Raw genomic sequence first — 72,089 nt, forward strand, 5'->3', positions numbered from 1 at the left:
TGCTATGAGAGCTCAGAAATCAAGTATAGTGATAACAGGCTTGAGAGTGTGTGGATCAGGTTAAGGGCCAATAAAGCAGATCTTGCTGTGGGAGTCTGCTATAGACCTCCCAACCAAAGCAGTGAGGTGGATGAAGCTTTCTATAAACAGTTGGGAGAAATCTTGCGGTCACTTGCTGTCGTTCTTGTGGGGGACTTTAACCTCCTGGGTATCGGCTGGGATCACAGCACAGCAGAGAGGGAACAATCCAGGAGGTTCCTGGAATGTGTGGAGGATAACTTCCTCACACAGCTGGTAAGTGAGCCGACCAGGGAAGGTGCCCTCCTGGACTTGTTTCTTGTGAGCAGGGAAGAGCTTGTGGGGGAAGTAAAGGTTGGAGGCCATCTAGGGTGCAGTGATCATGAGATGATTGAGTTTTTGGTCTTTGGAGAAACAAAGAGAGGGGTTAGTAAAACGGCCATCTTAGACTTTCGGAGGGCTAACTTTGATGTGTTCAAAAGACTGATTGACAAAATCCCTTGGGAGGCTGCCCTGAAGGATATGGGAGTCCAGGAAGGCTGGACATACTTCAAGAGAGAAGTCTTAAAGGCACAGGAACAGGCTGTTCCCTTGTGCTGAAAAACAAGCAGGCGGGAAAGGACACCAGCCTGGCTAAACAAGGACCTTTGGCTGGATCTCAAGAGGAGAAACTATGACCTTTGGAAGAGGGGCCAGGTCTCTCATGAAGACTATGAAGATGTAGTGTAGCTATGCAGGGAGAACATTAGGAGAGCCAAAGCACAGCTAGAGCTCAGCCTGGCTACAGCTGTTAAAGATAATAAAAAATGTTTCTATAAATTCATTAACAACAAAAGGAGGATTAGGGAAAATCTCCCTCCTTTATTGGATGCAGAGGGAAACATAGTAACAAAGGCTGAGGAAAGGCTGAGGTGCTTAATGGTTACTTTGCCTCAGTCTTTAACAGTGGAACTGGGTCTTCCCTAGACACCCAGCTTCATGAGCTAGGCGATGGGGAGAGGAAGCAGAATGAGGTCAGCACAGTTAAAGAGGAAGTGGTCAGAGACCTGCTACACCACTTGGATGTACACAAGTCTGTGGGGCTGGATGGGTTACACCCAATGGTGTTGAAAGAGTTGACAGATGTGCTCGCCAAGCCGCTTTCCATGATTTACCTGAAGTCGTGTCTAACTGGGGAGGTCCCATTGGACTGGAGGGTGGCAAATGTAACACCCGTCTAGAAGAGAGGAAGAAAGGAAGATCCAGGAAACTATAGACCTGTCAGTCTGGCCTCGGTGCCAGGAAAGGTCATGGAGCAGATCAGCTTGAGTGCCATTACAAGTCATATAATGGACAACCAGGGGATCAGGCCTAGTCAGCATGGGTTTATGAAAGGCAGGTCCTGCCTGACAAACCTGATCTCCTTCTATGACAAGATGACCCGACTATTGGACGAGGACAAAGCTGTGGATATTATCTACCTGGATTTTTAAAAAACATTTGACACACTTCCCCATAGAATTATCATAGGAAAACTGGCTGCTCGTGGCCTGGATGAGCGAATGGTCTGCTGGGTCAAGCACTGGCTGGATGAACCGTCCCAGAGAGTGGTGGTCAATGGGGCTAAATCCAGCTGGCGGCCGGTCACAAGTGGTGTTCCTCAGGGCTCGGTGTTGGGACCATTTCTGTTCAACATCTTTATTGATGATCTTGATAAGGACATAGAGTGTGTCATCAGTAAGTTCGCAGATGACACCAAGTTAAGCGGGAGTGTCGATCTGCACGAAGATAGGGAGCCACTACAGAGAGACTTAGATAGATTGGATCGGTGAGCCAATGTTAACGGGATGAGCTTCAACAAGACCAAGTGCCAGGTCCTGCACTTGGGCCACAACAACCCCATGCATGGCTACAGGCCTGGGGAGGTGTGGCTGGAGAGCTGTCTGGAAGAAAAGGATCTGGGGGTTCTAATTGACAAACAGCTGAACATGAGCCAGCAGTGTGCCCAGGTGGCCAAGAAAGCCAATGGCATCCTCATTTGTATTAGAAATAGTGTGACCAGCAGAAGTAGGGAGGTGATAGTCCCCCTGTACTCTGCACTGGTGAGGCCACACCTGGAGTATTGTGTCCAGTTTTGGGCACCTCAATGCGAGAGGGATATCAAGGTGCTGGAGCGAGTGCAGAGGAGGGCAACGAAGCTGGTGAAGGCCCTGGAGAATAAATCTTATGAGGAGCGATTGAAGGAGCTGGGACTGTTTAGTTTGAGGAAGAGAAGGCTGAGGGGACACCTCATCACTCTCTACAACTACCTGAAAGGACATTGTAGAGAGGTTGGTGCTGGTCTTTTCTCACAGGTGGTTAGTGATAGAACAAGGGGGAATGGCTTTAAACTGCAAGAGGGGAGGTTTAGACTGGACATTAGGAAAAAAATTTTCACAGAGAGAGTGGTTAGACAGTGGAATGGGCTGCCCAGGGAGGTGGTGGAGTCACCATCCCTGGATGTGTTTAAGGGTTGTTTGGATGAGATGTTGGGGGATATGGTGTAGGGGAGAACTTTGTAGAGTAGGGCTGATGGTTGGAGTCAATGATCCCAAGTGTCTTTTCCAACCTGAATGATTCTATGATTCTGTGGTCTACCAGTTCTTAAGGAAGGAAAGAAGGGCTTGGGGCTGGAGGCAGAAAGAGCAATACCTATCTCTGCTGGCTTTTTTCATCCTGTCATTTTCTGGATTCTTACTGTCTAGAAGGATATTAATTTTTCCTTGCTTTGAATATATCAGAAATGTTTTTAACTTTCGCATAGTTCATGAATTATTTTGTCTAAGGAGTTTAGTTCACCCCATGATGAAGAGTCTATTTTAATTCCCTGCAGTCCAGACTGGACCCTTTGAAATGCACAACTGAGTTCCTTGGGGCATCCTACAGATGGCAGCAGCAATCGTGCCATATGTTCCCTGTGGCAATCCATGACAATAGTAGGACAAATTAAAAATAGATTGTCATTTTGAAAGACATATTTAGTGCGAAGTATTTTTCAAGCAAAAGAGCAGGGATGACATGCATCTGGAGTCTGAAGATTAGACAACTTTACAACAGGAGTGGCAGAGATGTATGGTGCTTCCATAAAATACAGCCTATTTTAGAGAAAAGAAATTGACCTGTTAGACAAAGGCTGAATGTATGACTATGATTCATACAGGGACAACTGTGGATCAAAGATATAGAGAGAGGACTAGAACAAAAATCCTTTGGTTTCTTCCTATCTCCTCTGAAGTCAGTTCAATTCCTTCCTGTCTCATAAACCCAACATTTCGTAATAAACAAAGCCAAAGCTAAAAGTTAACTAGACTCTGTTGTATATCACAGCAAATTGATTAAGGACTGTCATAGAAAGTGAGGTATTTCAAATAATGGCTAATTAAGAGTTAGTTTTCTTACAGAAACCCTGCAGCCCACAGTCCAGTTCCAGAGTCTGAGCACCATGCACAGAGAAATAACCTTCAGACTCCGTTGCTTTTGATCTTGTGTGAGCCCAACAACCTTTTTTTCCCTATTAATCTGTAGTTAGTATTCATGTAATCTTGCTTTCTTACTCTCAAGATAAACAAGCAATTGACAGTCCCTTCATTTTCAGCCAAGCTTGCAATTAAAAAAGCTGCAACCACTTTCACAGACGTAATTAGCAGCATGTGGGAATTCTAGATCCAGCCCTCTACCATGGTTGTCACCACTGAAGCAGAAGATGTGTCTAGACTGCAGACAGAGAGGTGATGGAAAGTCCTACCTGAGCTGTCTTTAGCTAATTTGGGTTCCAATAACAGAGAAGATGCATGAAAAGGACCTCTGTGTAGTTGCACCAACCAAAAAAAAGCACTCTCATGACCTTGCTGTGTCAGCTTTGTTATAGTTTGTACTCAAATAAATTCAGAAGACTGAATGTTTTCCTCCTTCTGTTCTCAAATTCAGACCTATTGCTAATGCCAACTATATCTCTTTTGGGTCAGTACTACTCTTTGAAAGCGCTGATACTACATATGTTAAGGAGCAGCAACTAAAGGCAGTAGGTGTTTGCAACACCTAGGCTAGCCACCTCTACAACACAGGTTTTAATCCAGCTATTCCCGCATGGTCTGTCAGTGCCAAAAGAGTGGCATTCCTCATATGAAGACTTCAAAATATATAAAATCCAGTTATCCTACTGTATTTTTCTTTGATTCACACTGAGTTAAAAATAAGAACTTAAACTCTAAATTGAAAATTTCAGTTTTATGTTAATTTTTCCCTGACTGATTAAGAAAGTCAATGTTTCCTCTTTGTGAGGATATCAGATCACAGTGATTGTCTTTTCATGAATTAACAGATTGAGAACTTTAAAACTCTAATTTTAATGGATTTTTCTCAGTCTTTGAATACCTTTTTTGAATTTTTTTGTCTTCCTTTTGCCAACTTTACACTATTTTAAAAGAATATTATCACCAGACTTGTATGGAATATTAAACTTTCTGTTTCAGCAATGCCACACATGGGAAGAAAATATAATCATGTCCTTATTCACTGTTCTTCTGATAACTAGACCCAGTGAATCTTCTTGCTACAGCATTTTAACTCTGGAAAATGAAAATTTGTCTACTGTGACCTCAAAATCCTTTCAGGAATCACAGCCTGCTACTATAAAATCCAATTTGATAGAGAATCTCAACATTTTTTGCTCCATTTTGGGTGTGCATGTATAAACATGCAGTGCAATACATTAGGGGAAAAATAAGTGAACTTTAGCATTTTATTCAGAAAGACACTACTACTCTGAACAAATTAGTACGTTGACAGGCACAGGGAATAAGGGGAAAACTAAAAATGACTGGTTGGCTGACAGAGGACAACAACTATGAATGAAGAAATTATAGAAAGTATTAGAAAGAGGTGAAGTGTAAAGACCTGTTTAAAGTATCTTTAGTGAAGATAGAGATTTAACTAGTAGTATGAAAATGAAAGTAGCAAAATTGAGATTGAACATCTGAAAATGCTTTTTTCTATCAATGTGTGATACTGTAGAACATTTTCTAAAGGAAGATTTGTCTCTTGGGACATTTTAAGCCTAGACTGGAAAAAATATTTGGATGGAAATAATCTTGCTTGGGTAGAGATCTGGAGCAGATGGTCTCATTATTTCAGTAAATAAATAATGTAATGAGTCTAATACCATGATCTATTGAGTAAGCAAATGCCATTTTTCATTACCAATTTTCTAAAGATACTTTTTGGAAGCAAATGGTCACTCTGGACGCAAAACATAGCTCAGAATTTAAAGGATCTTTAATAAGAAAATAATTCCATCTTCCAGGAAGTCTGAGTAGATATGAAATTAAAATATGCTTCTAACTCAGAGCAGAGATGCATCTTGGGAAATTTTCATATAACATACCTATGGCAAACCAGTTTCAGTAAAAATCATACAAAGTTAATCTTATAGGACTTTATCTGCTACCTTCTATAAAATATTGCAGGAACACATTGATTTTACTGGTATTTGAATCAAGCCCTAAATTCGCTTTTAGAAAATAAAATAAACTATAAACATAATGAACCCTTTTAAAAAAAAAGTTTATTCATCCACCAGAAAAATACATTAAAATAACATTTAAGTTGTGATGTGAACCAAAAGATGTGAAGGAATTTTGTTAAAAGTAATACTTACCATATGGCATACAACACACTGACACAACGGAGTACATTTAAGAAGTAGTTAAGGGACACCCTGTAGTGTCTAGGTGTAGGGTGACATCTGGTAAGTCTTCTTTCTTGACTCAGAGTTTAATTTAATTTGCTTTTGTGTCACAATTCTCCTTCTAGTGTACCGAACTAACTTTATGATTCAGTAGGCGGATTGAAATACACCAGAATGGACTCAGTTCAGAGAACAGTTTAAAAAGAGGCAGGTAGATAAATACATTTTTCATATAAACTAAGATTTCCCCCCCGCCCCACCTTGATTGAAATGACATACCCGCTGAATAGCAATAGAAGGTTTGTTGTTACCCAGTCTTTTACAAAACATAGAAACAGTTATTTGGAATTGAAGCCGATTTCCTAATTTTGTATCAGTCACCAACCCAGCACCTCAGTGCTAGATTACTTTACATCTTTCTCACCAGGTGCTGTTATTGAGATGTCTTTCCTTTGTGGTAGATGTGTGGTTGTCTGTTTAACCGCATAATGCATCACCACAAGTTTTGTTTGCATACTCAGTCATCAAACATATGGTGCCTTGATCTTTCTTAACTGGCCAAAATGCATCTCAATGGTTCCTCAAACAAGTCAAATGAATTACTGCTACAGTTCAGTTGTCAGATGACTAGTCCCTCTAAGTGCAAACAAGCTGCACTTTTGAAGTTGAACCTCAAATATCATAGAATTGCTATTCTGCTACAGATGCTTTAATCCCCCTTGGTTGTCTCAAATGGCACCAGAAGCCTACACAATTTCCTAAGCACCATTTTAGGCTTCCTACTACCTTTCCCATTGGGTATGGTTCTCCTGTAAGTCACCATCATGTAGGTCATCCTTTTGCAGATAATTCAAATATCCTAGGCAGCAATGTTCAAATTTTTTTATTGTTCACCCCTATCAGTAAAAATATTGGGAACACATCCCCTCAAAATATGCATATTAATTTATTATTAAAGTGTAAACATGTACTACTTTATTAATATATTGTGTACATTACAAAACATACACAAAAATAAAAATTAGAAATTGGTGAAACATTAAATAAACTATTTAAAATATTTTATTTATTAATAAAAGAAAATATATTTTCTTCCTGCACCTCAATAGTCTTGCACATCCCACTTGAGAAGGCAGAGATCTAGGGCATTTCATATGATATCAGACACCTCTACACAGCCAGCCAGACCCTGTTCAAGGACTACAATAAGAGTTTTGTCATGTAGCACACATTCAAACACCTCAGTGTAATTGTTTTACCCCAGATGGTATCCCACCTCATCTGTCCCCACCTTCATGGCACAGAAGGGGCAACAGAGGGCAATAAACAGAAATAAACAAATTCCTTTATTCCTCCTTTTATATTTCTTCCTCTCCTAAGGCATTAGGTCTTTCCATCAGCTGTCTGTGAAGAATAGAACTAGCAGCTGATGTACAAATCTGAGCAAAAAATGACATTGCTGTATATATATTAGTTAATGTGACATGTCATTTTGACTATTCATATTGCTGAATTCTCGCAACAGCTGTTGGCACAATGTATTGGGTCTGGTTGAGATGTAGTTAATTTTCCCCCTAGCAGCCCTCATATTGCTGTGCTGTGTATTGGTACCTAGAAATGTGTTGCTGACTCACCAGTGTTTTGGCACTGCTGAGCAGTGTTCACACAGCATCAAGGCTGTCTCTCCAACATTCCCCCTTCACCAGTAGGCTGGGATGGAGCAAGATCTTGGGAGGGGACATAGGCAGGACAGCTGACCCACACTGACTGAAGGGATATTCCATACCATGTGACATCTGCTCGGCAATAAAAGCTAAGAGAAAGGAGGAGGGGGTGGGGCATTCATTCTCAGAATGTTTGTCTTCCAGAGCAACCGTTACACATACTGAAGCTCTACTTCCTGAGAAGCAGCTGGTCATTGCCTGCTGATGGGAAGTAGAGAATAATCTTTTGTTTTCCTTTGCTTCCATGCATGGCCTTCACTTGTGCATTATTAAACTGCCCTTATCTTGACTCATGAGGTTTTTTCCATCTTATTTTCTCCCCACCCTGTCCTGCTGAGGAGGGAAGTGATAGAGCATCTTGGTGGGTACCTGGCATCCACCCAAGGTGAACTCACCACACACACTTTAGCCTGGGATACTTAGCACTTTTACAGACATTTCCAAGGCATACTCCAGAGTTTATCATGGGTCAGGGACCCCTGTTTTGAGGGCCAAGAGAAGCCAGATTAGCCTTTTAACCACAAGACCAGAAAAACATCTTTAAAAAATATGGATTCCATCCTGAGCAGGCACAGCTCCTGAACAAATTCCTCAGTACCTTGGAGGCTGTGAAATGGTTATATTCAACAGACAGTTTTACCTCTGAAGGCAACTGGTAGCTAATATGTTGACAAGAGTCACAAAAGTAACATGTCCTGGAAAGAACTTGTTCAAAAATGTTCAAATAATTATTGTATAACTGTAACACTGAGCGGGTATTATTACCAGAGTCTTCAAACAAGGCCCCTCAAACATGACCCTTTAGCAACATTCCTTCAATGACCAAATTTCTATAACTTAAGCACAAACATTGTGGTTTTTTATCTGAACTATTCTCTGGCTATTCCATACACTGCTTTAATCTTGTACGTTGTACATGAACTCCTCAGCCTAACTGAACTTAGATTTCCACACAGTCCCTATCTATCTTCCTTTTCTGTCTTTAATTCAGTCCCTGCGTGTCTCATCTCTAATATCTAACTAAGGGCTAACACTAACTCCCAGTCAATCCTTATCTACACTAATCTAACCTATTTATCTACAGTCTCTTTTTTTCCCTTCTGCTTCTACCTAAGGTTTGGCAGAAGGGGAGATTTCTATTGATGGAAGGTGCCCCTCAATTGGACTACTTCTTCCAAACATTTCATGTTATCAACAGTGTCATCTCCCATTTACCAAACTTCAGTTTAGGCAGCTGTCATTCAACTAGGTGTGTATTTCCTTAATAAAACACAATAGTTTGCAATGATAATATCTATTTTAGTGGCAAAATAACAGAGAATATAAAATGAACCTTTCTGACTTAGAACAAATATCCATCTAGCCCAGTTTTCTATCTTTGAGAATGGCTCAATAATAGAGGCTGATTGAACAATAAAAAAACCCCACACATATTTAAGATAAATCCTCCTTTTCACATACTGCCTACCAACTTCTGGTATTCATTCATTTGGGACAGAGATTACATCTGAACCATGTTTTACCATCACCACCAGATCTATTCCCAATGAAACTGTCTGACCTTTTAAAATTCATTTATGCTTTTGTTCCTAAAGCAATCTACGGCAATGGATTCCACAGCTGAATGATGCACTGTATGAAAAACACTTTTGTTTGCTTTAAACTCTCTGAGTAATAATACATTGGGATGTCCTTAGTTCTTGTATTGTGTCAAATAGTGAATAATTGTTCTTATTGCTATGCAGCACGTCACTGTGATTAATGTCTTCCTTATATTGCTAGCAAACTGAGTTCTAGTCTATTAACTGTCTCCATTTATGAAAGCTGTTATATATTTCTGATCATCTTTCTTTCACTTCTCTTCGCTTTTTCTATTATATCTTATTTCAGATAGGTGTACCAGAACAGTACATATTATACAAGATATGGGTGCACCATAGATTTATACAGACTACAGTGATGTTCTGTGCTCTGCTGAGTGCTTAAGATATTACTATCACCAATATCAGTACCATTGCAAAGACTTCTGCTACTGTGATTTAACAGAAATGAGAATAAGGATACAGAAGAGAATACGAAATAAATGTTGTTGTCACAGACATGATACATGCCAGCACTCAGTGTAGTATTCCCATTTAACCTAGACTCTCATAAACCTGTCTCATATATATCTTCACGTGTAAGTATGTCTTATCAGACTAAGCTTTTCCCTTTACAATTTTCTGTTTACTTTACGAAAGATTGTTTAAACAGACCAGGTTGGAGAATTCAGTAAGTTCTTAAGAGAGAAAGAAAGAAGGAAGGAAAGAAGGAAAGAAGAAAAAGAAATAGAACTGTGAACTTGATCAGAAGTTCACCAGGATTTCTCTCAAATTATCAGCAGAGTGGTAAGGGGTGTCTTCTTCTGTGATTAGTGTTTACAATAATTTAAGTCAATGAGGACAAAGAATATACGGGACTGTTTTTCTCTTGTAGCAGAACGAACAGATGCAGAGATGGATTTTGACTGCATTGATCTTCTAGCCATTGCCCAACTGCAAGTAATCTAGCAGTATAAAATGCAGACATGACAAATAATGACTGAATTTTTGTCATAATCTGCCTGTTTTTTCACTTATATAGAAAATAAAAATCAGATCAATTAGTCTGTAGGAGAACATTCAATTAAAAATGTTTCATCAGAATAATGTTTTAACTGGAGAATTGCTTGTGATACCTTGAATAATGTTTTGGCTATTATGGTTCTATGTTGCTTATAGGAAGCAAAATTACAGTGGTTCTGCTCTTTGAAAACTAGTCACTCCTCTCTTAATCAGCGAATTGCTGGGATATGTTTGTTTAAAAATATGGTTCAGTTTAACAGGAAATAATGTTTGGTGGATGGATAATAAGGAGGATCCAAAGAATTACGGCACACAAAAGTTAGAAAAACCCTATAAACCAAACCAAACTTATATTGCTTTGTTAATGTCTGAAATCTAAAAAAATGTGCAACTTAATCATTGCTTAATGCCTGTTTGGCAATAGCACTACCCGGAACAAATTGCAAACCAATTTAAATTCTAACACAAATGCTTAGCTGCAGTGTACATTTCTAGGTCTGAAACATATTCCATCATTGATTTTCACAAGGAACTTAGGGACAAGCTTCATTTTCCTATCTCTAAAATGGGAATTATTCTGTATATTTAGGAGGGACCTTATACTAGTTGCTTTTTACATGTAGTTTTCTATTTTCCATGCTAACACGAATGGTCAAAAATCTTTACTGGGTCACACAAGTCCTCAGGTCTTGGCATACCATACTTGTTCGGTATTCACTGTATTCACACTGTATATCACTATTAAGTACCAAAACCTATACCCAAGAGGTAGCCTGCAAAAAACCAACAGGATGCTCATTTAAGGCAGAAAGTACAGCAGTCAAAACAGGCTGATCTCCCATTTGACCTCAGCAGTTCCATGCATTTTTACATTATGTACTCAGTCAGCTCTTTAGCTAAGTTTACCCAGCTGAACCTGGAAGAGTGGTGTTCTAGGCACTACACTCTGATATTACAAGCATAATGAATCTGACCCACTTAGCTAAATTGCATTTGTACTCTGATTTAACACTTTGGCGTCACATTCATGGCCAGACAGCTCTCACCATCAAGCCTACTCCTGTGATGAGTCTCTTGCTTACTAGCCATTTTGGCAATACACTGGCACTTAGCACCTTTACTGTTTTAAGAAAATCACTGTGGGTCTTCAATGCACTTGAAATTCAGGGTTTTTTTCTACTGAGGTACCTATATATGAATGTAAGAACAGACTTTTAGACTTCTTTACCTGTAATTTTGAAAGGATTAAATTAATTGGGTGCATACTTCAAACAGAACATAAATTAGAATTTCAAAAATAGCTTCTTGGCTTGTGAATCCTTTGTGGGACTGATTTTTTTTTTTCTTTTCTTATAAGTACAGAGCATATTGTCAGAACTTAACTTATAGTAAATAACAGATAATTAAAGCACGCTCACTCACAGCAAGGCTAAATTTGACCCTGTATTTATGAACTGACAAGCCATCTAGGCAGCTACTGTGCCTCAGGTGGTGCTATTGTATTCCTAATCATACTTACTGTCAATTAAAAAAAAGAAAAAGTAGAAGCTGCTAACATAATTATTACAGTGAAATGAAAAAGTCATTCCCACAATAGCACTGAAACAGCTAAAAGGTCACAGACTGTCTTTCATTAAGAGTCTTTAAAATATGATTTTTAAAGCACAATGAACATAAATATCCATTTTGTTCTTGAGCAAACTCCCAGATCCCTGCAAAGATGTTGTAATGAGATACTGTTTTAGTGCAATATTTCTTCAAAGCAATAGACAGTATTTAGTTCCATCTGTCCCCATACAGAGCTCATTTCATGAGTGTTACATCTGCATTTTTTTTACAGAGAAGATGGATTTTTAACAGAGGCTGAGGAGTCAATAAGGAGGTATCCAAATTCTTCCCATTGTCTTTAATTGTTCATTTTTACTGAAAAGATGTGAGCTCTATATTCTTTTAGTATTTCAAACTTCCATAATTTGCAACTTTTTTTTTTTTTTTTTTTTTTTTTTAAGTCCTGAAAGCCATTACATTTGTCTTTATTTATCTGAGTAGTCAAACACAACAAAGAAGCATACAGAAAGTGGAAGAAAGAATGGGTAACCTGGGAGGACTATAGAAAGGTTGTCCAAGCATCCAGGGATGAAGTTAGGAAAGCTAAAGCCCAAACAGAATTAAATCTGGCCAGAGATTTCCAAGGCAAGAAGAGCTTCTGTAAGTACATAGGTGACAAAAGACTAGGGAAAATGTGGGCCCATTGCTCAGTTAGATGGAAGACCTGGTTACACAGAACATGGAAGATGTTGAGTTACTGAATGCCATCTTTAACTCAATCTTTATTAGCAAGACTGGCCTTTGGGAATCCCAGGTCTCAGAGACCAAGGGGAATGGCTAGAAGATGTATCCTTGGTGGGAGATGATTAGGTCAGGGAATACTTAAACAAATTGGACATAGGTAGGTTCATGGGCCCTGGATGTACCCACTAGTGCTGAAGGAGCTGACAGATGTTGTTGCAAGGTCATTCTCAATAATCTTTGATTAATCATGGCAACTGGGGAAGTGCCCAAAGACTGGAGGTAAGTAAATGTCACTCCTATCTTCAAGAAGAGCAAAAAGGAACACCCAGGGAAATATAGGCCAGTTAGTCTCCCCTCAATCCCTGGGAAGGTGATGGAGCAGCTAAGCCTGGAAACCATTTCCAGGCATATTAAGGACAAGACATTCATCAGAGGTAGTCAGCATGGCTTCACCAAGGGTCAAAACAGGGCAGAGTGTACCCTTAGCAAGTTTGTTGATGACACAGAACTGGGAGGGGAAGATGGTTTTATTACTGATCTCTTGGGCTGCAGCTCAGTCCATTTTATTTATCTTAAAATTGGGAATCTAGACTGAACAGAACCATTCCAGGTAAAACGTAATCTAATCTTGCATCTGAAGGTTTTTATATGGCAAATAGAAACACTGCTCTCCAGAAGGTCATTTAGTGAACCTATCTAGGCATACAAAGCTTTGTCCTGAACAGACAAAAACAACCCAAACAAAATAAAAGAAGAGCTATTGTACCATGGAGTGGCCACTTCAATATTTTTGGAACAGACAATATTTAAAAGCATAACTGAGGTAAAATCCTCTTCCTTTCTCCAATTACCAGAGCATCGTTGGTATTCAAACCGGAAGAAGACTTCAGGAACTATGGTGAGGAATGCAGAATTACAGTCTTCATAAGACAGACCACCAAAACTTGTGCTGTGGCACAAGGTTATTCATGTAAGCAGAATTCAAAGGCACATCCATCCCATCTCATCTCATCCCATCTGGAACTGTCCTGAAACCCTGACACTTTTGATGGAGTTTCAGTAAAAAGTCCTTCCTGAGAACTTTGAAGTGAAATGATGGGAATCCCTGCAACAATTAAAATTATGGGTGATTTAATATAACATGAGGAAAATAGATATCATGAGCAGGCAATTTTGTTACACAAGTATGGAGCAAATATTTAGTGTTTTCTGTGTTTATCTAATTAGATAGTTTCTCTTCTGCAAGTGGAACACATTAACAATTTTCATTTATGTATATCATGCTGTAGCTGATGTGTATTTTAAAGAATGAGAGCCAAGTTCACCTGTGGTTCAGGTCCAGTGTTTTCAAAATAGATACAACATGGACAAATTAGATCTTTATTCAAGCATTCCCATATCTGCCCATTTCTGAATTCAATGCTGGTATGCCATCTGAAGCACTTCTATTTACAACTATGCTGTTACTCATGCAGAAGCTGTAACATTCAAGGTCATGACTCATAACAGGGAAGATCAAATTTTCCTGCAGTTCCTTTACCAGTGTCTGCCAGTAAGTCCCATTAGTTGTTTTAGTGTTTCAGAAGCTCTCTCCCTTTCTAAGCACGAAGGAAAAATACCTCAGTCCTTTACAGGCCTTTCTTCTTTCTGCTTCCTCTGAGATCTCTCAGACTTCACACAGCTGATGATATCTTTCTCAGACTAGCAGACACATATCTCTAAGTAAAACTGCCAGCAGCAAATGTCAACTATTTTCTTTTATCAATACTAAGATGGTCCCTAACAGCTTGGTTTAGTTTCTTGGTTCTTAGCTGTAGTTGAGAGCTGTAGCAGTTAATGATAATGACTTATGTTTGTCCAGTACCTTTCATCTACCAGCATCTAGTAGGATCCAAAAGTGTTTTATCTGATTGACAAAAAGTGTAGAGGGAGCTCTGTGCCTACCACTGAAATGCAACCAGAGAGGAGAACACTGCAACTAAATGAAAGTACAGAAAGAATTCACATAAGCACCTCATACCTTCCTCTGCTGTGATAGCTGGGAAATAATATTGTGGATTAGCACTATCATGGGCTCCCAAGAGATGGTTTATGTAGCAATTTTTTCCCGTTACAGCATCTCTTCATCATTACTGAAGGAACAAAAGCCAGTTAGGGGCAGGACATGTGAGGTGGAAAGGGAGGGAAGAAAGCAAAAGGACTAATATCAAGGGAAATTTCCAGTAGAAGAACAGAGGGGATCTTGCTTCCATATACAGCACTGGCAAGCTTGCCACTCTAATACCACATCTAGGTCTGGGGTCTAAAATTCAAGGGAAAGATTAAAGTACCTTAAAGTAGTCTAGTGATGATCACAAAATTGGTCAGACAAGATTATTTTTTTTATTATAATTATTTGCATTTGTGAATTTGACACAAAAGCACAAGCACATTAGTAATAGTTAAAACTGTCAGAGAGTCAAGAGACAATGCAGAGATGTACTGGATACCCAAAATACCATTCGAAGGGAGCAGGAAGTTATGACAAATGCAGTAATAGAAATAAGAGAGTAAAATTACAAACCCCAGTGTCTTTGGGGGAAAATAATCCCTACTACTTTTTGGGAACTCACCTATTAGAAGTGTGAGAGCAAAAAAACGCTCTTGGGTGGATATGAATATTGTGGGTCATTAATGTCATGTATCCTTTGGAAAGATCAAATCATCTCTTAAGGAAGTATTTGTTATACTACCTGAGGAAGTATTTCCAACAGTAATGAGTTTGCATGAGGCACTGCTGAGACCGCACTTGTAAAGACTTACCAGTGGCTTCACAGGAAAGATGAAATAGGCCTGAAACCATGCACTGACGGTCCAATAGGGCCTTAAAGGGAGCATAGGGGCTCCTTCATGAGGAAAAATAAAAGAACTTATTTGCCTAGCTTATTGGGGCGAAGTCTAAGAAAAGATGTGCTTTGTTTCAAAAAATGGAGAAAGGAGGAAACACCCAGGAGAAAGAAATATGGAAGTAAAATGGATGCAAATCAGATATGATTAGGCTCAGAATCAGAAAAAAAATATTTCTAAAATCATAGTGACAGACCAAAAAAGTTTAAGATCAAGCAAAAGTATTTCTGAAAAGATAATACCATGTAGACATTGACCTTAACAGAGCCAGAATTCAGTAGTTCAGGATGTCACTCCCAATAGTCATTACCAATACTGCTGTTATGGAAATATGAGCTGATCACCAGGAGACACAGAGCCAAAACACAAAGAAATTATCAAAGAGTTACAAATAGCCATATGTCAAGTGGTAACCAGTAATTCTCTGTGTCCCTGACCTTTGCCCACAGCAAATGCAAGGCTCCTTGACAAGTGAAGCCTTGTTTTGTTGTCATATTAGCCACAAGCCAACTACTTCATTAGATGTGACCATACCTTTCAAAAGTAACTGCTGTCACAGACCCACAGCAGTTTTATAAAACACGTGAACATAGAGGTGGGTAGAACTACAGCATATCAAATCTAAAATAATTTACAGGTAAATGTCAGTTTTAACAACACTCTTATTTAAAAAAAAAAAAATGTTCAAAGCACTCATTTTGGAACTGCATACCTTTTTCCTACTGAGATTTTGAAGTGGAAGGCTTTTTTATTCATTTTTTAGTATTCCTTAATAGTACAAACAGTTGAGAATTTAAAAAAGCTAAGATTAAATATATATAAACAAAGTCTCTAATAATAGTGATACTAACAACAACAACAATAATAATAATAATACTGTTGAGTTAATTGGGATTTGCTGGATTTTTCAGGACTTTTTCAGTCTGAATCAGGACTGAAAAAAGATGTTGACTCCAAGAAAACTGTCATGGGACTGCAAACATTTCATTACCGTCTAATTTACCTTCATCTGAAGTGACCATTAAACTACTTAATTGAAACACTAACATTTAACATCCTGCTTGCTATGATATGAAACAATAGAAAAATCCCAGGGCAAATTTAAAACAAGCCATACATTTACAGTCATTTCTCTCAGCACCAAAAGCACCCAAAAAAACAACATAAAGCTGTGGATTTTTTAACCTGAATTAACTTCTCTGATGTTGTTCACAGTGTGACACCAAACAGGGATTTCACTGGTTTGTCTGAGGGAGTGAGATGAGACAGTGATAATCAGTGAGGCTTAGGGGATGTACAAGCAAACATTGATGCCAAAATAAATACTTGTGAAACTAGAACTTCAGACTTACTCTGAAATTATTGTTTCCTCCCACTGCTACTTACCTATCCCTCTAGCTTTTTTATCTGTTTCTGTCTTATTTGCTTCAAAGTGTTCCTCAGCAGGACTGAGTCATATGCAATATTTATAAGTACATCTTGTCTTTAAAGACAAAGTTTTGTTTCCATTAGGGGGAAAAATATGAGCTGGGAATACTTGTGACCATGAACAGTTGTTATTTCTGAAAAGCACTTCTTTCACTGAATAAGACAATCAAATATTATAAAACAAAACATCTATCTACAATTTATTTTGTTATCAGGTTAAATGAAAGAATTTGCCCAACTAGTGTTTTCACAGGGTAAAACCACACATGGGTCACTTGCAATTGTTCTTGGGACTTTAGAAACTTTCAGTCAATACATTTTTTTCCCAGTCCATGGATTTTATTTAATCAATTGAAATCATTTTAGACATGGTGATGTTAGACTCAAGACAGATAGCTCTTCTACTTTAACCAGCATGGGGAAAAAAGAACCCAAACATGTTAACTCTCAAATCTATCTCCATTTTGCACACTTCAAAATGAAGGTAGACTGATTTTCTTGATACTTTTGCTAATTTGAAGATTAAGTGTGAAACATGAGATCTCTGTAGGTATACAATTCTTGTATCTTTTCCTGCTTATTGCTAAGGCTGAGTATAAGGTAATTTCAGAATAACAAAGGACCATTGAATTACAAGCTAAACAATTATTTTATTCATTCCTGTATTTAACAAAACACCAGATTTAGTGATTACATTCTGCCTACCTAAATTCCCCCTATAATAATAGTTTAAGCCTGATCTTGCTTATTCAAGTGTACATCAGTATAGCAGTGACTCCATCTGCCCATGTAGTTAGGTAAAAGAATAAATGTGTTGTAAAGGATATTAAAAAGAAGGTCTTGCTTTTTTTCCCATTCTTTTTGAACATTTGCCTGAGAGGTGGTTGCATTTCAATGACAGATGATTCATTCCTTCCATTTTTCATTGTGCTAATGAGGGAAGGAGTATAAATGCACACCTTCCTTGTTGCTATCACCAGTATGGTTTTCAATTACAGCAAACAGATAATTACATGAAAATTAAAATATCTTTTCAGTGTACTTTTTCAAAATGAAAGGCTGATATCTACAATTTTACTAAAGCCATCTGATCATAGCTGCCTGAAATGCCTTACCTTCTACCTCCTTAAATAACTCAGAGATGAAGTTGCATTTACTTTTGTGCTGTGTATCTGTGTGCACTTAACAGTTGCCACAACCTACCTTAAAGCTCTTGAGATAATTTCTAAAGACATTGGGTGAAGCACAGTTCAAAAATGCTACTCTGACTTATTCTCTTTTCCCTTACCTTTAGCTTGGCTATAAGTAAACATGACTTGAGTAAGACAGGAGGGGACAAACTGTCTGATGGTCTTTCCTGTGGAGGACACAGACATCGATCTGTGAGAGTTCAGATCATACAATTTTTTTAGACCTTAAAACAATACAGTCTTGTTTCACTCATCTGGATATGCATAATGCACTAACAATACTTTTTCTCCTTGTAATATAGTAATGGCAACTGGAAATGACAACTTCAAAGTTAAGTTAGTGTAACATTGTGTCACTTTTTGTGAGAACAGTGTTAATTAACACATCACTTTGCACCATGCTGGAAAAATACTGTTATTAATTTCATTAAAATCTCAATCTATGATGTTAGCTTAATACAAAAGGTGTGTCCTTTCTGGTACTGATTGCTTGACAAAAGATGAAATGGAAAAGAGGAGTTCTCTATATTTTTATTAAAATTCTTGGAAACTGACCTGGATTTTGACTGGAAAATTCATTAATATTCATTTGTATATAATTGCCTTAATTTTAGTGATAATGACTTCAGTTACCAACTGTGTGATTGATGGGACTTGTGTCTTCTCTCTGAAGGAGATGAGCTAAATAAAAAAGTAGAAACTTGCCATTCATGCATGATATTTTTAGCTGCCTTTAATTACAAGCTAGTTAAATAAGCATGCAAACCTTGCTATGATTGATAGGCTCTCTGTGCTGTAGTGATTGTTTTTCTTGAAGTTAGAAGGTGCTTGAATCAACTGACTTCTAAAATTAACTAGAAGCTGCATCCCAAAGAAGCCTCAATTCTTACTTAAATTAGCAATGAAGAAGAAACACTTAAACACTTTGGCTGTTCTAAATGCATACACCTCCTCCCCCTCTCTCTTACATACACAGACACAGACACAGGCACAGACACAGACACACACACTCATCTTCATAGTAATCTTCAAAGATGCCACCTTAATGGACATTATGTATCCCAACTAGATAAGAACCAATTATTCTTTCCTGCAAATAAACCCGTGGTTTCAAAACAGTCTTATTCTTCTCTGGAATGAAACATGACCTTCTAATTTTCATAGCAAGGAAAACCAAGACATGCATGCCCTGGCCAAAAGCTATTGATCATCTAGAGAGAAGAAAAAAAATAGCTTTTTCTCTTATACTCTCACCATAAACTCTACTATGTTTCTGAGGGAAGTGTTGAAATAAATGAATACCTTTCATTATATTATACACATATGGAGTGAATGTATGATGCTCTTATTATCATTTGTTAGGCTCAGTCATTGTACAGAAGGTGATTTACAGAAGCACACTGAAACCCCACAGAGTGTTGCATCATAGAAAGCTGAAATAATCTCTTGTAGTAATTGATATGTTTTGGTGATCAGGATCATTTCTCATTCTTCATCTATCATTTAAAAACATATCATAAAGTCCAAACTAAATTTATGTTGAGTAATGCTAGAGAGAGGACTAGAACTTCAAGAGTGATTTCTTAATCCAAGATGATTTACATTTTCCTTCACTTACTTTAAGGAAAATATCCCCAAACAATGTTACTTAATAGCATATGTAAAATTAGATTTCTCAGTGGTTCTATGAATAGTTCTTCTCTGTGAGTTCCTTGACTGATGTTATGGTTGCTGGATTGTATATTTGACAAATCCCCTTGTGTACACATTGTGGGGTGTAATTGCCTCATACCAAATTTCTGGTGTTGTGCTGTAGTTCTCCTTTCTCCAGATGTGTTCAGTATCAGAATAAGGAGGATGACTGTAACAGCAGCCTGGTTTTGGACATAGTATGGTTCACTCCAGAATCTTTGAAATTGCAAGCAACTAACTACAGACCAGAGTAAACCCATTCAAACTGGGTCTAGATGAGCGGTACAGTACCAGGGAACATTGCAACATTAACATTAGATTTTCTGACCAGCAAGAACCATGTGTTGATGAAAACACTCTGGAAGCACTGCACAATAGGAAAGAGATGGAACAGCCTTGTTTACCTTCTGTGGATGGATGAGCTGACGATTTTCTATGATAGTGGTGAGAGATGATTGATGTACAGCACAGACAGTTCACAGACAACACAGGCTGTACTGTGCAGCTTCTTCTATGACACTTGCTTTGTACTGTTTGCCATGTGTTAGCTGTTTTATTATTATATAGTGATGAGTTTTCATTTTCTTTCATTCAAATAAAACCAAAATGAATGTTTTATGCAGTTCATAGGCTATTAGTTGCTTTTAAAAGCTTAGTTAATTCTTAAAACATTTATTTACTAAAATTTTAATTTATTAAACAATTTAAAAAAATATTACATTACTAATAACCTCAAAGACAAGAGCAATTAGCGATTAAGATTGTTTACAAGCTGATTTATCAAAGTAAACACTAGCTTGATATTCAACTGCAAGTGCAATAACGGCATTTTCATATATCTTCATTACTTATTTGACTATCACTTGCCTGTACAATTTCAGGTATATTTAATAATGGTCAGTGGAATTATGCCAATTTATTTCAGCTGCAAATCTGGCCCTAAATATCTAATGTGACTCACACATATGCCTTACTCCTTTGAAAGACAGAGAATCAACTGTCAATGAAACTTGAAACCAAGTGTTCCAAACATTTTAGACTTCTTGAGTAGCAGACTTCAGTGTGGAAATGTCACATTTTGAGCAGGTACACAAAGGACGGCTTCTGAGGATATCTGGACAGGTTCTGGACAGTTCACAATTCACCGAGGCTATCAACTTCAGAACCTTCTGGTATGCTGTTGTTAACATTTGTTTTAACTAGGAAAAAATAAGACAGGAAGTGTGGTCTACTAAGAGTGAGGAAAGGAATTCCATAAAGTTGAGCCTGAAGAGATTTCAAAGGTATACCTGAATCTCCTCAATTAATTTATTTTCCTCTCTGGACCATTTTTAACCCACTCATCATAAGGACATATCTAAAAATTAATATCTACTAGCAGATTTAAATGGCTACATTGAATCCAGTTTAAAGGAACCCCACCCAAACTAATTCTAAGAGAAATTTCACAATAACAGCGGCCTAACTTGTTGGATTTTCTTCCAATGTGACAGTTCCCACATATGTTGTCACAAGGTTGAGAAGTGAGGCCTTAACTGACATTTATATTTGTTATTTGTCTCCCCACAATTATGACACATAAACATTATAAATAGATCTATCTGTAGTAACGAATCTGTTAAATAATTCTCCTGTAGTCTGAAGGTGGTCACAATAAATATGTGTAGACAACATCAGCAAATTGTTCCAACAAAGGGTTCATTGATTTGACTAAGATAACAGCTACTGAAAATAAGATGGTGCTGGATAGCCACAATGTGGAAGTTGGGTTTCCTTTGCATTGTGAAGTAAAAAATATTGTGCATCTGTGGCTGTTCAAGCTTCACAATGTGTCTTGGTCTATCTTTCCTACAGACACGGCTATGAGGTGTGAAGTCATGACAGCATACTGATCTTTAGGTCATGAATTTTCATAACCTGGCAGATCTTTCTCATCTTGTCCACACACAAACATGCCACGCAGTCTACCACTGACAGCAAGAAGATGAAAAGTGATGTTGTAAGTCATGAAACCAAGAAGAAGGAAACCCCAGAAAGTATATTGTGCTTGAAAGCAAATGAACTTTTTCATACATATTTTTTGACAAGTATATTCACAGACTCACAGAAGGGATGAAATGGGAAGGAGCCTCTGGAGATCGTGTAGTTCAACCTCCCTACTTAAAGCAGGGTCAGCTCAGAAGGTTGCTCAGAAGTGTGTCTAGTTGGGTTTTGAATATCTGCAAGAATGGAGACTCCACAACCTCTCTGGGCTATCTGTTCCAGTGTTTGACCACTCACAGTGAAAAGTGTTTGTTTGTGTCAGCAGGCTGTTGCATAAAGAAACATCTTAAGTTTGCTTTGTCATGTACTGTAGCTTCATTTGATGAATCTTAGTTCTCATGCTGGAAAAACAGTCATTTCCTACCATCCTTTCATGCTACTAACCTTTTAGAAAATCCCTCACCATATTCCCCCAAGTCATATCCTTTCCAGGGTGATTACACCTAGACTGTTCAGCTGCTTCTTGTAGAGCTGTTCCATACAGATTTAATAGTTTTTGTCCTTTGCACTTTTTCCACTTCTAACATATACTGCACAGACTACTCAAGTCATGGACAAATAATAAATTTATAAAGTGGAATCATTTGTTCTATATACTTTATTAATAATTACTGTACTTTAATTTGTCTTTTTGAATGCTTCCAAACACCAACTTGACACCCTCATCTATCGTAACCCCTGGTATATGTTACAAGAATCAGATACAGACATGTAAAACAACAACAACTCGTGTCATCTATTGATGTCCAATAGTGATGGATCGAAGACATGAAAATGTTCCTACTAGTAGAAACAATTATTTGAACAAATACATCTTGACATACATACACATTTATATATCACATATACACACATATGCACAAAATCTGAAATCAAAAACACGTTAATTTAAGATTTTACTCTAGAATACTAATAAGGTCAATAACACTATGATAATCCTGAAATATAATGGAGGAAATACCTTTTATATTTTTTTTAATTTCTTTTTCATAATTTTTCTCTTTTCTGTCTGTCTTGATATAAGATCAGAATGAATGATAATGAGCAATTCCTAAGTAAGTTATTGGGTTTCTTTAGTCAATATAGTGCTGCAAGAGGTGCAAAAGACTAAAGACTAGGTTTATTCATGAGAGAGTTAAAACACATAACTCCTTGTCTCATCACTGTCCCAGAATTTCTACTGTTAAGGGAGAGACAAACCCCGACAGGCCTCAAATTTTATATTTGTCTTTATACATGACAATGGGTCAGCTAAGAAACCTATTTCATATCTTCTCACCCTCTGATCTTTGATCTTTTTCTCTGTAAAATGTGATGCAAATGATTAAGATCTAAGAGAAAAAGAAGCAATTAGATAGAAACCAAGTGTCAGTCAAAGTGAAGAGGGAGTATATTCATATATTTTTCAGCTGAGGAAAACAGCCTTGATGCCTCACAGAACTGTAGCATTATGTTTCTGGAGATCTCTTCTTAAAGCAAGCATGCCTGAGGTGCTTGATTAATTATTCTGCTGGTTCAGAAAGCCTGAGGTGAGCATGGGTATTTGTGTACTCATTCATCTCTAATTATTAGATTCAGAGTAGGATGCTAACTAATTCTGCTTGTGTACAAATTCCCCCAAACAGATTTGAGCCCTAATATTATATAAAACCACAAGGAACACATAAACTGTCAACCATATGCAAATCAGCAGCCCAGAGGAGTAAGAAGACCAAAACTGGTAACACCACAACATGAACAAGTTTTAACTGAGCAGCCAGACTGGAATTCGACAACTAAATTGATTAATGCCCTAGAAAGGTCAGAAAGCTGCAAAGTAGACTACAGTGGGCTGCATAATACTGCATATGCCCTTAAACTTTGAGATCTAGTTGCTAAAGCTACATTCAACAACAAAATTAAAAGAACTTATTTACACAATACAAAGGGGATGGATTGCTGTAGGGAGATGCTTCATGTAGCAATGGAGAACAGTTTTACAAGTCACCATTGTAAGTAAAGCAGCAGGGTCACCTAGTCATTAGAGATGAAGATGGATTTGTGAAGTTCCATATATGCATTTGTAATCACTACTAGCTCAGCAGGCATACTCCCTCTTCCAGAGACTAAATACTTGTAAAAAAACCAGAATAAAAGCATATGTCCTGGTTCATTCTTCCTCATAGTTTGATACTTAACTGATTCTTAACCTATTAGATATCCATTAGCACAGATTGCACTTATGGCCCAGGGAAAAAGAAGAGTTATTGAAGAGATCAGTTCTGTCCATCTAGGACCTGTATCACCCTCTAGAGTGTAGGAGATACTAACAGTGAACATTCATCTTGGTTTGTCTGCCTTAATGCTTAAAATTAAGACCTGCATCCAGAATGTAGGCTTTAATTTCAAGAGAACATCTGCACTCATTTCTTTCTTCATAATGAACCAAGACATTACTTTCTGACAGAGAAGACTATTGACAATAGTAAGATTTTTTTAGAATGATAATCAGGCACTATACCTAAGTCCATCAGCAACAGGTTTTGAGAATGAGGTACAATACCAGCACTACTGCTTAATGTGAATTGTAACTGTAGAATTTAGATAACAGCAGCATGTGTGAATAACATGGGATTTATTTCTGGTTTATGATAAAACTAAAGAATTTCACCTGATGAAGTTTGATTAGTTGATAAATTTGGTCTTAAAGTCTTCAGGAAAATTAAAAAAGCACAGTATCCCAGCTTGTAAGCCTTTATAAAACTTAATTCAATCCAGAGGAATCATGTATCAACTCAGGGCTTTTTTTGTGTATGGGAAAAACAGAATTCAAGCGAACTTCCCAGTGTAGCTTCAATGTCAGACCATCACATTTTAAATGGTACTCACATTCCTTATGGCAATCCCATGGAAAAGTCCTATAGGAACCAATTGAAGCCCATCCTGAAATTTGTGTGGCAATATAAATCTTGAAGGGGAAAAAAAAAAAAAAAGGAAGAAAAAAAACAAAAAGAAAAAAGTGTAAAATGTTTCCAGGTTCAAATTCTCTCCTGAAAAATGGAAGGCAAATACTAGGCACCAACAGGGCCAAAAGTCTCTAGTTGTGGCATCCATGCCTATGTGTCTGTTAGTACCGGCTAACCTACAAAGAAAGCAATGGGATAAGGATAATCAGGGCAATGATCAGTATAAACCACGCACTTTTACCTCTTCATGAATACACAAGGGTGATTTCCCCTGAAATATTTTGAGTAGCAGTTAGATATAATTGCCACCATAAAGCTTTCACAAAGTAAAAATGTCAGTTTCTGCTAAATGGAAATAAATAACTAGTTTATATATAAATATGTATATATGTATGCATACAGAATTTATTAGGAGAAAGATATTTTCTAATATATCTGCTTTGAATAACTTCATGTAAAGTTGATGTATATTGGTGTAGTTACACTGATTTACATCTGATAAGAACCTGTTACTCTGTTCTATTCTATTCTAACACATACATGGAAAACATGTACACATCAGCATTTGTAATCTTCACAAATATCTTATTCAGCCACAGGAAAAAAGCTATCACCTGTCAAGATCAGATTTCTTATCACAGATTTTCAAGTATGAAAATAACTATATAACTTAATGTATTTTTCTCACTGAATCAGAAGCTAGAGAACAATTTTTTCATCTGTCTGTGTGAAGAAAATCTCTTCTCCCCTGGACCATGACCTGAGTCCAGGCACCATTGTAGAGTGCCCTTTGATGACTGAGACTCCAAACGAGAAGCGCTGGAGGCTGTGTTGATGAGGATTGCACTCTAACTTATTTATGAGACTTTTTGTATATAGTAAAGGGCAAAGAATAATGAAACATAATGTTGTTGTGGTTCATTCATTTATATACTTTTTCATAGACTCGGAAAGAACTTCCAAGGAAAGGATAATCCTCATGTCTGAAGAAGCAGACACTGAAACAGCCAAAGCAGCAAACTAGAAACAACTTTTAACAGCACTGTTAAAAAGTGAAACAGAAAAAACATTATTTTTCCTCTCAGTCTTTAACCCTGTTACACTGAAACATGGTAAATAGTAATGAAAGCTGCAGGTGAAGACAGGGAAGATGAGCATTCCCATCTGTTTCTCCCGCAAGCCTAGTGGCCAGTTTCAAACAAGTCACATTTTCTCACTGTGCCTCTTTTTCACATTTTTAATTTTGGGGACAGTGACACTAACTCCATTTTCAAATTACCTTGAGATCTTTAAATGAAAACTGGATCATTACAGCCGCATCTTGTTATTGTTTTATTTCTTTCTAGTACTTCAGAATTTCCATTGTCCAGGGAATCAGAGCCTAATTTTTTTCATATACTTTAATCTAACTCCACTCAGCATCATTTGACTCTGTCTGCAGATTCCTCTTTTAATAAAAACGGCTGTTTGGATAAAGATATTTGTAGCACAAAAATGTTAGGAAAAAAAAAAAAAACCAAAACAAAGCAAAACAAAAAACCTGATGGAAAATTTCTGGTTTGCTATATATATATATTTTTATACTCATACATACATGTCATGGTTTGAGCCCAGAGGGAAACTGGGCACCACGCAGACGTTCACTCACCCCTTCCTCCCCAGGACTGGGAAGGAGAAAATGAAGCAAAAAGTTCAGGAATCGAAATGAGGACAGGAAGGGATAGATTACCCATTAAGATCATGGGCAAAAGACAGAGTCATTAGGGGAAGAAAAAGAACATCACTAATTGAAAACACTAGCAACAACAACACTTAACAGACAGAATGGGACAGTGAGAAGCATTACAACATCTTAAAAACATCTCCCCTCACCCCTTCCTTCTCCCTGGTCTCAGTTTTGTTCCCAATATCTCTACCTTCTCCTCCAGGAGTGCAGTGTGCTCCACATGGCTCCCCTCTCATGGGACACAGTCCTCCACAAACTTTCTCTGTCATGAGTTCTTCCCATGGGTCACAGCCATTCCCATGGTGCTCCAGCATGGGTCACCCCCGTGTGTTGCAATACTCCCAGTGCCAAACTACAACAGCAGGGGCTGCTTCTTCCCTCAGAGTCACAGCCTCCTTTAAGCACAGCCGTCCACTTCAGTGTGGGTTTCTCCACAGGCTGCAGGTGGGCGTCTGCTCCTCCGGTGACCTCCATGGGTGGCAGCCCTGCAGTCTCACTATGGGATACAGGGGGAGCCTCTGCTCCAGCACACCTGCCTCCCTTCCTTTGCCTTCCTTTCACTGACCTCAGTGTTCACATTGGTGCCCTCCTAATGCCTCCTCACAAGTCCCAACCCCTGCTTAGGTTTCCCTTCTTAAATATGTTGTTGCAGAGGTGCAGCCACCATCACTAATTGGCTTGGTCTTGGCTGGAAGTGGGTCTGACTTGGAGTGGGGGAGCTTTTGAGAAGCTTCTCATGGGGGGCCACTGCTGTAGCCCCCTCCCTCGCTACCAAAACCCCAGCCACACAAACCCAGCACAATACATCAGTAAATGTGTATATAAATAAATAAAATATATTTTTATATATATTTGAAGATTATTTGCATTGTTCACAGAAACTCAAAAATCTTTTCATGAACATGGAATATTTTTCATTACATTTCTGTTTTGTTGATAGATCATAGTATATAAAAAACAATAACATTGTAAAATGAACACCTTCTCTTGTTTACATGGACATATTTAAAAAAAGCTCTAATACTTTCTATTTTGTTCAAAAGACTAAATATGTTAATTGTCTAAAAGTTCATAGTTCCAACTAATTTTTTTTCTTAGGTATAGATCAAGTTTCTGAAAACCCCAAATCCCTCTCTTTTATGTTAAATCTCCTCTCTGACTTGGGCTTCAATAAATTAAGGATCTAAATGTGGAAAAGAAACAGAAAAGAAAAAACTTTGTATTTCAAATCAAAGTGTAGAAAATAGTAACAGGAAAGTAAATTTCAGGTATTATACCTACTGTTGGAGTATTCAGCATTACCTGAATTAAACTTGTAGCTTTAAGGCTTCTGTCCTGAGGTCTCAGTAAGCTTCAGGATGAAGTTTCCAATAATCCCCACCTGTCATTGGTGTCCTGGGACTCCCATCAGATAAATCAGGGCAGATTGTCACCTATCAGGTCTGTGTGAGGTCCAGGAATTCTGGAAGAATTAATTGCTAAAGAAACACAAATTGAAGCTGCACTGTTTTTTGGTTTTTTTCATTGCACTCCCCAGAATGTGACATCCTGATGAATACATCTCTGGCCACCTACAACTCAATGCAGAGCTCACACTTTTGAAAGAGTTACCTGTTAAAACTTTACATGGATTGTATTTAGGGCTATGAAACAGTTGTAGAACAAATATAACAGAAGTAGGTCACAGAAAGGCAAAATCTGCAATATTGCTGCTCTCTCAGACACAATGGCTGCAGATGAGCAAGTAGCTGAAAGTGCAAATTAATGCAGTGATATCTTCTGTAACAACCATGTTAAAAACATTCATTCTGAAGTTCTTACTCTCATTTTAATAGCATAATATTCTATGCAGGAGTACCATATCTTTTTTAGTGGACATAATCTTGCATATACATTCACCCCTCTATTTTTTTTTAACTATACTGTCATTTTAAATGCTATTTTCTGCTTTCATTTCAGAAATATAATGACTATAAAATACCATCTTGGAGATAATTATGAGAATTCATTTGGTCAGGATAACATTTGTGTTTGCATGTGCAGATATCTGATAGAGACTTACTAGGGTCTGCTAACCCTACTACAATTCAGATTGTTCTTTGTTTCAAATCAGCAAAATCAGATCCATTGCAGCCCTACTGATTTCAGTATTTTGTGGTATATGAAAATTATAGCAAGATGTTGTCTATTTTACAATATCCAAGTGAATGTAAAAATGTGAAAATTTTTACAGTACCAAACCACAGATATTTAAGAGCTCAGAATTTAATAATAATACTGGAAAAGTCAGAGATAGAAAAAGGGGAAAGATGTAGGAGATACCTGGATTTCAACAAGCAGATCATTCAATTACTCAACAGAAACATTTGAATTGTTTGGTGTCTCTTACTGAGTGCACCAATCAGACTACACTCAAGCAAGAAAAAGAGAAACCTATCCATTGAACTAATAGAAACTCTTCTTTTGAACTACTCATTGTCCTTGCTGCTGTAATTGTAGTTTCCTTCTCCTTTCTTCAGTTCCTTTTCTTATTTGTCTTCCTGTGATTTCCACCCACTTAGCAAGGTCATGACATATGGCTTACAGCAGGATTGGGAATTAAAGACTCAGACTTTGAAGAATCAGACTGAATAAAATACCCAGACAGGGTAAAAGACCTTTTTATCCTACTGTTTCCTTTAAGAGTATTCTTTAAATTTGCTCTCAGTAGCTTTTCACGGTATGCAGATAAAGTAAGCTGCTTTCCATGATTGTCCCTGAAAGGAAATACTGAGAAAGATGTCTAATCTTGTGTGAGGAAACACAAAACTTTTGCAGAAGGTGACATAGGGTTTTTTCGGTGGAAAAAATGCACAAAACCATTTAAAAAGTAAAAGCTGAAGAGGGAACAGCAAGCAGTTTTTAAAACAAATAATGCGATGAAAATGCTCTTTCTGTTTAAGACCAGTTCAGCACTCAAGCAAAGGGAATGTCAGCATTTGAGGACATCACCAGCATTCAGGAATATGAGCTCCAACCACTACTCTGCAGTCTTTATTTAATCTACAAACTCCATCATCTCATGTCTCTTGATATTTTCATCAGTCTCATCATAAACTAACTGTGTCTAAATAAAAATGAGCAACAAGGCTACCAGTAGGTAACAGGAACAAGATGTATTCTATAGAGAGAACTGGGGAAGACAAAGGTGAAAGGGGGTGTGTAGAGCAGATATGATAACAGTCAGGCAGAGGAATTTCATATGAGTTTTTCTGATCCTAAAAAAGCCCCTTTAAGCCAACACTGCCTGTTGAAAATTAGCAGTTAAACTTTTCTGTACAGTTAAACAAGAAAAATACGTACTTGACTCTCTTCTGTTAAAGTCTGTAAGATTTAAGTGGGGAAAAAAAATGGTCTTTATAAACAAGGTTCAATAACAATCATTAGTGAAGAGAATACTTTGGTAACTTGCAACAAGAAAGTTTTGCCAAGCAAGAGAAAAGAAAATTCCACATTGCAAGCACCACTTTAGAGTTCAGGTAAAGGCCTCCTGCAGTCCTTACATTAGATGTTTAATTTATCTGGCTTATAGCACTTACACATTTCTTATCACTATTCACTTCATAAATACCATTTTTTTCTTGTTTTCTAGATAACCTTAGATTCATGAGTTCTTTAGATAGTTAACTTTTTGTATAGTAACTCAATACAAGTTGCTTATCACTTTAATACAAGGGACCCCTCAGCTGAAAATTAATTTGAGGGAGATTGGTGGTTTTGACATGCAGAAACAAACTCTACAACTCCCGAAGAGTTATAAAGCAGGTATGTTTATTACGATGCTGGGTGCGTGGGGGATCACTCCTCCAAAACACACTCACACCAACAGCACATTTAACCAGAAGTTTATACAGTGTAGATATACATATTCATAGGGTTACACCATACTAACATACATATGCATAAGTAAGGTGGAGTTAGTTCAAAAGGCTTGTGTCAGCAGTTCTAGAAATGTTTATGTCATCTTTGCACCTGCGTATTGCCTCCTGGTGGTCGTTTCTGGGGGTCTTCCAGAAGAAGGCTCACAGTCTTCCTCACCATGTACTTTTCACCCCATTCCTCAGAGCATGCGCAGATTCTCCTAAATAGTTTCTTAAACTGCAAGAGTGGTCCTTACCGGTTTACTCCTATCTTATCTAAAAGTATTAGCACACTAGCTTCTACTGTCCATATATGGCTATCTGTACTCTGCAAGGACTAGCTTTTTAGAACACATCTGTTGTCCCTGACAAGCTTAATCCTTGATGAACACAGTAGTCCTTGGTAAGTTTCAAAAGAACAATCAAGGCAACCAGGATTATTAAGCAATATTCAGAAATCACTTTAAGTAGCTATAAGTAAATAAGTTGCAAAGCAGGTGGTCAGTTCCCTGTATCAGTTTCTTTTTTCCTGTTCACCTGTTTGTAAATGATAAAGCAAATAAACAGCTCTTTAAATACCTGTGTCTAGCACCTCATTCTCTTGAAACATTTTATGCACTTAAGCACAGTATCATACATCTTTGATTAAGCATCATTTTAATCTAATGCATTCTTCCCCCTGCGAAATTCAGTTGTTCTTCCAAATTTAATGCACAGTTTGTTTTGCATGTAGAAGAGAGTGTACACTGAGCTGCATCCTGTCTGACTCACAGTTATAAAATACAAGTCTGCACTGATCACAGAAGATGTTTTAAAGATCTATTGGCTGTCTCCTGTTTCAAATGATTAAAAACTCATCTACTTCAGCACAGATCCTGGCATGTTGACTGACTAGGAGGGACTGTGTCCATAAACACTGGCCCATGTGAGAGAACTGGAGTATCCCTGGTCTCTCATATTAATCAGCATGAAGAAATATAGCTTTTGTGCAAGAAAAAAGCAAACGTATATATTAAGCATGTAGTTTTGGATTTTGAAGTAAGTAGACAAAATTTGGCAGTGAATAATGTAGCTTAGTTGGATGAAAAAAAAAATTTGAATAAAATTGCCCGGCTGCACATGTAGGCTATTTTATTGTAGGTGAGTGCTAAGCAAATTGGGAATCAATGACAGCATTTTTGAAGTAATTAATTGTCTGAAAATTTGTATCAGAAAATAAGTTATTTACTATCTGTCATTCCTGTCCTATTTTAAAACAGTTTCTCAGTGATTTAGTGTGGCTTAGAGGACCAGTTTTTCTAGATATCATGCATAGCACATGCTAAAAACCTAGAAAAAAATCAGGATTGCAATTATTTGAATTAATTAAAAGAAGAATCCTTATATAGAAATGAAATCAAAGGGAAAAAAATAAAAAAGATTTGTAGTTAAAATTTTCTGGCAATAGCAACCAAAATTTAAACTTTGTTAAAGCATGCATCTAGATCAGTAAGCTCTGTGCTGAGGTATAGCAAAGTAAACAGAATGTGAGAAATTACTGAACTTGACATGAAAAATTGCTGGATGAAACAACTGACAAATACTACAGATAGTGTCATGAGGGATGGATGAGTTTCACAGATGGTTAAGGGGGAATTATGTGAGAAATGGTTGAGCTTCAAAAATAATTGAAGGGAAGCTTTGGGAACCTTTTGGGAACCCATCTTGCAAGGCCAACAGGGCCAACATAACCAAGCAGGAAAACCATGTAAGACCAAGGTGACCTAGGTAATAATGTTAGAAGTATAAAATCTGGGTATTGACATAGCCAAAGTAGGCCCTTTTGGAAAAAGTAATTAGGGACAGGTTGTTTATCTGAACAGGGACAAGGGTGGAGGAAGGGAAGGATCAAGGTGTATCAGGGAGAAAGAAACATGGAAAAATGGAGACAAAGGAAGATTGAGGGGACACGTAAGCAAGTGCTTGGTCAGTATATTTGCCTCTTCAAGCTCTGCACCTGATCATTGCACTCTGTTCTGCCTTCTTGATGAAATAAATTCCTATCTGTTTTCTGTGTGAATGTGGTCTCTTGTTTGTGTGTGTATGCATGTGTGTGCATGTTCTGCTAACAAACTTTGAACTGTGCTAGCCAGCTAGTAGGAGAAAATAGAATTCTGGGAAGACCCAAGGTGAGCTGAAACTGGATGAAGGGATCCAGGATCTGGGCATGGGGTATGGGTGGAATTATATTTGGGCCAGAGCCCATGGGATCCTCAAGTGAGTGTGATGTGCCTGTAAATTAAGGGAGTACAGGATACGGGTGCCTTCTACCAGTGAACATTAAGTCTAGTTAGCCAGAAAAGAGGAATAGGATTGCACCATTTGTGTTGTTCATGGTTTATAGAGGTGTCCGTTACATGTGTATTTCCATTGTATATATGTGTATTTACACCTCTGTAACATAGGCTCTGCTTCAGTTTTTCCTGCATCTAGGAGTGGGGATAAGCAGCAGATTCACATCTATCAAACTGAGATGGGATTAATTGCCTGGATCCTGAAGTACAGTGGAGCTGACCTTCCTTAACAAACTTTCAAGTATGAAAAATTTACTTAATGTTCCAGCTCATAATTTGCCCAGTTCTGATAATGGATAAATGGTTGTATAATATTCATATAATGTGCTACACTCTTCAGAAGAAAAGATCATGATCTACATGTAAATAGAGACTATTATATACATTCATATCACAGAAAAGAAATATAACAGAAAAAAATCTCCTTACAGAAGTCTGAAAAATTCATCCCAAACTCTATTTCTTTGTAATAGAGTCATGTATAAGCATAGTTGTCAAGGATTTAATTCTCAGGAAGAGCAGCCAGAATAAGCTAACAGAGTTGAACTGAAAATAAAATTTCACCTTTCTCCTACTAGTGAGATATATATATACACACACACATATGAAGAAGTGAAAACTCTGTACACAAGAAGCAGATTGAAGCATCTAATCATGATATTCATGAATATGTCAATAAATATGTAATGCTTGACCATATGAACCAGGATTATGGATTGTGAAAGTAATGGTGAAAGATTATTTTTGGTGTTATACTATAATTAGCTTAAAACCCCCTCTGTATCATAAAAACAGCCTGAGGGTTTTTAGTTATGTTTACCCACACTTTGAAACAAGCACCTTTACAAGGCTTTGAAGGCTGATTTTTGTTTTTTTAGAATTAAAATTAATTTTAAATAAACAAAAGATTTTTTTTTTAAAAGCACATAATTGAGACCACCAAGCCCAGACCTGTCCAGAAGGGAAAGTTCCCACTGGTTACAGGAAATGACGTTAAAATCTATGTTGTTGCATTTTAGAGACTCCTACAACAACTAATTTTATCAGTCCAGAGAGCATGGACTCCTGCAGGTTTGGTTGTAACTGTCCTGCTTTTTTTGCTTTTGCTGTTTGCTATAGATGTTGGATTTTGGCTGACACAGACAAGTATTCTCACAACAGATTTAAAATAACTGAGTTACAGTCTCAGAGATATCAGCTGGCCAAACTCTACAAATGTTTTCATATTCATAAAGGTCTTGGGAGTTATGGTCTCATTTTCTAACAACAATAAAGTTTGATAAGTTTTACATTTTTAATACTATGTTGAGAAAGCTTTACGCAATTGGCCTTCCCCTAGCTCAAGGCTTTTGAACTTTTATAATATATGTATTAAAAGTATTCCTGTCTAAATGTTTAAGATATATTATGTTTGTGCTATTATTTATGAAATGCTTTCCCCTTTTCCTTTATTACTGTATTATATTGTTCCTAAGATATTTTAAGAAGGTCTTCATGGTAGATCTGTCTTTCTCTCTATAAAGACACACAGGTAGAGAATTACGAATGAGAACTAAAGGGATTTTATCCCTTCTGCATTAGCATTGTTCCCACAATAGCTGGTACAATTTAGCTTTTCAACCTTCCCCTATTTGCAGCAGGGCTGCAACATTTCTAGGTTGTACTCATATATTTCTCTCTATAAATACAAATATAAATGTATATGTATATGTACATGTACATGTATATGTATATACATAATTTACTCAATAACTCATTAACACAATAACACTACAAAATTGTCATCCAAACTAGTGACTGATACATATGGAAGACAACATCCTATATCTATAACCTCTAACAAAACTAACCCAGTTCCAGATGTCTGTGCTTTGAAGTTGATTAAGGCTACTTTCATACTGCTACTCCCATAAACAAATAATTATTCCCTATGTTATTGGGGTACACATTTTTTTTTTTTAAAAAATGTCAGTATAATTGAAATACTGAATGCTTCTTCTTTCAAATAACATATTGGATTGTCACTTACAAAATATTACAGAAAATAAAACAGTGCACAGGTATATAATAGCACAAAGAATGAATACAAGCCCGTTGCCTTCTTTTGGATTCACCAGTGAATTATTACTTTCCTTATGCCAGGTATAGCTGAGTAATTGATCAATGAATACTACTGAGTGAATAAACAGAAAATGCTGTGTGAGCTGATGGGGAAGAAAATGCCTAAGGAAAAGTCCATTCTTTAGTATCAAAACCTACCAGGAACTGCTGTTTTACTGATCTATGCTTGTGCATCTCTAGAATTCTAGCTGGGCAAAGCAATTTTGATGTCTGTATTGCCATAAATAAAGATTGCTTTTTTTCCCACTGCTATTTGTTTCCCTCCCCTGTCCCTTTTGAAATGGTTAAAAGGCATAACTGGGAAGGGAATATGATCTAATGCTTAGCTGACCAAAAGGTAAGGTGCATCCTGTTTCCCTGTGAAACATAACAGGATTAAAAAAATACAAAGTCATAAATCAGCTTTTTGTATCATTCCTTCTCACATCTGTATACAGAAATCAATAAGGGCTAGGTTTGCAATAAGGAATTAGGTGGGTAATAGTCACCCCACCTAGTCCCAATAATGAAGGCCCATAGATTTTTTTTTTTCCTCTCTGCACATGTACAACTTCCTGACACATATCTGTCTCACAGTAAGCCCCTGTGGGATTTGTGAAAAGGAGTTACTCCTTTGTCATTCACAAAAGCAGATGTCCTTGTCATGCTCAGATTGCAACTACCTTTCCAGTTCCTAGAGAACTAGAGAGGCTAGAGAAACTTATATGAAATAGTTTATAAGATTACCTATTAATTTTATAATCAAAACACTCAAGTATTGGAGTACAAGTCTTAGCTCGCAAAAGAAGATATGATTAGTGTTTCAGAACTGTATGCTGAATCACAACAAAGGTAAATGAAAACATTAAGTCAACTATCTAGATTGATTTTGAAATAAGAGGATGCCTTCACCACTTGAGTAAGCAAAGTGCCTTTTTGTTTTCCAATGCATACACCAAATACAGGTTTGGAGTGGAGCACAGTTCTGTATGAATACTTAATCACAGACTGTAAACAGAGGTCAAGTTGAGAGATAATGCAAGAATTCAAGCTATATTTCTCCATGTGTCACATTCAAACACCGATTTCTTGTCATGAGGTGCCAGAAGCTATCGTGCATTTACTGATTTGTTCTGTGTATTTCTAGAAATGGAGCTTTTAGATTAGCTATAATATAGCTGTGGGTAATAGTTCAGGGAAGTAAAAATATTACAAACCTAGTTTTAAAGTCCTAACTGTGGAGGCTGAAAGATATAGACAAGGAAAGATAATTTCCCTATGATATTCAAATTACTGCAAACTTCCAGATATAATTTGCAACCACCATACTACAAGACACTAATAATCTTTTCCCTGTAATATAGAAGCAAATGTATGGACAGTTTTTGCCTTAAAAATTGGTAGAGTTCTATTAATTTTCAAGGATAAATTCAATTAAAAGAATGTATTAATTTCTGCAGTTTAATTTATTTATACTACCCTACCTGTTTCATGGGCAGATAACTCTAGGTTTATAAATATTTCACTTGTTAGAATACAAGTCTAGCTTCATTTGCAACTCTTTTTGTGTCACTGTCCTACTTTTTGAATAGTCTGCTTGACAAAAAGTTTCTATGCCTTACCTACCTGAATTTTATAACAAAAACCTTTGGGACTAATTAAGATTTTTATAGTAAAATAATGAGAGAGATTTTCTGTCTCTCTATTTTTTTCCCTAGTTTTGTGCCTTGGGTTATTCTTGGGGCCGCCATAGTCAGATTCAATTTATAGAAGCATATTTGTTGCTCATCTGCATTAATAGACCATAGTACAATGACAACAACAACAACAACAGCAGCAAAGATCTTGACAAGTTCTAATATTTTCTCTTAAGCTAAATAATTCCCCAGCTTCTTCCTGTGTAAGACTCATAAAACAAAACATGTGCTAATTAATGTAGGAAAAATCCGATTGTTCTGAAAATATTTTAAATGAACTGAAGGATGTTTTTTTTAGTAGGCAAATTTAATCTGGCAAGGAGAAGCTGGTAGAACAGGCTAGACCAAAGTGCAGAGCTCTGCTGTATCTGCCATAATTATTCATGAAGCCATCAGCCAGGCAGGCTATATCTGGTTATAATTCTTGCACATGTCAGTGATAGGGAACATCCAGCTTTTATCCTTCAAGACGCTGACAAGGGCAGGAGAAGGTACGATCCCAGTGCCAGCAGGAAGCTTCCAGGCTCTTCGTTACCCAAGGAAATTCCTGAGTTAGCCCCTCACTCCCTAAAACAAAGCACCAGCAGAGTTCAGGACCGAAGGGTTAAAGTCACAGCCGACATAATTCAGAAAGCCGTCTGACAGAGCCGGGAGGAAAAGCCGATGACTTCAAGTCACATCTCTGGGACAAGCCTTAACTATGAGATAATAGCTGTCACATCCATTTGGGAAGTGCCAGGCCCAAATTCAGGTTCCTCTTCTGTGTACCTGGACATAAACCTACATTTCACAGCTTGCACAGAGGATGTTCTGGCTTTATCAGTGAATAAAATGGCCCAAGACCTGCTCTCTGGCTCTACGGGCTAAAGCCTCATGTCCATGCAACTTGCCTTCCTACCTGTGAAGTGGTGCACCTCACACAGGCTGCCTTTGACAACAGTCCCATGGAGGTGACACCCAAACCTGGACTCTGTATGGGCGAGCACTTGCTGACATGGGCCAGGATTACCCCATAGCATGCACTAGCAACTAGACAAATCTGCATGACCATAGGAACCATAGGTCTTGCTCCCCTTTGATTTATAAGTAGAAACAGCTGATGATGGATGTGACAGCACTGGTGACTGACTGCCTGTTCACTGGTTTTGATCTAGAAAGATAAGCACAAACCCGCCTCTGCAGTCTTTGCTCACCTCAGTGTTTCCGGTCTCTCAGTCATCACAGCCACATGAGGACTATGCTCATATTTGGTTTGTGTGAAGCACATCTGTTACAACCTGGACTCACCTTTCTATCAACAAAACCACCATTCTAATGAGCAGTCACTGAGCTGAGGGGTACTCTTAATCTTCCCTTCAGTTTGTATGAATCAATGAATATACATCAGGACAATACATGTGCAAAAAGGAAAATCAATAAATGATCTGTAAACCTTAGTGGCTAAGAAAAGCTTATCTGGAGTGCAGGAAATTTAAGACCCAGACTCTAACAATCTTTTGGACAGTGGAAAAGGTTCATTGGATCTCATTAAGAAAAATCTAGAATAGACAGACATCCTGATGGTAGGACAGTCTCTTCAGAGGCCTTCTGAGGATTTCAGTTTCAAATTCAGTTAGATGGAGGATGGATGTAACTAATGATGTTTGACCTCCCACCTGAAGGGGGACCTATATAGTAATAAGAATCAAGGAACTGAGTTCTGTCCTGGTGCAGCTCCTAACTTCCAGCAGCTTCTATGAGAGATCAGGGCCTTGAGCAGTTCTGTACATACTCAGGTACACCTAAGAGACTGTGCCACTGAGCAATTGAGCATCTGGAGAATTTAGGTTGTTTCTGCGTTATCAGTGCTATTTGGGATCGAAAACTTGAAGCGGCATCTGGGCATGTCAGTCTCCCAGTGAATTAAAAGGATTCAGCTGATCCACAGCAGTTCAATGTTATGTTTTCAAATGTGAGATAAAATGGTTTATCTCAAGATGTTTTTACTACAGAACTGGTTAGGTGCATTACTTCATGATTGCAGCAGACTGAGAACATGCATATGGGAATTTACAGCATCTAACTTGGTACTTAGTAATTTGTTAAAATACAAGAACTGCTAGACTTAATCCCCAAAGTTCTCCTTTAAATCAACACCCTCCCACACACTGGCTACAGCTGTGCAATCCTTTCACAAGTGTGGGTGCTAGCACTTTCCAAGGGCATCAGTAACTCCCAGAATTAGACCATTTGGCACAGGCTGGTGCAAGCCTCACTATATTATTCTTCAAATTCATGATAACTGTTTTGTCTGTTCACTAGTCTCCAGCCATCTGTCTACCTACCTGTTTGCCATTTTTTCATTTCTTTTGCAGGGCACTAATCCCTGTATGACGATGTCATTTTCTTTCCTGCCTAAGGACTGATCTGGGCTGTATCCCTCTCTGTTCCTTGTGCTCCCTCCCATAGGAACTGCTGCATTCATCACACTAAATTGTGTGATGATGTTGTGATATGAACAAATACTCAGTGGGGAATAAGCTGAAACCAAAGAGACATTTTCAGTTAAAGTCAAACTTCCAGAGGTGCAAAGTTAGTTCCTTACTGTGCAATCAAACCCTCAGCAGGAGTCTGCTGCTAATTGTGACATTTTTCAGCAAGATGCTTGCAGACAGGTCACTGGAAATACATGTACCTCAGATCATTTTAATAGAAGTAATATAGTATGCACAGAAGGGTTTGCCTTCTTAGCCCTACAGAGTTTCAGCTGAAAAGGCCATTTAACATTTTTAGTAAAACTCTTTATAAGGCAGGAAATGTAAAATTCAGACATATTCTCAAATGGTTAATGAAATATACAGTAATAGAAAGGCTTGGCTCTTAAATGCTCTCCCTAGTTCATTGAAGCCCTTGCAGAAATCATGCCACTAACTTCAGAGCTATGGATCATGTGTTTGAAGTTTAGCCCATCATCAAGTGTTCTGTTGGATCAAGGCCCTTGAATGTTTAAATTCATAAATATATATTTTTTTAGAAGAAATACACCTTTAGATAGATATGCTGTAGCATAAAGATAGAAAATAAGAGACAGTGCAGAAGCAAGTCCATCTAATTTGTTTTTTAGTTTAAGTCTTCTAATTAGGGAATTAATCTAAAATAGGTGTTTTATTTTCCACTCTATAAAATGGAAAAAAGTCAGTTCCTTTTGAAAGTTACCAGAAAAAGAAAAGCTTTGCTTAAGTAAGCTACATAGACTTTAACAAAACTGATCCTTCTAGGCTTTCAGAACTCCTACTGATTAAAGAGGATCAGGCTAAGAAAACCATCATCTAAAATAGAGGTGAGAGATATATGCCTAAATCAGAAAGACAGCTGTAGGAGAAAACAGCTCTTGACAAAAGTAGAAATAAAATTTAGGGAGAAGAAAGTTTGTTTGTCTCTTTTTTTTTTTTTTTTCCTATTCCTACAAGAATTAATTTTTTCTGTAAATTTTGAATACTGAGATTAACATAATCCTGGGTTCTAGCTTTGCTATACCAAGGAAATGAATAGATATTTTATAGAAAATGTATTTCCTCTTCTCTGGTATCCATATTCTCTCTCTTTCTGAGGCCTGTGTGGCTGTAAAATTCTCATGCTGCACCTTTGAGAATGGAATAAAGAGTGCCCCAGACTGTGAAACCAGGCCATGGGTAAGCATGGGGATACAAGCAAGAGAACAATTTTTTATGATAACTCAACTATTCTGAAATAAGGCATTAGGCAAAATAGTTACGGGTTTTAGGTTTTTCTCTTTTTTAAAAAATTTTCTTTTAAAAAAAAAAAACTGGATGAAAAGTTTACAAATGACTGATAAAAAGACTATTGTTAAGAAATTCCAGGCTTGACCTGAATCAGAAAATGTGAGAAATACCTTGAGAAAGCCTTTCAACATTTCTGGCACAGTTTTGTGAAAAGAGTTTCTGAGACTGCATTTCCCTTATGTTGATAGACAAATTCCCTGAAGACAATGATTAGCCAGTTACAGAAGTTGGCTCATATCATATTTTCAGTCATGGTTCTGTGGCCTGACAGGCTGAGTAGCTGAATAGCCACTAGCTGGTGAAAAATCTGATAAATCCATTGCTAATTGTATGTTAATGGAATCTTTCATCTGATGATCTCTTTTTTTAATATATTAATTAAATAACAACAACATCTACAAATGAGGTAGGTTAGCACAACTGGAATTTGTTTCTTTCTCTGGCCAAACGGAATTTGTATGTAATACTTTGAAAAATACTTAAGTGATTTAGGAGTTTACATGTCATTTTTAGGAGTGATGGACATTTGCATCTGTGTGAAATGGTGTTTCTAACTTATTTTCAGTGTGGGTAAATATATAGCCTTGAAGACATCTTTGACACTTCCACAGTATGTAGAGATGTGATCTTTTTAACCCATAACTTCAAGGCAAATTTCAAGAACAGAACATATTTATATAGAGTACTATTTCCTGAAGAAACTATTTTTTCTGCAGATACACTGACAGATAAAAAAAGTAGTGCATTGTACATTTTTCTTGAAACAATTTTTTGGGGGTGTATGTGAATATCCTATACATAACAAAGCAGAAAATAATATGGTCACATCGCTGCTGTTCTGATAGCCTGTCTTCCATAGTGCAAAGTATATTTAAATGTATTTTTAAGGTAATAATAAAAACATGAAGGCAATTGCAAAATATGATAAAAATATAACAAAGGTTTATGAAGATAGATGGTGTCATAGTAGCTTGATATCTTTCTGTGATAAGCTAACTTATTTTCTAGTTAAAGGACACACAGTAGAGCTAATCTGTCTGGGTTTCAGTAAATCATTTGATAGGGTGTCAGATAGAAAATTACTAGTTAAAGTGGATAACATAGGGATTAGAACTGAAAATGTAATATGAGTTAAAAGACTGGCCAAGAGAGACAAAAATGTATATTAATAGAAGGGGACATTTCAAAATGGAGAAAGGTTACTTGTAGTTTCTTCAAATACTGATCTTAGGGTTAATCTTATTAAATACTTTCATTAAGGACTTTATGCAAAATAGGTATGACCTAATGAAATTCATAGCTAAAATTATGTTGAGAAGCATCGTATGTGTAGTGGGGGGTGAAAATATCATACAGGAGCAACATTGAGGACTGGACTTACAGAATAGAGGCAAATTTAATATATCTGTAGTATTTACTATTAGATTTACTGTATACTGCAATTGTAGGCAGATAGAATACATCATCCTCAGGGTCATATATTAATCATAATTGAGCTAAAAATACAACCTAAAACTCTCATTCTCCTTTAATCTACTCCAGTTTTTTATTAAGATGGTATAACCCCTTTAATGTTGTTGGATATTCACTGCAGTAAAAGAATCCAATTCCAGACTTTTGACTCATATTTCGTTCCCTAACTACTACAGTCAACTGGGTTCCTAATATATATATGTATGTATATGTGTATGTATGTACATCTCAGCCTTAGGCAGGGCATATATTTAAAATAGATTTACCAGAGTATTTCCCCAGAGACTTATATTCCCTGGGCTTTTGGTTTTTGTTCTTTTTGTTTCTTCTGATGGTAGTTATAGACTGTATAACATTAGCTAGCTTGGAGGTGCAAATGCACCCCAGAGGAATAACCTTATTTATTTTTCATAGTATAATTGATTATTTTGAATAATGTATGTGATGGCTAGGTAATGAGTGGAAAAACAATGTCTAAACATGACTTGGTACCACTTTCTATAGTATCTGTGATTTGACAGCATACCATATTAAGTTGGCCTCACAGGACACGATAACTGTTACATTATTTTCTGTAAGTAAAAGTCATTCAGCACATTGCTCCTGCTCAGAAAAATAATATGAATATGCAGAATTTCATCTGCATTGTTTTATCTGAGATACTAGTGTAAAAATGATGTACAGAGTTATATCATGGGTGAAAATTTTTTTGAGATGGTTTATCAGAAGGGGGACAATAAATGTCTCTGTGAAAAGAACAAGAACTGAAACCAAATTTTTACTAAAAATAACAGTTTTTATAAGTTGGAATTATGATTGACTCTCTGCTTGAATTTTGAGGTGTTATGGGAGCTTTGGTGTGACCTGCAGTTAGAACAGGCTCATGCTGTAGTACCAAAAATTTTCTCCATATCATCATACACACAGTGTAGTGATGGATGGGATCTTTGCTTTACACCAAATTGACTTTTAGATGTGCTTTGACTTGGAGTTTGACCTTGGGCAGCAGGTCAGGTCGTACAGTGTCTGGCTCAAGTCAGCAAGACATTTGCCTATTGGCCTGTAGGGGCCTCTGTAAGCTGCCAGTGTTTAGAACAGATGCACTTTTACAAATGTAATCTGTGAAATATCAAAGCTAATTTTCTTTAACACTGTCAGCTGTACCTGTAGAAAAGGGACTGTATAAGAAGTACACAGTGAATATGTTTTTGTTACATCTTTTTGGTTACAGCTTGTAGGTCACTGAAGGGAAAAATGAACAAATTGATGGATTTGGTTATGTGTGAAATGGATACGTAACAAGGGAACTAGAAAACCTTTTACATTTCCAGAGATCAGAACTCCCAACCTACCATATAATACTCCATTCCAATTTCATTCAACTGTGATGGAGGGAAAAATTCCATAACATTGGTGTGCACTTAATTGTCACAGGGAAATAAAATTACAAAGTTTAGTAATACCATAAAAATGTGTGGTGTTATGCAAGAACTTAAAATTACATGCTCTCTAAAGTAAAATTATTATACTACAGAGGCTCGCAAAAGCTTTCAAACTACGCAGTATAATCTCACAGTTAAGAACTTTAACTTCTAGTTGAGAAAGAATAGAAACACAAATGCCATTGCTGTCAAGACTAAACAATACAACAGACTCAAGGTGAATTTTTATGTTGTTTTTGAACGCATTTCGTATGCTAATGGTGTTGATAAAAACAAGACATAATATTTGTATTTTCCATGCGCAGCTAAGATATTAAGAGCAAAGTCAGAACAAAACAATGCCCATTAATATATGGACACATGGAAACAGGTATGCACAACCCACAGACACCTTCCAGTCAATGAAAGAATAGGAAAAGACAAATGCTCATTCCCCTGAATCCATCAAGCTAAAACCTTGTATCTCCCATTTTATCAAGAGTATCACCAGCGAAAGTTTATCTGTGGAAAGATTTGAGTGCAGGAAAAGACAGACTATTCAAGCACCAAATAAAAGGTCAAAGTGCTAATGGGTGGTCAGAAAGACTTAATCACTGGGTCATCAGAAATATTCATACTTTACCCTACACTGAATGTTCTTGTCTTCCAGCATGATGGCAGGGACTTCTTGGCCAGCAGAGCCATTTCACACAGAGAACCAGCTGATCAATATGCATTGCCTGAGCAGACACTGGACTGGAGCACAGAAAGCTCTAAATAGCTCTCACTCGGTGTTGTTGAAAAGATTAAGCAAATACATGAGCAGAAAATATGTATTCTGGATGATACAGACCTAACGCACTTTGGTCCTTTGTGGTCCCTGCTGTGAAATTCTAGGACCCCTCAGGAATATCCACTGAACTGCAAAATGGATCCATGCATTTTCAGGCTGATGCAAGGTAGTGAAAAACAACTATTGACTTCTGCCAGTAGAAGTTATACATGTCCCATTTACAAAAATGAACCAAATAGTTTTTTTGAAAAGCATGTGACTGTAACCAATATAAAGAAAATGCAGTGGTTCAAGGTTCAGAAATTCAGGTTTATATCTAAAAGTGTCCAAGTATGTCACTGAAGTGGCAATGGCATTCTGTAAAGAATACAGCTTTTTAAACTTGGGGGCAACCAATTGCCAAATGGTGGGCATGCACGAAGATACCTATAGGCTGATAGTTATCTCACAGGTAAGAAATTGACCTAAAGTTCTAGACTAAGCTGCAAATCATGAAAATCTCAACAATTAATTTCTATGTAGATAACCCTCACTGTATTTGCACTGTCCCACGAGATCAGTCCACCCAAAAGATAGTGAAAGCATCATATGACACCTGGAGTTTGGTGAACTTTCAGCATGGAAGTTGTTAAATCCCTATTCTGCAGCTTTGATTCACATTTTAGGGGAATGTAGCTGCTGTATTTTGGTTACCCTAGTGATGATTTTCTCTCTGTTTTCTATCAAGATTGTCACAAATTGTAATGACAATTGAAAATTAATACATGAAGTCTGTGGATCTGTCTTCTACATTCAGGTGAATGCCCTGATTTTTGAGCTAAGATCAGCTACTCTGCCTTACTCAATATTTCAGTTCAAATCCAAGTGAAGAAGCTGCAAGACGTATGCAAGAGAAAACCACACATTTTCCTCATTCATTTTTTTTCCTTCTTTTTTCAGAACCAGCTTTCTCAGGAACCTTTCCTTTTATATTAAACAACCCCTGCAGGTTTCACCTAGAACTGGGGCTTCACTGGATTCAAGGATGATAAGCTTTATGGAAGATAAATGAAGTGATGCTTACTAAATAAAGACCACTTCTGGTTCAAGACATCCCTGAGAAACAAATGGTTGGAGAATGGGAGAGTACACAGGCCAAGCAGTGTCTGCAATTGCTCTGTCCTTACACTCTGCTGATTTTGATCACTGTCAGAGTGAAAAAATGAGGTAGATTGACTTGTCATCTGATTCTCTGTGGTCATTTTGTGTTCTTAAGATTAAGGTGGCAGATTGACCAAGACCGTGAGAAGACAATTTTCTGAGCATCCAGGTCTCAGCTTCTATAAGCATGTCATCTCAATTCCTCTGGTCCCCCATCTTTTCCAGCTCTCTGTTCAAAGACATTGACCAGAGTGCTCAAATGACAAGGCAATGAGACCACTAGAAAAAAATGAAGTGAACAGAACAGAACATTGCACAACTAAAATTGTTTTTCTAGAGCAAGACCATAAACACTGATAAATCTTACAGAAAGCTTTTCATTCAAAAAAGAAAATTCAGAGGTGAAGAGGTGGGATGTGTAACTTAACACATAGTATTCCATTCCCAGTGCTCTGAAACTGTAAAAGCTTTTTATGAATAAATGCTGAAAAATTTATGCTGCCCTTTTTACCTTTCTAGTGTCTGGATAATTTTGGCTAAGGGCCTGGAAGATAAACTGTAAATTATTATCTCCTGGCATCTTGGATAGACAGAGTGCTTTGTAATTTGGCTTAGTTGTTTTTCACTCTTCTTTTCACAGAAGACAAACGGAGGATTGGCTTCTCTCCTGTAATATTTTTGGAAGAAGAAAAAGGTGTTTTTCTCAAGGTGATACACTTTGTTTTCATAGTCAGATGAATTGAACTCGATATTTTGTTTCATGTTCATTCATGATGAAAGCATGTTTGATATTAAATACCAAAGCTTTCTGTGAAATTTAATTTTTCTCTGCTGTACAGAATGCTTACCTTTATGAATAAATTCATGGACTACTATACCTCACTTTTTCGTATCTACAAAGGAGGGATAATAACACTTATCTATGTGACAAATGAGATAAGCGGCTTAATTTATTAAAGTTTGTAAACTGCTTTGAGATCCTCCAATAAAAGTTCCTGTGCAAGGAGCAAAGTAACAGCAGCCATATCATAAAGGAAGCTAAACTTTTAATTTTGCCAAAGTTCTCTGGGTGAAAAGATAACTCTTTAATGAGAATAAGGCTGTGTTTGGGATTGGCAAGTTTATAACAAATCCTCAGTGGATACAAAGGTGTAAAGTTGTTTGGCATAACTATTTGCAATTGCATTTGTAAAAGTAATTGGATATTATGAGACTGTGAATCGTGGAGAAATGCAGTTGGGAGTTTCAAGTTGTGAATTATATGTCATATTTTATTGTATAGATGTGAGTGTTGCTGCTTTTGTAGCATTGGAATGGGTTTTCTTTCAGATGATTTATTAGCATATGTGCCGTATTTGACTAGCATTATGCTTATTTATTGATACTCATAACTGCCATTTGATCATATGGTAACATGAAGAAATAGGAAATAGTTGCAACACTGTGATTTAAATGTGTTTTTTTCCTATTTGAAGTAACCCTGATATGCCAGAACACTTGTACTTACTTTTTAAAGGACATATAGACTCAAAAGGATATCACTGAACCTAGGAAGAAGCTAAAAGAGTATACCTCTAATTGATTATTAGTTTTCTCTATATGGATGGAAGGAAAGAGCTGTGCTGTCTGTTTCCTCATAGGAACGAGAGGCAGATCTCATTTGAAAGGAACCCTCATTATCTGAGATGACCTATTATGTGTTTTGATTGAATAATTCTGTGCTATCCAGTAGAGAACAATAGCCTCGGAATAGCAAGACTGCATCCATTCATGTTTTGACAGTTTTCTGTTGAATTTTTTTCCAATCCTGAGAGCTAAAAATTGAAGGAACAATTTAAATTGCCGTGGAATAAAAGTGTACAGTTTTTGAATATTTGCAACCTTCATTTACTTAAAAATAAGTATTAAATATTTTCAAGCAGTGTTATACCTGAGAATTGTCTTGTATAAAAAGAATAAAACTAGGATCCACATGGTCAAGAATGACCCAAAGCTATATTATTTTTATATACGTTATCTTCAGTATATCTTTTATATCTTAAATATGGTTTCTCCTGTGCCATGACCAAATGTTATTTCATTGTATGGAGCTAAAAATAACAACAATCCAGCAGGACTCCAACACTATTATTATTAGTGGCAGTCTGATGTTAACAGTCATACTAATATTGCTGGTTTAGTAGGAAACCAATCCAGGCCCGAGGAACAGTTTTGCAACTCAGAAATCCAGTTTTGTCTTCAGAAGCAGTCAACGTCTTCAGGGTCAGCTGAATTGTGCCCAGGGTGGATTTAATGTTGGCTCTGTCTGACATAGCTTTGAGCAGCAGTAGTTTTTGTTCCTGTTCATGGGGTCAGGTGCCCCAGCTGCCTGGCTCAGATGCTTCTCCTGATGCTAAGTGTTGGGGTGAGGGTGAGGTGGCTGCTTGTCTCACTTCTTCATCAATCTTTGTTCTGTCAGAGTTGTAGAAGGCCTTTTTGCCCTGTTAGTCTAGACACCAGAAACCCGAATATCTTCTTACACTCTGCCAGCATAAAATGACCTCAAAATGTTCTTAAATTACAGCGAGCTATATATTTACTCGCAGTTTAAGGCTCTTTGTAAGACTCGCTGGCAGAGTAGTGCCAAATGTAAATCAAAGCTGATATAAATCAGGGTCCATTTAACATACTATGCAGAGTGGAAACTACAAAGTTTAGAAACAAGTAACAGTCTTTTTTCTCTGTTATGAGACTCTGATACCAATTTACATTCCAATCACTAATGCATAGCATCATTTGTCCCCTGTTATTAAGGGAATATATTACCTCCTCAACATAATTTTTCCTTGTTCATAGGTTTAAACAATTTTCTGAATCATATTAATTTCCCAGAAAAAATATCTATTTTAATAAAATTACATTAAAAGAGGAAAATAATTAGGATGACGGAAGGGAATTTCTTAATTTCCAGCCACTGTTTGTTCCTCTCTATCTGACTGTGTTACTCATTTACAACAAACGAGTTATAAGATCATGTTTTATGGTATGACTTGAAGGCAGACTATATTTTGCTCTTTAGTCTTTTGTTATTAACAGCCTTGTTAATCTAGCTGGATAATTGAACAAAGAAGCTTAGATCTATATGACAATGGGAGATGGGCTCTTTTTGCATGGTTTGTTAGACACACATCAAAACTTAACACTGTCCCATGACACCAGCTTGTTGTAAGTGGATGTAAAGACAGATTTTTTTTTCTGTCTAGTTACTCTAACTGGATTCCTAGAGCTAATTGCCAGGCTTTAACTCCTCTGTGGGATTCTGCAGTCCATGTCTCCCAAGCCTTGCAGCGAGTTCCTCATATTCAGCCTCCTTCCTTCCCAGTGATTTACATCAGTTTCTTCATGAGGCCTGTGAGCTTTTCTGGGCTCGTCATCAGAAGAGGGTAAACAAAGTATCAAGAAAAAAAAGACCTCTTAAAAATGCAATTTTCTGACAATTGACACTCTTCTTTTGAAAAGTCATCTGACCATGAGGTCAAGTCTTTAAAAATGCAACAAAATAAAGCATTTTTAGAAGTAATTTCTTACATCTGATCTTACCTTTGCTTTTAGTCTGATAGGTCATTGTTGAAACTGGGAAGAGTTCTCTTATTCTCTTTCTGGTTTTCACATGGGGGAAATACATCCTCCTGTAACAAAGAACAGTGTCTCTTCCATGGTATAGTGTCAGTTCCTGCTCTCTGGCTTTGGTCTCTTAAAATATCTAGCATCTCTTTTTAATTGTATGCCTTTTATCTCTCATGATTTGTCAGCTGTTCTGATGCTTGATTCTGGTAAGATAAATTCCCCTAGACAGTACCCCGTAATTTTTGTTTCAGGATTTGTTCAGTTTAAATATGAATGCTGATTACCTTCAACCATAGGTCAACTACTAAGTGCAAAAATTTTCTCAGATATATTTGAGGAGAAAGTTAGGGAAAGCAGAAGATGAGGGAGATCTATCAATGAATTCCCAAGAAGTGATGAAAGACAGACAGGCAGACAGATTTGCTCCATTACATCACATAAAGTTTAGAAGCAATAAACCCCATTTTTCATAGGTACAAATCACTTACTAACAACTACCTGTAAAATATAAAGAGCATATCTTTTTTTACTTTTTATAAAATGGTTTTATTCATCCGTGGACTTTGGCAAAAATGTTTGTTCATCATTCAGATGACTCTCATATGCCTGTTTGATTGCCTGTTTTATGTCCTATTTCAAGATAAAGTTGCCTTTTCCCATTTTGAGTTTAAAAGCTTCTTATTTTAAAATATTTTCCTAATGTATAACCTTGCCTTTACTGCAACTCAGGCCCATTTATCTCCAGCAGATATTGGAAACATTTTCTTACTTTCCTCTTTCTAGTACTGTTACATATTAAAGCCTGTTATCATGTTTACCCTTAGTCTTTTCTACTCTAGTCTTCTAATCTGCTCTCTTCTGGTGCTTTGTCATGCCTTGCCATTGAATTCTGATTAGACAGACTCCTAAGTACCTGAGGAAATTTCAGGTCAGCTATTTGGATAATCAACAAGTCTCTAGCACATTCTCTTCCAAAAGTACAAAGGAGACTAAGGAATACTAATAGCAGACTTTTGCATCTTCAATTCATAGATTTCTCACTTCTTCAGAACCTGCTTTTCTGAAATCAGAGGCTTCTTCTATATTTCAATATGTGAAGCTCTTTATTATTATGTTGAATTCAGCCTGCTTGCAAGCTGTCCTGTTATTCTCACATTCACAATCAGTTCAGCTGTCGCAGACAGCAGATATAGGCAGACTTTCCTTCAGTTTATATCATCCATATTTTACATCTGAACAGTCTTTTTATAATTTATCTATTACTTTGATAATCAATATTACCCTGTATTTTTGAATCAAAACAGATACTGAAGGAGTTAACTTCTGTAAATATAAGTTCAGTGAACTCAGACAGGAAACCAAGCAATTCCCTGATTTCTTTCAGGTGTACTAGTGATTTCCTGTCATTCATTTGGCTTCATTCTGTATTCTTTTCTTCCTTCTAATTCAAATAGTCTAACAACTGTTTTCTTCCATATGTCTATGCAGTGGCCGTGAAAAGAGATTATGCAAAACACGAAAACAGTCCTTCAATTTTTTCTTCCTCTAATACTGTTTTTCAAACCCCAATCAATTACAAGTTATCTTCTTTCCAGCTATTTTATGTCTGTAACTAATGTAATCATGACCAGGGGTGCCATAACAGAATCTTCTTTTCATAACACAGAAGAACTTAAAGGCCGTAACATCAGAGATCTACTGATCCCGACTCTGATTAGAAAGGAATTTGTTATGGGAGTCATCCCAAATGGGTCTTAGGATAGACAATAATTGCCACTGTTTACCAAGAGGTAAAATTCTTGTTTCCTACCTTCTCTAAGTTTATGCATAGATCTTTTTACTCCATAAATCACTCCTTTTTCCCCTCCATCTTCTATCTCCTTTGTCATGTCTGTCTGTATTTTCGCTTTTTTCATACCATTTTTTTTGCTAGAATACATCTGTTGCTTTTAGTGGAAGCATCTCTATCTCTTACAAGTAGAATCTAGATGGCAATACCTATTGGGAAGCAAGTTCTCTTCAGACCACTATATCATACCCATATGAAGTAACTGTAGAACACCACAGACTAACTCACTACTACCACTGCTGAGAAATTTAGTTACACAGTTAACAGGACACACTTTGGCTCCACACAGTTGATATCTATTCAGAAACATATATCCTCCTTTTTGACTCAAATATTACTCATAATGAGGTCTTGATTGCCTTGCATCTGTTTATTATTCGGCGACATTAGAGGAACTCGGTTACTAAGAAGTAGCTATAGTCTGTGTATCTCTCGGTCTCCTAGTTTTGCTCTTCTCCATTTGAACAGTGTTTGGTCATGTGATATTGTCTCTGCTCTTCAAACTTAGCTAATGGCCAGCACGGGTGTATGAATAAATAATTTCTTATTTAGTTATTTCCAAGAGATTCTAAAATGCAGAATGCTGTACCTGCAGAAAAGAGACAGAAAAGGAGAGAAAATTAATAGTCTCTCTTGGCCTCTTCTCTGAAGGACAGTATTGCAACCACAGACTGTATTGATAATGTTTGATTGCTCTCATGACAGACAAAAAACAGAGACATGACAAATTTTCTTAGTATAAGTAACTTTTCATACTGGTCCTGCTTCCTCACCTCTGACCATATTAACAGTACTTAGCTCACAGCTCTTAATGTTAACATCACACCAGTTCTTATCCTGTGCTTCCTGACCCAACCAGGTTGCTCAAGGCTTTATGCAGTCTCATCTTTGAAAACCTCCAAGGATGGAGACTGCACAATGTCTCGGGGCAGCCTGCTCCATTGCTTAATCTAGCATTGTGTCTCCCTTCTCAGTGTCAGTCCAGAAATGCGCTGTATTTTCCCTTTGTCTGAGGTTGGTATCACACACCAAGAGAACAAAGGCACCTTAACAAAAGCTGTAATGAGGGTGTATAGTAGAAGAGCAGTAAAACTGTATTGTGTATCTAGGCTGGGATCTGACCCTACAGGGGTATAAGAAAAGGCTTATCAGATCCCCAGAGTGCCATGGTCACAGCTGGAAATGAAGGCTTGAAAAATAAACTTTATGATAGCTGCTAATATTACAAATTGTAGCACTATGGAATAAATCACAGGAGCCATGAAACACAACATACGGTATCCTGTTTTCAGTCAAATGATTTATTCATGAATGTTCATAATTCAAATGAATTGGACATGAATATTCATGGATACTCCTTTGTAACTAGATATTGTAAGGAAATCTAGGCTAATTACAACAGAGGCTCATTGCTAGCATTTGCATAGTGGCAGTGGGAACATTTTGGAAGTTGGAATTCCTTACTGGAGTCCCAGCTGTAACTACTTCATGTGATTGAACATGTACAAAGGTCAACAAAGCAAATATGTAGTAATGCTTGGATGTAGTCTGCTGGCATCTACCCAGCCTATCTGTAGAATATGCACCATTAAACCGTGAATATTACATAACTTACTGCCAGTAAAATAGTAGACATTCGTGCAGAGAAAGCCTTAAGCACAAGTCAGTCAAGTGGCTTTTGGGCTATGTTCCAGTAGGCACAAAAGGTCAGTTTCTGCTCACAGTTACATTAGTGCAAATCCACTGATTTAAATTAAGTTACTTTGGTGTGAACACAAGCCAAATTTGGCCCTGTCCACAGGCTCGTAACTCACAAACTGGCAATTTTCTTTTCCAGTAACAGCACTGAGAAACGAATTATACCATGATTTCTTATCTCTTTCCAGTGACATAGGCTCAGGTTAAAATGTCATAAATCTGGCATTTCATTTTTTCTTGTTTTCTCAGAAACATCATCAGGAAAGGATGCTTTTTTTTTTTCTCTCTGTCCCTCTCACACTTTAAAAAAAATCTTGTAAAGAATTGTCTGCAAACATGTATAGAAAGATCTGGAAGGGAGCTGTAGCTTTGACATTGATGACAAAGAAAAAAGAAGTATGAAACAAACAGAATAACTGGGTCTTTGTTCATCTAGAGAATGACAAGGAGGTAAGATCCTTGGGGAGTTCTTAAATTCATATATTCTAAGCTCACATGAGACAATTAAGATTTGATGTCCTGCATATCATAAACTACATCATTTTCCTCAATAATGCTTGTACCAAGACCAGATCCTAGATTAATTTAAAGATACAGAAATGAGGAATCATTTCTCTGAAGGTTGATGTCTACGAGTGAAACATATATATGTGATCTAGTCATCTAAGGTATAGGCACTGCCAGAGTGTAATGCACAGGACAGATTTCTAAAGCAGGGTAGGTGAATCATGAATATAAAGAGTTTCTAGATAATAAGAAAGCTCGCATGTAGATGTCAATGCTTACAATATCTTGCATTGAGATAGGCTTAATCTCACCAGGGCTTTGCCCAGCAAAAACTTTTCCCCAGGAAAATCCAGGATTTCCCCCAGCAAATTGCTCAAATATTCACTTCACTGTTAAAATGTGCATCTGGGTTCTGATATAATTTTTTCTGGCTTCAGCTTTCTCCCAGAGTTGGCAGAAAGCTTTTATAATACTGGGGGAGAAAGATCAAAAAATAAATTAACTTTAAGAAGAAACAATAATTCCTGCAGGAAACGTTTCCACTTTTTCTGTATTTGTTAATAAATGTCCTTCCTTGGCCACTGCCTCCTGTTATGACTTTGTTCACTTTGTCCCCATGTGGTTATTATGGATTGTGATTATGTCACTTTGTAACCTTTTCTGGAATACACTGTAGACAGAGCCTTTTAAGCTTTTTACAAACAGAAATTTTTCAGAGCATACATTATTCCTGCAGTTTTCTTCTGAATATCCAAAATTTTCCAGTATCGTTAGTGAAACATGAACACTGGAAATAAATACTACTTTTCCTACTAGTGCTGTAACCAAAAGTAAATAATATTTCTCTCCATAAAATATTAACTAGAGTGTTTTGCCTAATGTTTAAATTCATTATGTTTTTGTGTGTGACAGCCTCTGTCATTTCCAAAGATTTTGCCTTCTAGAATATGATCTGTAGGAACATTCTAAAGTCTTCTTTTGCCAAGTTAGATGATGCCACATTTGACTCCCCTCAGATTAATGGGGATTTCTGAGCAACATGACATTATATTGCTAACATATTATTTATTTACCTTATTTTCTTTGTGTTATCCTTATATGTCATCATTTATGATTTTATATTTTGCTTGCAGATCATTGATAAAATATATTGAATATAGGTACTCAGATAGACCCTCTTTTGGGACACTTGAGCTAACCTCAGCTGAAAGGCATTTTTTTCTTTAATGGTGTTTCTGGGTTACTAGCCAGTTTTTAACTAATGCACTGTGTGCAAAATTGATATATGCATGAAGACAACAGGAATAGATGGTGTCTTGGCAATTTGGGTAAGGTCAAATAAATTAAGTACCATTTCTAATAACTAGATTGTTATTATGTAGTTATGAGGAAGGAACAACTACAAGAAGCAATCAGATGGAAAAAGTCCCCATCCCTTACCTTCTCAAAGTTTTGATGGAACAAAATTGAAGTGAACTTTGGCTGGTGAGGATGCATGTTAAACCAGCACTAAAGGCACTGAAAAAAGTGAGAAAAACAAAACTGAACAGAAGATAAAGGAAGTACAATCAACATAAGCACAGCAGGAGAGTCTTTGAGTGCCTTGGATAAGAAAAAGGGTGCTCTTATTCCAAGCTTGTAGAACAGCAGTTTTACTCTGCGCTTGATTTATATTGTGCCCCTTCTATGGCATCAATTGCTTGAATGCTGGCAAGAGCTCCGTATTGCTCCATTAAATGTAAGACCCACTGTGCTACAGGGTACTGATTAGCATGGACAGGAACAGACAATAATGTCTGAAAATTCATTGCAGCCATGTTTTTAAAAACTATCAAGTCATAACTTAACAAAAAGCCCAATTAGTGCCCAAATATCTTGTCTATTTTCTCTAGCTATGGCATTACCATTGTTAAAATAGATTAAAACTAATGTATAATTCCCAGAGTGTAAAATGATATTACAAAATAAATATTCTAAATGAACTCTTCTCTATTCTGTATATGCAACCCAAGATGTGGAAATACACTATTGTATGGATGATAAATGAAGATCAGCTTGAATTTGTGAAATGATCATTATATATATACTGCAAATGAATAATGAAATAACATTTTTCCACCCACATGCATATGATCTATTTCTGATGAGCTGAAATTAGTAATTTCAATTATTCTTTTTAATTTTTCCCTTAACAGATTATTCTTGGTATTTGGATCTATTTAACTAGAATTATTAAAGTATCTGTTTTATGCCATGGGAAACAAAAAAGGGGCTAGGCTTTTTTATATCTTTTGCTCCTTGAAAGAAAATTACTAAGTAAGTATTAGTGTCTAGGATACACTGAAACATGATTTTACAGGCATTTAATTGAACAGATGTAAAGTATAATGTCATACACTTCTATAAAAATAGTGTTCTGGACTTTGGTCTTTTTCATCTTATTTTCTGATGTTTTCATTACTGGAATTTTTATTTTTGTAAATTTTTGTACATAATGGTTTTGATGCGTGCATGTTTTTTGTTCAGCAGGAGTGATATCTTTCTGTAGGCAACAGGAATGAACATAGATTTAGAAAGACCCACATTACAAAACCATTCAATTTAGCATTAATGTTTGCAAGGAGAAAGGTTATTTGTACAGTTCACTTCAGGGTCTGAACATACTCATGGACAGCATGATCTCAAATTCTGTGTTGGGCTACCTGGAGAGTGATACTAGTTCTTCTAGTCTGGTCACTGTTGCCCTGCGTTACATTTTATTAAAAGGATGCCAGGAAGCAGCAAGTAGGGTGACAGCATACTTGTCTAGTCTGGGGCTCTTTGGATCTCACTGATTCTCCTATAAGGAGTGCGAAATTGTGACAGACCTTCTCTATAAAGCTATATGAAATTCAGGAAGTTGCCAGAGTAAGACTGGACCTGCTCTGTGAGGAAGCAATGGAGAGGTGAAGATGGCTTCAAATCTTTTGTCCGGAGTTATCTCATGCAGAAGATCTGAGTTCCTGAATTTCAAGACTATCTTTTACTTTTTGTTCCAGTAAAATGTAACAGTGGAAATCAAGGCCTTGAGGGTGTTTTTCCTGGGAGTTCTTTAATGAAATAGTGCATACAGACCCCCCCTCAGACCTCTGCATTTGGTGGGTGCCTCCACTAGCCCACTTATGATTCTCAAGTTTGAATGTTATTAGGAATGTCAAAGATTGTTGTAAATATCGCTTATGTGACTTTATGGTAGGAAGAACAAGGAAAAACATTTTTAACACAGCATATTTAAGTTAAACACCAAGAAAAAATAATTCTAATGGTGAAGAGAGTGAAACATGGGAACAGATTGTCTCAGATTTTGTAAAGATAGTGGAGGTCTTCAAGAAACTGTTGGGCAGCCAAAAGGCAGGAATGACATAAGTAAAGTTGATCCTGACATGGGGTAACAAGATAACTTAGAGTCCAGGATGTATCCCATGGTTCTGTAGACATGACAAGGACTTAAATGTATTTTAGACCATCCTACAGAATAATAATAGTAGGCAATTACAGGCAGTTAGTAAAAATTCAGATGTTCACTTTCAAGGCAGTTACTAAAAATTTAAACATTCCATTCCAAAAGCTTCAGCTAAAATTTAACAGAAAGTGGGACAAGCAGAGATGTGAGTACGATCAGAACTGGTCCCTCTGCCTTGAGACTCTGCACTGGAACACACTGATCATTTCCCCCACAGAGGCCACCTCACTGTTAATTAACATGTTCACTCAAAACCAGGAATACATTATTTATGTTAAATAATTACCCTCTCATAAAAGCCAGGCATTTCATCTGAACAACAGCACACTGTAGAAGGTGTCATAGTGTGCCTATGAGAAATTAGTTCTTGGTTAGTGACATCACCATAAAAAGTTTTTTTTCTCAACAACAAGGAGTAACATTCTCTTTTCAGGTTGTCGCTGTTAGGCATTATGAAGGATTTGCAAGTCAGATCTTTCCCTCTCCCCCCCACCCCTCCAGGCACCTATTGCAGCATTTCACTGCAAAAATACTTAGATTTAATATGAAAGCTTGAAGAGAGCGACTAAGACGATACTGCAGATACTACCACCTTTATTTGTCCTGAGATGTATCTTCCTTGATGAGTAGATTGACTCTTGCGCCCTGTAATTGTCATTACAGGGGACAGAATAAAAGCAGAATAAGGTGCTACTTGTGGTGTTAAACTTGGCCTTTCACGCTGTCCTCCTTCCTGCTTATTTTAGTTTTGATACTGCTAAAGACAATTGCTCTGCAACATTTAATTCAAAAGTTCAAAACTGAAGCCATTGCAGGATGTTTTATTGTATTTCTCATTTCATTAATCTTTCTCTATCATCTGTTTACTGGATATGAATTGTAAGAAGCACTGTGCCACATTTGCGTGCTTCAGAAAAACAGTTTGCATGTGCAAGCAGCATATGGCAAATGTATAAATGGTTATGAATAAATCATGAATCATCACAATTATTAATAACTGATAAAGTCCTGAAAAAGCCTTTAGCTGAGCAATCTGAAGGAAGAAGAGAGTGCAAAATGCCTTGGAGAAATGTGTCTTCACTTAAGAAGTGAGCACTCCCACAGCCTTGAACACTGGATTTAGCAGGAGACTGTGTGGAGCCAGATATCAAAATGGTTTTAGCAACAATGACTTAACAGAGCGTATGTTCTCTGGAATCTAATGATAGAGGAGGTGGTGAGAGGAAGACGGGGGATAGATTGCTCAGGGGATTTGTAATGGGAACATCAAGATAACACTTGCCAATTTAATTGTGCTTTTCATCATATGATCTCAGAGTGCTTTTCTCATAGATTCATCGCTTTTATGGCCAGAAGGGACCATTAGATCATCCAGCCTGACCTCCTGTTTAATGCAAAATTTCATCCAGTTATCCCTGCACAGAATCTTGAATGCTTTGGAAACTCTTCAAGTTCAATTCTGTAACTCTCCCCCATGTTGAGAAGAACTTGCTTAGGAGGGAAGTCCTAATTTAAATGGGATAAGCTTGGTGTATAAATATTGCAATCTGAAAAGAGCTACAGAACTAAATCCACAAAGATTTAGGACACAAATTAATAGTTAGGACATAACCCTGGGCAAAGGTGTTGCTGTTGAAGGGTCTGCTGAAATGCATCTTCTTCTTTTCATCCGATAATTATCTCTTGACATACTTCCAAATTTTACACTAGTATTTACATATATACTAAAACTTCTCACACCTTAAAGAAATGAGCCTTCTCTTCTGCAGTTGATAGGGCAAACCATTCTATTTCTCCATTCTTTTATGTGTTGTGAGAGCCTGGAGAACTTGCTTGCTTAGGGGGAAGATTAAATACTGAAGTGACTTCTTAAGAGGAACAAAACTTAACATGGGTCTGTTTCAAAGACACTTGGTTTCCTCTCCCTTCCCTTCTCCCGTTATCATAAATCACCTCCAGCCAATAAACCATTCAGCCACATTACCATTACTGCCTAAAATACTACACTCCACACCACAGCTAGTGTTTCCTTGCTTCCTCCCAGAAGATTCCTGATTTAGGCACAGAGCCAAGCTAACAGAGCTTTTTGTATTTTGAAGGAGACCTACTTCCCAGGTAGCCCATTTGTTGAATGATCAGAGCAGATCTGTCTGTATCTGCTCACAGGAACAGATATTTAGTTTCTTTCACCTAAACATTTCTTCTTGAGATGTACACCCTAGTCAAGAGGGACTAGAAAATATGTCCATCTAATGAGATGCATGAGGTGAGTTAGTCCAGATGTTGTATGACTGAGGCAAAAGAATTCATTTCATGCTGCTAGAATGCTGAAAGCAGACAGTAAAATTTGTCTTCTGGTGGCTCTTTACCATGGGAAAAGAATATATACAAATTTGTTCCCTCTCTTCACTCTGACCAGACATTGCAATTCAACACCAACTATCAATACCTATATTATTTGATTTTCTTATATATCACAACATCTCAATTCACAGAATATTTTCTAAGATAGTATCACAAGCTTTTGTTCATCCAGAGAACTGTGTATTTTTGAGGACTATTCCAATCCCACTTTGAAAGGATCCCTATAACAGCAAAAAGAGAGAGGAAAATAACCATGCTCTCAGATGGTTTTATTTGGCAATTCTAGTCCATCTTACTTTTAGATTATTAGAAAGTCCATAATTCACAGAACATATTGTAAATATAAGATCACAGCCATGGCATGCTAAACTGACAATAATCACAGACAGTTGGCTTATTTGTGATTACATCATTGTGAAAATGGTTAATATGATTTTTGCATTGTTACAGATGGAACAAATGGCAAAGACTTTGGGACCCATTCTGATAAATTTTGGAATAACAATATGATATTCTTCTATCTCTTTATTGATAAATTTATCAAATTTTTCTGGGAAACTGAGAACAGTGTTTCTTGATGCCATTTCATTGGTTTTCTCTTCTCATCAGCTCAGACATAATGTTGTACACAAAGGTTTTTATGCAGAATTTGGGAACTTGCATGTCGAAATCTCGAGACACAAGTGTATAGTAATTGGATCCATTATCAGAGAAAACTTGTATTTGACCTATATTAATTATAAACTTTTTTTTTTATATAAACCAGGAGTCTGTGGTTGCATGAATAAGACATAAAAAGCAAAAATTACATAAAATATACCAGAGTAGTGATCAACGGTTTGAAATCCAGACAGCAAGTATTTTTTAACAGCATTTTTGAGGTGTCAGTACTGAGACAGATACTGTTTAATGTAATTATTAATGATCATGATGACAGGATGGAATCCACCCTCAGAAAGTTCAAGAGGGATAACAAGTTAGGGAGGGATGTGACGTGATGAAACCACAGTTAATGTCGCAACCATCCGGTAAAGAACTTTGGCAAAGGAACTGATTTCTATGGACATGCCAGGGCTGTGCAGGTAATGGCAGGGAGGCGCAGCAAGAGGAAGGGGTCCTGAGGAGGTGGGACCACACTTCTCGGAGGCTGAACTTCCCTATCTTGAGTGACTCTGTGAAGAGGCAATAGAGAAGCCACTTTCACAAAAGGTCAAACAACAATCACACCTGCAAGGAGGGGGGAGTAACCCCTCAATGAGCCCACCGACTCATTTCCAGAAGAAGCTGAAGGTACAAACTGTGCATGTACCAAAAGCAAGGAAAATTGTAGAAGCATAAACTGTGCATGATGCCTAATTAGCCCAACGAGTCCAAGTGCCCACCCAGAGGAAGGGGCAAGGAGTTTTAAAAAGACACAAGTCAAAGCCCTGGGTGGCTGTGCCTCACCGGAACTGGACCCCTGGTCTGGCTGGACCAACGATGGAAAGGACTGGTGAAATCTTCATTTTTGTTTTTCCTCTCTCTCTCTTATCTTTCCCCTTTTCTTTCCCATTCTTATTCTGTATGCTCACATATAAGGTAAGGCTTGTTTGGGCATGTTTAAGGCTTAGTGGGGTATGTTATAAGATCTGCCACTAGTTTGTGTAAGTTTAATGCTTGTTGCAGAGGATGCAAGATTACTGACAAAGTTTCATGCCAATTATCTGTTGTGAGCGATTAAAAATTGAGTTGTGTGAATTGAATAATCCTTGGTGTCTTTTCACCTTAATCCTGACCTGGGAATCAGAGAATTTAAGTCATCATCCTGAGAAATTGGGACATGAGAGGGAAGCTGTTGATGGGGGGAAAAGTAAGGCATCTCAACAGGTGGATAAATGGGTTGACAGAAATCTCATGAAGTTCAACATAGGCAAACAGAGAATCTTGCACTTGGGATGAAATAACTTCATGAACAAGTGCAGGTGGAAGGCTAGAAAGCCGCTCTGGAAAGGACTTGGAGTTGGTCATGGTGGACAAGAAAAGAGCAGTATACATACCCCTAAGGTGGTTAACCCCACATGAAACTGTATTAACCAGCAGATTGAGGCCAGCAATTATTTTTTGATATCTGGCATCTGTGAGTCTGCTTTGGAAACCAATGTACCTTATTTTGTCCTCCCAGCTACAGGAAAGATACTTTGAGACTGGGGAGAATGCATAGAAGGGCCACCAAAGTGGTTAAGAGCATGGAACTTATCATATATGAGAAGAAAATGACACCAAGCTGAGTGGGAAGGGATGTCATCTAGCGGGAACTTGACAGGCTTGAGAATTGGGCCCATGCGAACCTCTTGAAGTCCAAGTGCAAGGTCCTGCACCTGGGTCAGGGCAATTACCAGTATCAGTACAGCCTGGAGATTAATTGACTGAGAGAAGCCCTGTGGAGAAGGACTTGGGGATATTGGTGAGTGAAAACTTAGATATGAGACAGCAATTTGTTGCTCACAGCCCAGAAATCAAATCATATCCTGGGCTGAATAAAAAGAAATGTGGTCAGCAGGTTGAGGGAGGTGATTCTCTCTCTCTACTCTGCTCTGGTGAGACCCCACCTGGAATATTGTGTCTAGCTCTGGGATCCCCAACACCAGAAGGACATGGACCTTTTAAAGCAGATCCAGAGGAGGGCCATGAAAATGATCAGATGGATGACACACCTCTCCTATGAAGAAAGGCTGAGAGAGTTGGAGTTCTTCAACATGGAGAAGGCTTGGGGGAGACTTCATAACATAAAGGTAAAGCCTGTCACCATATAAAGGTGGCTTATAAGATAGATGGAGAGAAATTTTTATACCAGGGCCTGTAGTGGCAGGAAAGGGGAAAATATATTAAACATTTTGAAAAGATACTACAGTGATGATCACTGTATGAGTACTTCAGATGGATATTTTAGAAGACTTCTACTCAGAGTGAAATTTGGTGGCATTCAGGGTTACAAATAATTTTTCCTTCTATTGATGAATCCAATAATAATGGTGATTTACTCTGTTATTTTAAATAAGTTTACTAGTTTGTAATTTCCAGAGCTCCTTTGAAGAACAACACATTTAACAGATATAGCTTTCAATGCCTTTAACATGCAGTAAAATTCTGACGCTGAAAAACATACTCTCATGTGTTCACTGGTTTCAAGAAATATGTGTATGATTTGTGGCATAGAATCTGTACAAAGTCCATGAACAGAAGCTGTAATTTTTTAATGTACTTAATAGGACAAATAACATGATGATGATTATAGAGCATAAAAAAATCCATAAGGACTTCAACTCATCTAATGTCTTGTTTTATGAACATATAAAGGGAGAAACTGCTCTTGGGTAACAAACTGATTCTTCCACTAAATCGAGGCAGGAATCCGAGTGGTGTTTCAGGGCATGCTCAGAAATCCAGCTCTGGAATGTCTCAGTTTTATCACTGTATAAAGTGCAGGGGCAGAGCACTATTTATTATACAGCTCCCAAGTGAGAATGGGAAAAAACCAGCTTTTTGTTTGTACTGAGGTTTTGATTTGTCTAAAGCCTTTAGATCAGTTTTTTGTTTTGTGAAGAGCCAAAAGGTAGTTCTAATCTTCATTACATTTTATATGAATTCTCATAAATGTGTGTGTTTATGGTCAAATGCAATCAAATTATCACAGTCTGTCATCAGATGAGTGGCAATAGCTGACTACATACATGCTCTTAAACCAATCCAATGGTGATGTGAAATGTACTGGTTTTTAATTTTGTACATTTAACTTTGCCCCTAGAGTGAACTAAGAGTTTTCACATTTTCAGCTATCACAACCTCTGATAGGTTGATGGGCAGTAAGTCATTATTTTGTAGTATCTCAAAATTTTTCTGTCATAGTCTGATACCCTGACTACTGGATCTATAAGTCCTGTTTTACTTGACACATGTCCTGCCACATTTCAGGGCCAAAAGTCTAGCTGAGAAGTTCTGGTTTTATGTATATATCTTAATTTAGAGATAAAAGTAAAAACATAGTGTCTAACCATTCCAACTTTTTTGCCATTACCATAAATTGGCTGTGACACATTGCTCTACTTTCTAATATAATCACTTGGGTAATTCTATATGGGAAAAGGACAACTTGACAGGACAAAGCACAGTAATTTTGTGTGTTATATTCAAGGTAAAGATATTAAGCATTCAGATGAATTATCCAAAGATCTGTAGTGTAAAACTTCTCAGATTTGCTGAATCGAGAAAAATTGTCACCAGCATTTTAACCTTTGAGCTGAACATACGGTTGCAAGCTTTGAGGACACTATCTGTGCCCTGATTTACCTTATAGCAGATATATTTTTTTTCCACTGAAGTTTCCTTACAGTCCTATGCAACCTCATACCCAAACATATGTTCTCATTATGCAGCAGTTTGTTTCCTACATAATTTCCCTTCTTTAAGAGAATAACACCTCTCTTACCTGAGTGAGATTTTTCATTAAAATAATGAGCCATGTAACACCTTGAATGGTGCAATTAACCAAAGATCACAGAACACTTCATAAATTAGAATTTCAACACCCTGCAAGCAAGAGTTTTTAAATACCATTATTCCCCTTTTCCCAGAGGTTTGGATTGAAATTGACTAGAGTTCACTCAAGTTCCTACTTGAAAAAATTCTGCATAAGCAGTTCCCTGATGAGGCCCCAGTAGTGGCTCACACTCTTAACTGACTACATATAGTTGTGAAGTGTCTTAATCTAGAAAGAAGTTTTCTCCACTGCCCAAGTAGAGTAACACCTATGCCAGGCACCTGTAATAAGTAATCTGGATCTTTTATGAGTACCCCTCCTTCAGTGGTTGCCCACAGGCCACATGAGTGGCACAGCTGAGCAAGTATTAAAGCTGCAAGAGCTGCAGTAGGTGACAACTACCTCTGTGACATCCCAGTCTCCTTTTGAGGAAAGGTCCCCTTTCCTGGGGACTGTGCTGCAGAGCCATGATTGAAACTGAGAATTTTGTCTGACTTTAGGTGGCAAGAGAATCCAGCTGAAAAAAAAAAATCTTTTGTATCTCTTCATGGAGTACTTGACAACCAGACTCATTTATCTCATACATATTTATTAATTTTAAGAGCTTTTTGGAAGTCATTTGACATTTCATTTAACATACTTGTATTATTAGCCTTGAATGCTTATTTGCAGCATTAAAAATCACTTCTAATTGTTACAAGGGCATAATTAGGATTATACCAAAGTCAATCCACATATTAAGTTAGACTGTATGTGAATATATGTGTAATATGTATATGCCTATAAAGTATGCATGCACACTTGTAGACTTTTATTATCTATCTTGCAGTATTGAGTTATTCTATCTTAAGTAACATTCTGGAACTCTGCATCCTGTAACAATAACCACATGAATTTGTATGGACATTTATCAATAGACTTTGACTTCTGGAACAGAAGATACCTGCAGAAAATCTGACTCTTACCTGCAGAAAATCTGACTCTATTTGAGTTAGCCTTTTACACCCTCTTTATAATCAGTGGAGACAACCCAGCATTTTTAGTTTCATTCTTTAGATGAATCTTGCATTAAATCTGTCTACTCCCTCAGACAAGTCTCCTTTTACTTTAAGAAAGTCTACACAACTAGTTGAGAAAAAAATGTCTATTTTGTAAGACAAAGTCCTCTTCTGGACTTTAATATGTTTGTTTTCCAATCCTGCTGGGAAATCTATATAAATGAAGATTTTTCAGCATCAAAACCACATTGGCAATAGAGATGAACTTCAAAGTAGAGTTAGTCAAAAAATTGTTGGCATCATTCTTCTTGTAAAATGATGATTCTTCATATCAGCAACTTTTCAAAGAAATGTGACTATTTCTATGAAAAGCCCTGTGGCAGGTGCACCTGCCCAATGAAAATAGGGCTTCTTGGGTGCTGAAGTGTAGCAGCTCCTGATTGCCTTTGCTCTCGGGGCTTCACGGTAGTAATTGGGGCCTTTGGCCAATGGGAGTCGCTATTGACTACAGCTCAGATTCGGCCTGGTATCAATGGAGTCCCCTGGGGAGCCATTTTGAGCTTGTCCCCTGGAGCAGCACGCTGCGGTCGAAGACTCTCCCCTTGGGTCAGGACTCAGCCCAAGGAAGTTCCTTGAGGTGACTTAGGTGGAGATGCTGGCCTGAGAAGGTCATCGAGGTTGAGAGCCCTCACTTGTTAGGTGAGTGATAGAGCGTTTTGAGTTGTCGTTAAACCCGAGGAAGTTGTTCTATTCTCCTCTCACGGATGTTTGAACCTGTAATTTGCGGAGGACTAGTTAAGTGTGTTTACAAAAAAATTTTAATTTTTGGTGGTTGGTTGTTTATTTGAGAGCCTCCGTAACAAGTCCCTGTGAAGGTTTCTAGTCAAAACAATAGAAAGAGGAAGTGAGTTAAGCAAAATATTAATTGCTAGAGAAGATGGGAATAGAAAAATTGAAGTGAGTTTAAAAAAAAAAAGTAAACAAATAATATCAACATTCTCCAAAGCAGAATATCTGGATTTGAGTTCTGAGAAAAACACAAGGATTGTTGGGGTTTTTGAGTCTTTATAATGTCATTCTAAAGGACTGTAAAATGTTTGATCCTCCTAATGGTGACAGTAGGATCCTTTTCCCTAAACTCTCTCATTTTTTAGGCTAAACTCTTTGAATACTTTTAAACAAAGCATTTATTTTGTGAGTCTTCTAGTTTTAAACAAAAAACAAGTGAAATGTAAGAAATTAGAAACATTCTGCATTGTCTACAAAATAAAAACTGAAAAACATGCATATTTGGAAGGCCATCCTCTAATATCATTATCCAGTCAGCTACTTTCACTGGCACATAACGACAAAAAAGAACCAGTTTTGTATTAATGTCATCATCCTGTCTTTTTGCAGATAGTTAGTGCTATCCAAAATAGATGTATGTGCTTGAAAGATTAGTCCTGTTTTTATATGCATAATGTATCAACATCATTGCACAGCTCGAAGCGTAGTTAATTTTTATTTAAAATGAAGAACCATAATGAAGACTGTGTTCTGGAAATGTCATAAGGAACTGCTTGTGTATATTATCCACTTTCAATTTCTATGACTTCTGTGATGGAAATCTTAAGCATGCTGTGAAAAGTGAAGCCCAAGACTTGAAACATTTGAATCTATATACTACAAAGGACTTTGGTGTCTGAGTTACTCTGAGAAATTATTTGATTTTGCCGTTATGAAGGTGAAAGCAAAATAGCTTTCTCTAAATTTATGCTTTGATTTGCCATAACATCTTTACTTAGATTTCCTTGTTCTGATGTCAAGATTACAATGGTAACTTTAAGAGTAAACTTAGCACAAAATTCTGTTTCAATGATCAGGAAATTCTTTTTTTAAATAAGTCTTGATTACAGAATGTATCCATAATCACAATACTCCTCTACACATGATTAATTTTCAAAAAACCACATGCTTAAACAGGATATATAATTAAAACTAAATATTATCCTTAGCCATTAGGAAATGCTCTTCTTATCAGAGCTGCAGAATGCTGACTGAAGTATTACATGGGTCTGTTGGGAGTATGGTTAATGTATTAACATCTCTGGTTAAGTCTATAGTAACCAATGGTAAATGTTATATATCATTTTTAATTTGTACATTCCTAAGGGATGAAAGTTTCATAGTGCATCCAGTTGTGAACCAAAGCCCCTCAGTGCTGCAGTGCTAGTATTAGCTGCACTCTATGAAATGTCAGGATTGATTGTGAAATGTGTTTTATGATCTATTTTTTTTTTTTTTTTTTGTCATTACAGTAGTTTAGCTATAACTCAAATATGTTGTTCTGCAAATAAAGATCATAGAATCATAGAATTATAGAATGGTTGGAATGGAACCTTCAAAGATCATTTAGTCCAACCCCAATGCCCATGGGTAGGGACACTTTTCACTAGATCATGTTGCTCAAAGCCCCATCTAACCTGGCCTTGAAAACTTCCAATGATGGGACATCCACAACTTCTCTGGGCAGCCTGTTCCAGTGTCTCACCACCCTTATCATAAAAATTTTTTTCCTTATGTCCAGACTAAATCTACCCTATTTCATTTTAAAACTGTTGCCCCTTGTCCTGCCACTACAAACCCTGGTAAAAAGTCTCTCTCCATTTTCCTTATAGCCACCTTTATATAATGAAAGGCCACAATAAAGTCTCCCCAGACCTTCTCTTCTGCAGACTGAACAACCCAAACTCTCTCAACTTTTCTGCACAGTAGATATGTTCCAGCACTCTGAAAATATTCGTGTCCCTCCTCTGGACCTGCTTTAAAAGGTCCATGTCTTCCCTTGCTTAGGGTCCCAGGGCTGGACACAGTACTCCAGGTGGGGTCTCAAAAGAATAAGAGTAGAAGAGGAGAATCACCTCATAACTCAATTGAGTTATAGCTAAATTCCTTTTTATGCAGCCCAAGATATGATTTGCTTTCTGGGCTGTAAGTTCATACTGCCAGCTCGCATCTAATTTTTCATCCACCAATGCCCACAAGTCCTTCTCCTCAGGGCTGCTCTCAATCCATTCATCCCCCATTCTGTGTTGATACTGGTGATTGTCCTGACCCAGGTGCAGGACCTTGCACTTGGCCTTGTTGAACTTCCAGAGGATGAACTTCATGAAAATGAACTTCCTCATCCCTATGAGTAAAAACCAAGGAAAATAAAATACCAGAGCCAACCTGTATTCTCCAGCCTCATGATGTACATTTACGTGGTGAGTTTAATCCTCATGTCAGGCTTTCACCAAGTGAAAAACAGGGAAACCGCTCAAAGGGCAATCTTGAGCAATCCAGATCGTTGGTGGAAGGGACTACACAGGAGAAACTTCTGAGGTCTGCTTTGCCAGCTTGCTCTGGGACCCAGCTACATGCACAATGAAGGGACGAGATCCATAGTTTACTCTAATCTCTTCCCTTGAGAACAGTTCCAAGGTCTTCTCTGCTTGGCAACCTGAGGTATAAAAAATGTGTTTCATACTGGTCTAGCATATGAAGTCATGGTAAAGATGTGGGTCTTGGGGTCAGGGAGACTGACCATCCCAAAATACCTAATTATTTTTTTTGCATCTGAACATTGGGGTGATTCTGCAGACACTTATCTCTAAAGATGTAAATGTTTATTGAGACTTTGTGGTGAAATCAGAGACACAGAAGGAGTTAATCTCGGTATTTGTCTGCTTTTAATGAACCAAGACTCAAGTTGGTGATGGTGCCAATTCAAGACCATGAAGACATAATCTCCCTTTATACACTTCACAAAATTGATAGTAGACATGAAAAACTGAGTATACAGAAAAAGCAGAATGTGGGGCTGCATAAATTCAAAGGAGGGAAAAAACCCACAAGTATTTACCAGAGTAGGTCATACAACAGAAGAAAGGAACAGGACAAGTTAATCTCCCAGTTTTTGAAGCCAAAAATCTTTTTCAGGATGTCTTTGTAGTGGGCAGGCTTTAGTAAACACAAGGTTTTAGACTCGTCATGGGGGATGCTGAATGAAAGTCCAAGGCTTGTATCAGACAGGAAATCAGATTAGCTGAACCTTTCTGAGCTCAAAAATATTTGAAACCTGTTCAGTGAGGACCATCTATCAGATGAACTGAAACAGGCAGGCATTCCATAGAAGATCAATAACATTTAAGATAACCGGAAGATGTATGGAAGTTGAATTAAATTTGCTTACGAAAACATGCAACTGACATTTCAGAACATATTTCACCATATGTAACAAGATTGTTTCAGTGTAAGGTTTTTTATTATTATTTAATATTAGAGATAATATAATCTCAGTTGGTATAACACAGAACAGCCCCACTGAAATCAGCAGAATTATACTGGTTTACAGCAACTGAAGATCTCATTCTGTGTTTTTATATTAATAAGCTTAGAAAAGCTATTTCTTCACAAATAGGAAAGCTAATTGTCTGACCTTTCAGCCTCACCCCTCTTTATAGTTGTCTTGGGGATTTACAGAGAAGAGTTATGAGAAACAACCCATCTCAGGAGAGGGTTAGCTGAACCTCTGCACCACTCAGGTTTCTCTGAGCATGACTATGCTATCCAGTGGGGCAGGATACCAGAGCAGCCTTAGTTACTGAAGCTGTTGTATTTCATATTACAGCCACCAGACAGTTCCAGAGCTGAACTTCAGTGTCCGGTGTGCAGGTGGGTTCTGGAAGTTCAGGGGGAACCATCTTTGTTTTTCCTTGTGACAGCAAAGAAACTGCAATCCTTAGATGGAGTCATGCTCTTCTTTTTAAATGCTTTTCATTTTGTGGGCTGGACTGAATGGATTTCAAAAGCTATGTTTTATTCCATTCAGAAACTTCAGATGGTGGCTTTGACTGACTTCTTCCCTGAAACAAAACAATTCTATTTAGCACTTGGTAACATATATTAGAAAACACGTATTTTAAAACAATGATGCATATTTTTTATGTTCTACCTCTCCGTCCATCTTGTAGTTATTGGCAGCTAATCTTATGTTTCACTACAAGTCAAACGAGATAAATTTTCCTCTTAAGTTACTGGGGCAGAACTAAATCAATCTGCATCCTCTTAGCCAGTTCAGATCCTGCTGTGTCTTTCGGTCTTTCAGTCTTGTTCCCTTTTGTTCATGCTACCTTGAGTGCTCCCCTTGAGAGTGGGCTGGAGCCATTAAGACTGTTATCTCTAGTATTTTGTCTTAATGACTCTTAAGTGTAAGCTGTTAGGCACCAATTAGAAAGGCCTCCTCCCTCTTTCTCTAAGTGGGTAGGCTCTATTAACTTGACAAATCCTCAAGGTGAAATATCTATTGGGTACAGATTAAAGTTGTTTAGGAGTTTTTTCTTCGCAGAAGAAGCTGATTCAGCAAGACCAAAATGCTTATTAGGAATATATTGCTTTTGAAAAACACCCAGTGAAATTCAGCCAGAGCTTAATGAAACTGCTTGCTTTTCTGCTGATGCATTCAGTGGGGAAACCTGACTTCCTTTACCATATTCAGGGATACGGGAATCACACCACGGGTACTGCCAGAAAATCTCAGTGCTTTACTGACATGGAGCTGAGAAATTATAATTTTTTAGATCACCTTTTTTAGTCTGGTTGAGGGGTGCTGAAGTGTATATTGATAAATTCAGTGATTTCAGACCCTTCCGCATACCCTATTTATATGTCTGTCTATCTGTTGCTTGATTATGCCCCGGTTTCTCAGATGCCCCCTCTTGTAAATCATATAGAAACTAGAAAAATACCAGCACCCATGGATGACCTGAGGACCTGGATTGTCAGGTTCAACACTATTTCTTTTAAATAATTTCTCATTTATTGTAAGTATTTTATTAAAACAGCATTGAAATAATTCTACTTTTTTCTTTCACAATGAGCACTTCAGTTGCTCTCCTCTCCAAATGTTGGGATTTTATGTGATCAGGAATTGTAACATTACTGATACTACAGTGGTGATAGTAGGAGACTTGGAACCAACCTCACTAATTATCAAAAGACACTCCTACCTTTATTATACATCTCAGACAAGAGCTTATGAAAAATAATTCTCTAACACCGTTGCAGAGTATTATCTGCTTTGTGCCCATGGCACAAGAGTAGAGGAAAATTTTATACCCATCATGAAAGTTGCATCAGATTGCATCAGATATGGATCTTTTTATGCAAATAGGATTCCCTACTGCTTCTATTACAACTTGCTGCTAGAAACCAGTACCCGTAAATTCTTTTTCCTTCAATGTGTTGGGGATTTCATTTCTATTGATGACAAATGGTATTACACAGTAAGGGATTATAGGAATTGATTTAGAACAAAAAATATGAGAAGGATTATATATGCAAATGGAGGAAGAAAGGTCAAAAGAGTAGTTTAGAATGCAAGAAATGGTGGAATGAAAAGCAGAAATAAGACTGTACATACAAAAAATAGCATTTCTGATAGAATTAGACTGCATGACAGACATCACGAAAAAGTGAATACACTCATTTCTAGAATAGTCTTTGGCACAACTGGAACATTTTTGAATATTAGCACGGGCAGAATACTAGGGTTTTGACTATGTGACTTGTATGGGACTTTCCAGGTCATATATTCTGCTAACATAGAAGTGCATAAATTTATTTCAATGGAGCATAGCATTATACCAGGATATGAGTTTTGCCCCTTCTTACTGGATGTCTCTGTTCAGTTTCTCCATCACAGTAAAGCTGGAGAAAATAACTGGCCTCAGTTATGCTATTTTACCAATACATCCACTCATGCTTTCAGAGACCTGCAGGATGAGGCCTGGGACACCTAATTTTGATCAGTTTAGAGTTTTCTTTGGCACTGCTTTAAATGCGTAGCTCCTGGAAATGAGTCAGCTTTAGTGAGAAGATGCCTGATTGTTCCTGTGTATCATTCTTATGGAACTACAAGATCAGGACAGTGTGTTAATTATCCAAGCATACAATCAGCTATCCAGAGAAATAAATAGAAAATAAATGTTTTCCTTCCTGTGAAAAGGCTTTTGTGTAAGGGAATCTCATTGTAAAATCTTTGCTTTCCATGCAGCTTTGAAGCAGAGCTGCAGAAATGATAAAGAAAGATTATGGAGGAATCTGCATCTACTATAAACTGCATGAGTTTCCCAGGGCTGCTGCTAAAATCATATAAAGGGCAGACACTTTTACTTATTAGATTGTCTCCCTCTATCTCTTTTTAGGTTTTAAATAAATAATTTCCCTGAAAACTATAAAAAGGAAAGGAAAGGGAACAGTTCAAGAAAATACTTGGACAAAGGGGTTTTTTCCTCCTACAAGTGAATTCATCAAGAAAGTGCATAATCTTATGTAGTTGGAAGCTAAGTTTGTAAATTTGTCCTACAGACACGACATGAAGGTTTTTTTCTGATTTCCTCCTTTGTTCAGTATTACTGTAAAAAGAAAAATAAAAGGAGATGCCATTTTTTTTCATGCATATGGTGATACTCTTCCCATGTGCCACACTTCACACTGAAGCATATGGCAATCACTGATTCAGACTAAAAACACAGAAAGGCAATTTAAAGGCTCAGGAAAAAACAAAAAACCAAACCAAAAACCACACACACACCCCCAACCCAAAATATAGTCATAAGAAATATAGCCATTCTTTATCTTATTGTTTGTTTAAAATCATTCAATCAATTGTGGGGCCACTCACAACAGCATAGTCCAAACCACCCTACACCAGTTTCTGTATGAAAACACCTATGAGCAATTGTTGAAGTGCCTGTACAAGCTAGTTTTGCAGTAGGATGAAATCCATGATGCAATTGGGAAAACAGAAGTTCTGCATACAGAGGAGATTCATCCTTCCCACTAGAATCTATCAAAGGATATTTTAATATTCTGTTTGTGGTTTTGCACTAAATGTGTACAGGTAATAAAATATATGTCAGAGAAACATTTCCCTCATTTAAAAAAAGCTTCTCTTGCTGGGCTAAAACCAAAGCAGGAAGCAGAGAGTGCAACTCAGTAGTGTTTATTCTTTTGCTACACTTATAAGGTCATGCCTTCAGTATTCTGAATGCAAACAGGATAGTTCTGAGCTTTAATCAACAGGGAGACTTCCATGGACTGCTACTGGATAGAAGTCTCAAGATGATAAACCAG

The sequence above is a fragment of the Strix aluco genome, chromosome 3, assembly GCF_031877795.1.
Source record: "Strix aluco isolate bStrAlu1 chromosome 3, bStrAlu1.hap1, whole genome shotgun sequence".
Taxonomy (NCBI): domain Eukaryota; kingdom Metazoa; phylum Chordata; class Aves; order Strigiformes; family Strigidae; genus Strix; species Strix aluco.